The sequence below is a fragment of the Balaenoptera musculus genome, chromosome 21, assembly GCF_009873245.2.
Source record: "Balaenoptera musculus isolate JJ_BM4_2016_0621 chromosome 21, mBalMus1.pri.v3, whole genome shotgun sequence".
In the NCBI taxonomy this organism is placed as follows: Eukaryota; Metazoa; Chordata; class Mammalia; order Artiodactyla; family Balaenopteridae; genus Balaenoptera; species Balaenoptera musculus.
The window spans coordinates 16,068,888-16,140,976 of record NC_045805.1 but is presented as its reverse complement, the minus strand read 5'-3'; the positions used below and the strand labels follow the sequence as shown (position 1 = coordinate 16,140,976).

Here is a 72,089-nt window from a genome sequence, read left to right as displayed (position 1 = left end):
GACAATGTTCATTTTGAAATAGATTAGATAGCACACGAAGGAGGTACAAAAATCAAGGAAGAGACGTTTTGTTTTTGGTTTGGTTTAGTTTTAGTTAAAGTTGGAAAAGAAACACATGTTTAATTGCTAATGAGAAGCAGATTATAAAGGTTGAAAATGTAACAGGGAGGGGTAACAGGACCATGGTTCCTAAGTTAGTGGAAGGAGATGGGATCCAGAATATAGATTAGAAAAATAGAATTAGATTGAAAATATAGCCTTATACACTATTTCAGAGAAAAAGGAGAGGTTGGACCTGGATACAGACAGAACATTATGGTAAATCCTCTCTTTCTGCAAGGTTTGCTACAGAAGTGAAATGGGGCAGGAACTGGGGAGTCAGAGTTTGAGGAAAGTGGAAAATGTCTGAAGTATCTCATGAAGAGACTAAGGTAAAGGTGATTGACAAAAACAAGCAGAAACTCCTGATTATTTAGGTTGGATACCATGAATTTAGAGTGGCTCCAATCTCTAAAGTTGTGGAATTATTTAAAGTAACTCTGATTCTCTCATTTGAACACGTGGAAAAGGCAAACATCTAAATTGGGATTTGGGATTTGGGATTTGGGGATGCTGGGATTTGGGATGATGGAGTGAGAGATATAAAACAAATCTTTGAAGTGATATATCATGAAGAAGGTTATTTAAGTTTAAGATTTCATGATACAACAATTCTTTATGACAAAGTCCAGTGGGAAATAATGGCTAAAATGAAAGGAAAACCATGGTCTCTCATGATAAGGAGGTTAGGGAACTTAGAAATTAGGGTGATGAATGTGTCAACCACATGAACACTGAAGTCATTTTGGATGACACAGCAGGATTCAAGGAGGAGAAAAAAGTGACCCTGGTTTTTAAATCTCCAATGAATAATATAGGATGACAAGAAGCACAGTGATGACAGCAACGAGTTGAGTTAGAGAATGTCTAGCTGGAGGTCGTGAGCCTCAAAAAGTACATTTCATACAAAGGTGCTGGAACAACTGTATGGTGGTGGCCACTCTGAAGTTTTTAGTCTGTAGGAGAACGAGCTACGTCTACCTGAAGTATTGTAGGCAAAATGCTGTACTCAATGGAAATCCAAGGCTTAGTTAAAATAAAGAGGTAGAAAAAGTATTCTGAGAAAATTTCAAAGATCTGAGGACCAAGGAATGGATGGTCTGGGGTCATAATGACAATCTCTGGAAACAGTAGAAAAGCTGTGATAGGAGAGATGAGCAGAGCTTATCGGGATAAGAAAACAGAGGAGGACTGGGGACCAGAAGCGCTAACATCTTGAGAGGTTACCAAGAAGAACAGGGATTTTAGAGATGGTGAGTATATGTAGCCCCAATTTTTCAAACTGACTAATCCTAGAATTTTCCTAGTTGTGAATGAGGGGCTGGGCGGCGGGGTGGTAACTCAGACCTCTTAACCTATGATCACTTGCTTCTCTACAAAATAAATTTCCTCATCTCTCAGCTAGCAGATCACTGTAAGGTAAAGCCATGGATACAAAAACAGAGGTATTCTGCAGAAGTAAACACAGATCTGGAGTCCAGTACACTTATGAACTGAAATTCAAGACTTCAGCCTTTGGCAGAGAGCGTCCCCAAGGATGAGGTGCACAGCCAGAAAGTTTCCTGGCTACGTGGCCCTGACCCTCCAAATTCACCCCCAGCAGCTTCCCAGAGCCTTAGATTTATTTTGAGCCCACAGTGTTCTGAGACTTAAAGGCAGAGGACCAGAGTAATTAAGATGTGGATCTACTGCTCTCCTGGCTTTGGGCAGTTATCTTACTTTTCTCACTTTAGATGCTTATCTATAAAACAGATGTAGCTTCCTCCTTGAGTTGTTGTGAGGTTTAAGTAAATAGATCTAAAACACCTAGCACAGAGGTGGAATAAAATATGCGTTCAATAAATGGTAGCTTTTATTAATTTTTTTCCCGAATAATGTTCTGGCAAGAAGCACATAGAGCTTTTCTGAGACTGCTCATAGTACCTCGCTGAAGGATGGTGGGGAAAAAAGGATCCAGTTTTAGAAAAGGTGTCTCACTTCCTTCACTGAATTTTCCTGGTACCAAGCCAGTCTTCTCTCCCTGCCTACTCCTCCTTTAAAAACTGCAATCCAGTAGTTTCTTGGACCTCAGCATTGGAAATTCTGATTCTTAATTCCAGGGAGGGACCACACAGTTCTATATTTTTAATACCTCATGGGAGAATCTGGTGCACAGCCAGGGTTTCAGACCATTGTAAACTGTACACTATTCTAGAAAGTCACAAGAGTCTTCATCAATGTAGGCATTAGGTGAAAATGAGATTCGTAGAGAACAAGTAATATCTCACACATTTCACCTCTAAACAAGGAAAATTTTGAATAACCTCTGAATTATTTGGCTCAGTTATCAGTCTTCACTTTCAGCTTAGCGTCCATACAGGACTAGTTTATTCTTCAGTCACAGGTCATTTCAGATAATGAAGGTCTACTCCCTGACTTCTCAACCCCACCCTTTCCTAAACTACTTCACATTCTTGCCCCAATGTCTCTGCTTCTTCTTCTTTGCCTTTTTTACCCCAAAGCTAAAAATAGAAGTCTTTATTTCCTTTTTAGTAGATATTACATCTACACACAGTACATAATTCAAAAAATCCAAATTGCATATAGTGGAAAGTTGATTTCCATCTCTTTTCTGTTTCCTAGCCACCTACTCCCGCGACTTGGAGACAAGCACTGTAGCAGTTTCTGGAATATCCTTTGCATGATAAACATATTTTTCCATACAAATGGGAGTGGATTATACCTCTGCTTTGCATATTTCTCACATTACAATGGACACCGGAGAATTTTCTATATCAGTATATATAGATATTTATCATTCTTTATAATAGCTGCATATTCTCCAATGTTTGAATGCAACAGCATTTTGCTTAGTTAGCTTCCTTGTAAAAAAAAATTACCATTTTCAGGCAGCTCTATACATACTATGAAAGAACAATATTCACACATTATGTTTAAAAGAAAGGCAAGGAGGTGAAATTACGGGACAGCAAGACTAGAGCGAGTAGGAGATTATGTTTTTTTTTTTATGAAATATTTGTGACACAGAAAAGAATATTTGTCACAGATACAGATTACTATATATACAGATTTTATGAAACAAAACAGAGAAACAAACACCTCTGACCCCATCAACCAACTTAAGAAATAAAACATCACCCATAACTTTGAGGCACCCTGTCTCCTTCTGTCCATTCTATCCCCCTGCCCCCTGCTTTTCTTTATAGTTCCATTAATATATTTATTGAATTTTATATTATAGAATCACACTGCATAATTTTTTTTTATGACTTGCTTCTTTTATTTATGTATTAGCTTTCTAGGATTCAACCTTTCTAACGTATGTAGTTTGAATTTATTCATTTTCACTGCAAGGTAATGTCCAATTCATGGACATTGGACAATTTCATTATCCATTTTTTCACCAACGAATGTCTGGGTCGCTTGCAGGTTTCTGTTTTTGTTTTTACTATTATTAACAATGTTACTTACACATGATTCCTTGTACAAATGGGCAAACATTTCTCTAGTGCATATGCTAGGATTGAATGTGCTCATATTCAACTCATAAGATAAACCAAATTGTTGTACAAATTTAAACTCTATAGTTTCATAGTGCCCCCATTGTCCTATATCTTGTCAAAATTTGCTATTGTCATACTTTGAATATTTACCAATGTATTGAGCATATCATGGTATTTCATTGAATACCAATATGCTTTTCATTGGTTATTATAAATTTGAACATTTTTTATATATTAAAATATACAACTAACATAATAAGTATACCGTTATATGTTTATTGAATGTTTATATTTCTTCTGTGAAACACTAGTTTGTATCTTTTGTCCACTTTTCTGTTATTTCCTCTACTGTGAAATTTTTTTCATATTTTGCTTATTTTTATTGGTTTACTGATTTATAATAATATTTCATTTATTTTCAATAGTACTCCTTTTTCAATTTTATGTATGACAAAAAAAATCTTCTCTCGGTATGTGAACTGCATTTTTTTCTTCATTATACCTTTGATGAAAAGAAGTTCATAACTTTAATAGAGTCAAATTTATCAAACTTTTCTTTTACGCTTTGTACTTTGTATACATTATTTAAGAAATCTTTTCCTGCCTGAAGGCCATAATGGAATTATTTTATATTTTCTTCCAAGTTTTTAAGTTTTCCTTTCACATTTAAATTATTAGTGTATACAAAGTTCATACACACAGAGATAGGTACATACATAGACAGATGGATAGAGAGTTGTTTGTGGACTAGTACACATTTTCTCCACTGATGCTCAGTGCCACCTCATCATTCATCAAATATCCATACTTTCACTGTGCTGTTTCTAGACTATCAAATTTCTGTTTTCTGTTGGTTTATTCCTGTACCAAGATCACTGTCTTATTTTCTATAGATTATAATGCATCTTGATTCCTGACAAAGCATACCTTCCCACTTCATTCCTCTTGAAGAATTTTTCTCCACTCTTGGCTCTTTGCATGTCCATGTAAATTTTTAAAATAATTTTTCCCATTTCCTTATAAATTCTGTTGGATTTTGAGTTGAAATTGTTTTGCTAATATAATTTTGACAAGAATCACACACACACATATACATTTGTTGGTCTCATAAATATTTAAATTTATATTGTCAAAATCTTTATTGCTAATGCATAGAAAGGCAATTGATTTTAATATCAATATCCATATCTATCTTGAACTATCCCATTCTGTGAATTCACAGGTACTTCTGTGTGTGTGTGTGTGTGTGTGTGTGTGTGTGTGTGTGTGTGTGTGTGTGTGGAGAGGAGTTTCTATTTGGACAATTGCATCATTTGTGAATACTGACAAGTTTTATTTCTTCCATTACAGTCATTATTCCTATGATGGCTTGGACTTCTATTACAGTGTGAATTAGAAACAATACTAGCAGGAAATTGTGCCTTGTCATGATTTACAAATACTCATTCTATAGCATTTCCCCATGGAGAATGATGCTTGCTTTAAGTCTTAAATATATAGATTTTTACCAGATTAAAGAAGTTCCCTTCTACTTCTAATTTGATAAGAGTTTTAGCATGAATAATTATGAATTTTACCAAATGCTTTTTTTTCTGTTTCTACTGAAATGCTCTTGTGTTTTTTCTTCTTTTTTAATGTAAGGAATTGCACGGGGCTTCCCTGGTGGCTCAGTGGTTAGGAGTCTGCCTGCCAATGCAAGGGACACAGGTTTGAGCCCTGGTCCGGGAGGATCCCACATGCCGCGCAGCAACTAAGCCCGTGTACCACAACTACTGAGCCTGCACTCTAGAGGCCGTAAGCCACAACTACTGAAGCCCACGCACCTAGAGCCAGTGCTCTGCAACAAGAGAAGCAACCACAAGAGGCCCACGCACCGCAAAGAAGAGTAGCCCCCACTCGCAACCAGAGAAAGCTCGCGCGCAGCAACAAAGACCCAATGCAGCCAAAAATAAATAAATAAAATAAATATAAAAAAAAGAAATTGCATTAATAAATTTCCTAGTATTAAAGTAACACTGCATTGGGACTTCCCTAATGGCGCAGTGGTTAAGAATGTGTCTGCCAATGCAGGGGACATGGGTTCAAGCCCTGGTCCGGGAAGATCCCACATGCCGCAGAGCAACTAAGCCCGTGCGCCAAAACTCCTGAGCCTGCACTCTAAAGCCCACGAGCCACAACTACTGAAGCCCACGTGCCACAACTACTGAAGCCCATGCGCCTAGAGCCCATGCTCTGCAACAAGAGAAGCCCACACACCACAATGAAAGAGTAGTCACCACTCGCCACAACTAGAGAAAGCTCACGCACAGCAATGAAGACCCAACAGAGCCAAAACTAAATAAATAAGTAAATTTATAAAATAAATAAATAATAAAGTACCATTGCATTATTGGAATAAACCCCAAATGGTCGTGATGAATGAACTTTTTTTATACTCTGCTGGGTTTTTTGATAATATTGTGTTTAGAATATTTACATAAATGGTCATGAACACGATTGGTTTTTTTAGATTTTGGTGCTTAGAATTTATTGGGGAGCATTCCTTCTTTCTATTCACTGAATGATTTTATATGAGACAGAAATTAGGATTCTGGTCTTTATGTTTCTTTGTGTGGGAAATTTTTCTTTGCTAATTAAATGTCATTAATGATAATAACTCAAATCTCTTATTTCCTCTTAAGTCAGCTTTATAAGTTATATATTTTTTAGTTCATTTAGTGTCTTAAAATTTATTTGAATTAAGCTATTTATTTTATCCTTTTCCCTTTTTAAAATCGCTGTTCTATCTTTATCTATGACATTTCTTTCTAATCAATTTTGTCACAGGTTTGTTAATTTTTTTGTTATTTCAAATATTTCTCAGGAATATGAAGAATGCACTCCAGCATGTGACTCTTCCTTTGGTATAAGAAGCTGCAAGTGACCAGAGGAAAATTTATTGATTTTTCTTCTCTAAGCTTTCTTTAGTGGCATTCAGATTTGTCTTAATTGGGTGGGAATCTGGTATTCAGTTTGGGAAAGGTTGCTCTATGAACCTCCCGGTACTGGAAGAACTCTATGAAGTGGAATGTCTCATCTACACTTCAGTCCACTGGGAGATCATCCATAGTCAATGCCTGATGACTCCATTCTGGTCAATCTGAAGAGCCTCTTAATCCAAGACTAGGCCCTCCTAAGGGTACCACTAGAGTCTTGGAATACGTTAGTTAAATCTCGCCAGAATGCGATGTTCCCATTACCCAAGTAATTTGTTTATTGGTGATTTTATTCAGGCAAAGAATCCACTGAAGTGACAATAACATCACAGTTACATCATGAAATTCATTTCCTTCAATATAATTAAATACAACAATGTCTGTTGGATATACAAATGCAAAATCCAAAGGACAGAAGGGAAGCAAAAAGAGAACCAACAAAACTATTCCCATGAAGTTATCAAGGCTTACCTAATTTTTTCAACTTTCCATTGAAAACAACTGAATGCATAAGATGGGGAGAGATCTGGGTGGTGGCAGGAACATAAATTCTCACATGTGAGAAAACAAGAACTAAAGGAGAGTTAGGAGTGACCAGAAGGAAAGGGCACCTTTGCTAAACACTTCCTGGCTGCTTCTGAATAGAGAAACTCCCCAAGGGCAGGCCAGGAAGTCTAGGCAGACATCTGCATCAAATGCATGGTAATCCTGGGGCAAGTTTAAAGTTGGATTCTGATCCTGTTGATTGTCAAATCTTCTTTTCTAACATGTGGATTTAAAATTATAAATTTTCCTCTAAGCACCACTTTGGCTCAAGCCTTCAGATTTCAAGGTATGCTGGTTTTTTTCTTTTGGTTCTAAGTATTTTCTAATTTGCAATATGATTGTACATAGATGCATTAATTACTTAGAATTAGTTTGTAAAAAATAATCCAAATGCATGGAATTTTTTCTTAATGTTTTGTTACTAACTTCTAACTTAACTTCACCCTAGTCAAAAATGTGGTCTCTGTGATACTATTTTTTTAACGTGTTGATATCTGCTTTATGGCCAAATATGTGCCAATATATACAAATAATTTTTTGGGAGAAAAAAAGTCAGTATACTTCATTGTTATTATAGAAGTTGATGCATATCCATTATATAAATACAGGAATTTTTTTCTTCAGTTTCTATGCTTTTACTGATACTTATTTTCCTGCTTAATCTCTCAGTTACCGAGTAAAAGTGCTAAAGTTTCTCACTGTGAAGATGGATTTGTCAATATCTCCTTGTAGTTACATCAATTTTTGTTTTATATATTTTCAAGCTATTCCATTAGTTATGTACACATTTAGAATTAATATATCCTCCTGGTAAATCGAATCTATAATTCGATTTTTCCTCTTCTAATGCTTTTTCCATAAAATACATTTAGTTGCTATTATTATAACTATACAAATTTCTCTTGGTTAGTATTTACACAATATATCTTTTCTGTTTCTTTGTTTTCATCTTTTTATTATCCTTATGTTTAAGTCTGTCTTGTAATGGAGTTGGATTTGTTTTATTACCAAGTGTGACAACTTGATTCTTTTTTGTAAGAGTTCAATTAATTTACATTAATTATTTGCATTACTATATTTTTACTCATTTATACCATATTTTTATTTTGTTTATTTTTTCTGTCTTCTTTCACTCTTCTTACCTTCTTTTGAAATAACTGAGTCTTTTCTCATTCTATATTTTTTCCCTCTACTGATTTAGAAGATATGCATTTTATCCTTTTCATGGTTACTACTGAACCTTTTAATATAAAACCTTTATGCCTCACTCCACCTTAGGGCCACCCTATTGCACAACTCCACAAGTTAAGCATAGCAGTAGCCCAGCCCCATGCTCTAAAATCTTTAACAATGAAAGAATCTTAAAAACCTTTAACCCCATCAGCTTCCTCCTGGTTGAAAAGCTATTTTTGCCCTATATTTCAGCTTTCTCTATCTTTTTAACCTTACATATTAGACATTTTTATTATTGTTTTATTCAATCAATATCTGTTGCAATTTATCCACATTTTAAATTTTTTTTACTTTTCATTCTTTCTTGAATCTCACATATTCATTCCAGGATTCTTTCTTTTTTCCTTGTGTCCTTCAGGCAACACTTTAGTGAGATTTTTCTTTTTTGTAGTAAGCACTCAATTTTTTTATGTTTGAAAAAATGTTTTGAAGCTTGCTTTTTAGAGTTTTACAATATACACAATTTTATATTTAGTTATATTCCCTAAACACTTTGAAAATATAATTCTACTGTTGACCATCCCCAATGTCACTGTTGAAGCTAAGAGTCTAACTGTTCCTTTGTAGGTAATCTGTCTTTTTAACTGGTTGCTTTCATGATTACTACTATTGTTGTTGTTGACTTTATTTTTAGAGCTGTTTTAGGTTTACAGAAAAATTGAGCAGAAAGTACAGAGAATTCCCATATACCCCTCACCATCTCCACCACCAACCACAGTTTCCCCTAATATTAACATCTAGCACTAGTGTGGTATGTATATTACAATCAATGAGCCAATATGATACATTAATATGAACTAAAGTACACAGTTTACGTTAGGGCTCATTGTTCAAGTTGTACATTGTATAAGGTTTGGCAAATGTATGATGACATGTATCCATCATTACAGTATCATACAGTATAGCTTCACTGCCCTAAACATTGCCTGTGCTCCCTTCCTTCCTTCCTCCTAACCCTGGGCAACCCTGATCTTTTTACTATCTTCATAGTTTTGACTTTTCCAGAATGTCATGTAGTTGGAATCACACAGTATGTAGTCTTTTCAGGTTGGATTCTTTCACTTAGTAATCAGCTTTTAAGATTCCTCCATGTCTTTTCATGGCTTGACAGTCTGAGGATGGGATTAATATATACACACTTCTATTTTCTTGGAGGAGCAGTCTAGTTTCATATAAGACTATTCTTCCTGTTAGTAGAACACTGACCGTGCCCTCTGTGAATCAACAATCACAATATTACTGTACTATGGAATAGTTAACTCTTTTTTTGGCATACCTTACATTACAGTAGATACTACTTCGGCCGTAACAGACTCTCTTAGAAATCCAACAGCACTACTGTCTACTTCTGTTAATTCAATTTTAAAATCTTACCTATTTCCCATCTGTCCCTGTCAATGGACAAACAGTTCTCTTCCAGTACATCTGACCACATAATAAAATCATATATAGTAGAGTCATTCTTATAATATTGGAGATTGACCAAAATCTCACTGTAATTTTCACCGATCTATGGAGTTACATTCCTTCTAATATTGTTTCCATAGCTGTTATTCAAAGCCAGACACCCCCAAGGCAACATTAGTATTATTTGAGAAGCACAAATAAAGATTTCCCAGCTGAAAAATTTCCTTCCCACTAAGCTGCCACTAGGGAAAGAAAGAAATTAACATTTATTGAGTTTCTTCTAAATGTGAGGCACTCTCATAAAAATTTATCTCATTTAATCCTCACAACATGCTGCAAGATGGGTACTATTATCCAAATTTTGACACTTGGGGAAACTAAAGGCTGCTGGTTTTCTCTGCAGGTAGGGACTCTGCCCTTTATCTGTTATTCCTTCAGGACAGCTCAGTGGTGGACTCAAAAGAGGTACTCAATAAAAGGTCAGTTGAATAAACAAAACTTGAAAAGGCTAAAAAAAATTTTCTGAGGTCAAAAACTTTCTAAGAAGCCAAGAAAAGATTCAAACCCTATGCTGACTCCAAATTTCTAACCTTTATTAAGAGCCTAAATTACACCAGGTGCTAAGATTGTGCTGACAATTAAGTTTACATCATGGTATAATTTAAACATCGTAAGTTGGACTTCCCTGGTGGCGCAGTGGTTAATAATCCACCTGCCAATGCAGGAGACATGGGTTCAAGCCCTGGTCCAGGAAGATCCCACATGCCGCAGAGCAACTAAGCCCGTGCGCCACAACTACTGAGCCTGCACTGTAGAGCCTGCAAGCCACAACTACTGAAACCTGCGTGCCTAGAGCCCATGCTCCGCAACAAGAGAAGGCACCACAACGAGAAGCCCACACACCGCAATGAAGAGTAGCCCCCGCTCGCCGCAACTAGAGAAAGTCCGTGCGCAGCAACAAAGACCCAATGCAGCAAAAAAAAAAAAAAAAAATCATAAGGAAGTGAAATATCTGTAAGTACTCTGCACTTTAATCAGTACCTGGGACACAGCTGGGATACAGTAATATTATTTCCCTTTCCCTACTTGAATAGAGCTACATTAGATTTTTCTGGAGCCAATTCTCTCTTGGATCATCCAGACCACAGACATCACTGATATCTCACATGTGGGACTAATTGATATCCATGTATCTTCTTGGCTTGAACCAATAGCAGAATTTTCTGAGACTGTATTCTGTTCTTCTAATGTGTGCCCATCACTATAATATGTGTTATGAAAGAAAAACCAGACAAAAAGCAACATTTGTTTTATAGTCAGTATGTGCCAGACCCTGGACCTAGTCACACAGCTAAAAAGTGAAGGACTTGGAATCCAGTCTAACTCTCCCAGGTTTCCATACTGTGTCTCATAAAAAGTTAAAAAGTAAAGAAAGGTGAAGAGGTAGGGAGTAAAACCGATCAGCGTGCAAAAGAAGATAAACCACATTTGTTAAATCAGTGAAATCTAAATGCAGAGTCAGCTGGGAAAAAGAAGGGAATAGAGAAGAAAAAGGAGGAGACAGAGGAGAAGACAATCTTTTCTAACTTTTCACTTACTGACTCAGAGCACAGAGATGCAGGAGCCCACTGAGCACTCCAAGCCCGTCCTTCCACTCAGCTTGGACAATTCTAACATCTTTTTACACGCAAGTTATTCCTGGCACAATGGGCTGCTTGGAATTCACCTTCGAATCATAGAAGGATCTACCCAATCCAAAAAATTGATCCCAATTCTAATGAGCCCTAAGGAGTTTATTGAAAATCTTTTATGCTTTCAACTTTGCTTGTAAACACATCATCTTATTCACAAAAAAGAAAGATATTTTGTCAATAGCAACCAGAATATGTCAACAACAGAGTCAGTATGGTGTGCCTGTCTGGACTGAGTCACCTGTGCCATCGGCTGTGGCTCTACCAGACGGTCTTAGCACTTCAAGGTGCCTCTGCCCTGGTCCCGAGCGAGGTCCGCCTCAGCCCCTGGAGATAAATTGGCACTCAGTGGAAAAACATGATTGTAATCCTTACTTTCAGTTAAGAAGTGAAGGTCTTTCCTTCACCTCCTCCTTCCCTGCCTCCTATACCCTTAATGTGTATTTGTTTTCTATCTCTGCTGTAACCAATAACCACAAATTCAGTGGCTTAAAATAACACAAGTTTATTATCTCACAGTTGCAGAGAAACAAAAGTCTGAAATCATTTTTCCTAGGTTAAAATCAAGGTGTAGGCGAGCCTGCATTCCTTCTGGAAGATCTAGGGGAAAATCTGTTTCTTTGTCTTTTCCCACCTCTAGAAGCCATATACAGTCCTTGGCTTGTAGCCCTTTCCTTCATCTTCAAGGCCAAGAGAGTAGTATCATTTCTCCCGTCCGACCTCTGCTTAATCCTTACATCTTGCCCACAATTCCCCTGGCTATCATCTCCATTTCTTCTCATGGCCAGTGACACCCCACTAAATGGTTATTTCAAGCAGCTGTTGCAGGGTATACAAAAGTGAGTGCCGATCAGTGTAGTTCAGGCCACTTCAGCCAGGCCGTAGGCTTTTTTCAGGCAAGAGGCTGACACCACCCCATGCGCAATCACAAGCTTTGTAGATACACAGTCATCTGTCTCAGTGCCTGAAATCCCTCTTACCAGGCATGAGATGAGGGGAAAGGAAGCTCTATCCTTCTCCCATAAAAGCGGGATCCAGGGTCCCAAGTGCGCAAGTTACTCTCTCCAAAGAAAGCCTCCAGTTTCCCAATAAACATCCAGCTGCATCAACTTTAACACTGGCCCACTTAAAGCAACAGTAAATGAAAAAGCTATTTTTTTCCAACTCCTTTTTTTAACATAAGGAAAAATGAGGAGATTGTCACATAGATGATCTTGATCCTCTGTGGAAGCCTGAAGAAAAGGAGTTCCATTTTAACATCCTGTCACATATGGTCAGTTGTGCTAGAATACTACATACATGTTCTTAAAAATCACCACATTACTGTGGTGATAAAAACCACAGGGCTTATGGGTGTATGGGCATAACACTTTAAAACTTTTTCAGTGACACACTAAGAAAACAGGACCCTAATAAATACAGAAGCACAGTTCTACACTTGTTAAATGGTTAGGAAATACATAAATGGGTTGCAATAAATACGACAATTTACCTTGAAAAGACTTGGAGTGTTCTCGTGGACACAGGCATCAGAAAGATGGCAACTTGTGGGTTACTGTGAGGTGGTGAAAAGAGGATCATCAGAAGGGAGAGGAAAGGAGGGAAATCACATGGATTTAATGCCAAAGGGTAATGGCGCAGCTTGTAACATGCAGTGAATCGAGGTAGCTGGCAGGTGTTTAAGATGGGTGTGTGCGCGCACGTGCTTTGTGCTTTCCTGGGTGGCTAGGTTCAGCTGAATGCAGTTTTCTATGTTCGCCTAGTGTTTCTTGTGGATGAAATCATGCATAAGCAAACATGAGATTCCTGTTATGCTTGAATTATTCTCTGATACACCCATTGTGTTGGAACAAATTTGCATTTTCAAAACAAGCATTATAGCAAAATTGAATGTATTTGTGTATGAGTGTTCTGATCAGATCCTCCTGAGGGAGAGATACCAAAGGACAGTAGCTTATCCAACTATTAAACATAAGTTGTTTCCACTTGTCAGGCATCTTTGGGTATTACTGGACAGATGGTGAGAAGTAAGAATCATTCCCCTACATTAAAGGCAAAATGGAGAAGAGAGTGTAAAGATGTCTCACAGGGACAAAAGAGAAAATGTAGGTAAGGAGGCAGTCTATCATAGCAGGAAGGAAACTTCCACCAAATTCTTGGTCCAAAACATTCTAGCTACATACTGTATGATTCCAACTATATGACATTCCAGAAAAGGCAAAACTATGGAGACAGTAAAAAGGTTAGTGGTTGCCAGGGTCTAGGAAAGGAGAGATGAGTAATCAGAGCACAGAGAATTCTTAGGGCAGTGAAACTATTCTGTATGACACTACAATGGTAGATACTTGTCATCACACATTTGTCAAAACCCATAGAATGTACAACAACAAGAGTGAGCCCTAACGTAAACTATGAGCTTTGGGTAACAATAATGTGTCAATGTAGGCTCATCAGTCATAGGAAACGTACCACTCTGGTGGAGGATGGGAAATCTTATTTGGAGGCAAACCTGCCCTGTACTACCAGGAGAATAGTTTTAGCCTTTATTTATCTCACTCATTATGAATAATCTTACATTTCACTACTACATTAATAATACTATAATCAAATATTAATTTATCTGCTTAAAAGGTACTGCCTCAAATCCCACTGGGATGTTACACAACATGGAGTACGTATAACACTACTTTTCTACAAACCAAAAATCTTGACTTCCAAAACATATTTAGCCTAAGGGTAATAAGGAATTGAAAACCTGTATGATTTTCAAAGTATTCCTGTCAACCAGGAAACATAAAGGTAGGTTTTAGTACAGCTGCTGAAGAAACTGCTAGGTGACCCCAGATGTGTTCTTTCTGGACACGTGGCTACACATAATTCCCAACACCCCTTGCAGATACGTGTGAGCAGATGACTAGAGGAATCTGAGATGAAGAGATATGTGATGCTGCTGTATCACGTGGTTAAAGGCCACATCTCTTGCTCTGGACTTCAACTTTTCCTAACCCCCCGTGCTCCTACTAGCTTGAAATGGTCATGACTGAAACTGACTTGGAAGCCATATGCTGGGGGGGGGGGGGGCCAGACACACTTTGCTAGCCTCGGTTCCTGCATGACTGTGGAGCAGAGACCACTTAATCACCAAGCACTGTTACATGAGAAAAAGGTGTTCTCTATTTAAACCATGGTATTTGGTGGGTATCTTTGTTATAGCACTTTAACTGCTACAACAGCCTAAGCCTATGAGATCACCAACTTGAATGTAGCATGTTGGTTTCATCGTTTCTATTAAAAATGTATCCACAAATTTTTGAGTAGGTTTCTTAGTTTAAATAAGATGCCCTTTCAGCTCTTGATTTTTTTTTCCTCTTATTGAATCTTAATTAGCATGCAAAACAATTAGCTGGTCAGCATAGGCCCAAATTGACTAAATTGTTTTCCTGTCCTTTGTTTCCAGTCATTTAATAGTAAGTTTCTTAACTACCAACTTTCTCAAACACTTTGTTTTTTCTCTCAGATAAAGTACAGAAGTAGCAGCCCTCAAGGCTGTCCCTGTGTAGAGCTGAGTAGAAAAAGCTCAGTAGAAATGAGTCTCTTTCTAAAAAGACCTTTTTAAAGGGCACTAAAAGGATAAGCATAAACAAAATGCATTCTTATAAACTCTGGGGATTATTCTTTTTATTGACTGATTTTTTATGATGCCTGAATTCCTAATCAGTTTGTCCTTGATCCACCACCTTTTTATTAATAGTCTAAAGATAAAGATTCTAACCAAGATGTTGACACTCTATCCAATCATACCAGATTTTCAGGAACATACTGACGGACCTCTACATCTGCCAGTCAGCAAACCCTCAGCCATACTGAGAAAACTATTGTTTGTTTGAGGATCCAAAGTATTACTACTTGGTTTGAAATACTAGTGGTATCCTCTAGTTACTTAACAACCAAGAACATGAGATTTTATTATAATGATCCTCTGTTTTATGACTACATTTTGCTATCATTTTAAGATCTCACATTTTGTGCCCCAAAAAAGTAAAGTTTTTTTCTACTTACTTGGTCAACTAAATGCAGAATGGAGAAAGAGAAGGAGGAAACTCAAACATGGGAAGGAAAAAAAAAATTGAGTCTATTATAGTACCTTATTCCTTCCCACCTGTAATTTTTTTTCTCTTAGAAATTCTTTATGAATGAATTTGGTGCATTAAAATAGTACAGCAGTTCCCAGTATTTCAATGACCTCTCTCTTAATTCAAATATTGTTTCAACAGACCTTTATTTGATATTCTTCTACCCTCCTGGTCTGCTGCTTCTTTAAGCTAAACTGAGGATTTCTTCTAAAGCTCAATACTTGGTCCTATGTTCTTCTTGATCTCCAGTCTTTACTAGAATAAAGCGATGTCATCTTACAACTTCAGTTATTATGTATATGACAATCACTGTAAAAATCCTTCCTGCAGCCCAAACCTGTCAAAAGAACTGATTTTCTATCTCTAAAAGCCAAGGGATTCACTGTTCTTTCCCCATTATGTGCCACAATCTCCCTCAAACTCAAATGCTTTATCAAACACACTGGATCCTTCACCTAATTTCTATTAAAGAATAATACAGCCCAGTGGTTAAAAAATAGGCCCTAGAGTCAGTAGGCCTGGGTGGATATCTAGTTCTTCCACTTGACAAACGTGTGGCGTTGGGCAACTTCTTTAACCTGTTCATAGTAGTGTAAATATTATACACAATACTTAACCTACAACAGATGTTTAATAAATGTGAGAAATTATTTTCCACCTGGGATACATTATCCAACAGAATATAATCTTATTAGAGAGAAAATACATACGCATAGACAATACTTTAAGTCACAAGTGTTCTCTTTGCCTCGATTTCATAAACACACTGAAGAAGTTTACGAAGCAGCTCGATTACCTAAGCTACTGAAGTGCGGTGATCAGCCATCGGGGTGGAAAGACGGTGCAGTCCCCAGAGGGCCAAGTTTCCAGGGAAACGATCTGAACCCAAACACAGAGCCAAGATATTGTCCATAATGAAAGATAGAGGTGGTAGAGCTGAGAAGAGGTGCATAAAACAGAATCTGATTTCTAGCTGAGATGACTGAGTAGATCATGTGTCTCCCACAGCTTGCTCTTTTTAAAGACTTATTCTTAGCCTCTTCCCTATCGGAGCTAATAAGAAAAAAATATCAAATTATTTGCTCATCTCCTGAAGAGTTAGTTAATAAGAACGTTGTTGTACATTTAGTATGTGAAGGATATATTTTATTCTGCAACTATAATAGTAAAAAATTACAGATTTCGAGCCAGACCACTGGGGTTCAAATTCTACTTCTACTCCTTGTTGGCTCTGTGAACATGGTCAAAGTTAATCAACCTCTCTGTGCTTCATTTTCCCACCTGGAAACTGGACATAATAATGGTAACTATATCTCTGGATTGTTGTGAGAATAAAATGAGTAAATGTATTTAAGTACTTAGAATAGTCCCGTGCAAAGAATAAGTGCTATAAGCATTTGCTTTCATCATTATTATTATTATCATTATATTTCAAGACGTTTCTTTTCTCAAAGGAATTGTCCTGCTAATGACAGCAGAAAACAATTTAAGTATCAATGATGGAGTCAAAAGCAATCCCCTGCTTGTTGGGATTCTTTATCAGAGGGGGAAGCTTGCTGTTTTCAGCTATATGTATATCAGCTGTACATATGCATGTGTGTACAGAAGATGAGGCTGAAGGGCAGCCAAATTTAGGCCATAAAAGGTGACATTCATAACCAAAGTCCACTGCATCTATCTTCGCTCTAAATTAACTTATGAAGCATGTGCTATAAAGCACTTTAAACCACATTAACTAATAATGTGCAGCACCTGAGTCACGGCACTTCTCACTACTGATGTATAGGCAGAAATCCCGTTGCAAAGAGTAGGATGGAATAACCTCAGAGTTCACCATTGTTCCAACAATGCAAAGGTACAAAAATTTCATCGGCTTCGTGTTTTATCACCCTTTCCTTTGTATGTATAATGCGCGTACTGTTCTACAGACAAAGCCACACGATACCAAAGGAGGTTGTTAATCAGGCCTTAAACAGAACTCGAAATGGTATTCTTAGCTTGGAAACTGGCATAGAGAGAGTATATATGCATCTGTATCTGTCGTTACTCTCTGACAGAAAATGAATTTTTGTTTGTTGGTCAATAAACTTTTTTTTTTTTTTTAATTGAAGGTATAACACGGCCAGGGCTGCTTTCGCTACATCCTCAGTGCCTACCCCAATGCATGATGGGTAGAAGCGCAATAAATATTCGTTGAACAAATAAACGAATGTAGAAATATCCCTCACATGGGTAGGGGCGTCATAAAATTCATTTCAGGGGGGCAAAGTCTGGACTTTGGGGTCCACATCCCCAAAATAGCCCAACATATTGGGCTACTACGTATTGGGCAGACTTTGGTGCTAGATCTTATGCCACGTCCTTTACGCGAATTATTGGCTCACTAACTCTTCACCGAAACCGAAAAGGTAGATTAATTTTCCTGCCAGGTGAGGAAACCGAGGCGCAGTTAGAAACTGAGATTCCCGAGGTCGGACAGCGAGACCAGCGTCGCCGCCACTCCGGAGCCCAGACGGCGCTGGACCCTCGAGGCTCGGGGGGATCCGGGAAGGAGCTTACAGAGGCGCCAGGCCTCCAGGGATGGAGACCCGCCCGGGCTGCCCCGGGAGGAGGGGACTCGGCGGGGGGCGCGGGGGCGGTTGGGGGAGCAGGACCCTGAGGCCCCGCAGCCGTCGCGGGCTCCACGCCTCACTTCCTACCTCATCTGGTGGTGCCTGGCGATGCGCTCCCGGTGCTGAAAGTCGTGCCATCGGTGAAGCCGCTCGCGGGCCTGCGCGAGACGCCCGCCATTGTTCCCGCCGAGAGCCCCAGGGGCCCCTCAGAGCGACCAGCTGCCGCGCCTCCCGCGCCCCCCGCGCGGAGCCGTCCACCCGTCAGCCCGCGCAATTCCCGCCGCCTCCGCTCCGCCCCGCCCCGCCCACCCAGCAGCCCCGCGATTCTGAGAGGACGACTTCCGGCCTATTTCAGAACCGGAATTCGAATGAGCAGGTAGCCATGTTTGAACATTTTCAGGGGGGCCTATTGAATGTCATAAGAAAAACAGTGCAGGGCATTCCCTGGCGGTCCAGTGGTTAGAACTCTGCGTTGTCATTGCGGAGGGCCGGGGTTCAATCCCTAGTCGGGGAACCAAGATCCCGCAAGCCCTGGAGCGGGGCCGAAAGAAAAAAAAAAGAAAGAGAATGCAGGTCCTTTTAAGTTATTTTCCAAAAGCTAGAAGGACTTTTTATTCCCTTTTAATTCCCGCGGACGGTGATTTAAGAGTCCGTACCATACGCCCCAAGAAACACAAGTCTAAGAAGATGCATGGAGATAAGGAAGCCACTGCTGCCTTCGGTTAACAATGTCGTACTGAACACTAAATAATCTGTTAAGACAGTAGATCTCATGTGTTCGTACCACAATAAAATAAAAAGGGAAAGAAAAAAATCGTTTTTACAAGGGATCTTTTTATAAGATAATGCATGGAAACTTTTAACCACTTAGAAAATATAAAGCATGGTTTTACTACAAAAAAAAAAAAAAGGGGGAAATATAAAAAGAAAGAAGACAGAGAAAGAAAGGAGGGAGTGAAGGAAGGCAGGCAAGAAGGAAGACAGGAAGGGAGGGAGGCAGGCCTTTGTTTCCAGGGCATTCCCTAAAACACAGAGGACCTACTTGCCAAACTCCCACTCAGCATCTGCTCCTGCTCCTGGGAACCCAGCCTGCAATAAGAGGCAGCCACTTTTTCGAAAGTTTTTATTGAAGTACAATTTACATACAGAAATTGAATATATAAATTTCCAGCTCGATGTATTTTCACAACCTGAATATGAGGTGTAATCAGATAGGCACAGAACATTTCCAGCACCACCAAAGAGACAATACTTCTAACACTTCTAGACAATACTTCTAATAAATACTTTTTTAAATGTCTAATAAAATGTTCACTGAGTGTAACAGTCCTTTAGGTGTATGCCAAGGGAAGAAAGAAAGGAGCGATCTGACATTATTTCCTAAGATGGTGCGCAGAGCTCAAACAAACAACAAAAGATTTAGACATTAATTACAAAATCTAGAATATTGTATAGCATGGTTTTCAATATGTATATTGCTTAAAACTGATTTTGAAAGATGCTCATTAATACAAAAAGACTAGTTGTAAAATAACTACAATGTATATAAAAGTGGCATGACTCCTTCCAGATTAGCCTTGAGAGGGTCTCCTGGCTTCTTCTGTAGGAAAATGATGTGTGTTGGGACAGTATCACTGCACATTAGTCTGGTCCTGCTTTGTGTGTTTTCCAAGCTCTTCTCTCTCATCCTTTACCTCAGGGCCATTTCCCTCCCTGGCAGAAACAGAGTCCAATAGACCCCCGGTGAGATTCTCTTCTCAAAGCAGGTTTACAGAGCCTGCTTTTCATTTCTGAGAAGCTAGATAATTGGAAGACAAGGAGAATTGAGAGAAGGTAGAGCTACTTGAAAGGGAGGGCACGATGTGAAGGGTCAAGAAGAGACTCTGAAGACAAACTAAGCTCCTTCCAGGGCTCTTCCTACGCCACACCCTCCTCACCACACATCACGCACATACACACACATGCACATTCCACCACACATACCACATGCCACACGCACATCACACAAAACACATACCACGTATCACATGTCACACACACTACCACAACACACCGCATACACACACACACCCCACACACATTCATACTCCTCACCTAGTGGATAATGTGCCTTGGCCCGACACCCTGGACATTTGTTTCCCATCTGGATGGAGGGCAGGAGACTCAGATGCTATGTGAAGAGAGGCTGTCTCCCACCAAAATGAAATCTGATTAAATTAGTGGAGGAAAAATTTCCTTTTGAACCAAGAAGTTCTGGATCCATGATCACTGTTAAAAACACAGCCCAGAAAAAAAATATCAGTTTTGAATGTTGCTACTTATAATTTATAAGAGTTTACTATTTGAATCATGAACTGGAAGAAAAAGAATCAAGGAGGCTAATAAAAGGCAATATATAAAATACTCAAGACTTAAAAAAAAAAATCTTCCTAACGGATAAAGAATGAGGATTAGAATTAGGAACTCAAAAGGATGAGCATTAATGCTTTGAGGCCATCACAAAACTAGAGGTAGAGGTTCCATCACGGATGGAAACCAGGACCGTGAAGGCAGGAATGAGAGTAGGAGAAGGCATATTCTGAACTCAGATATAAGTTCATGGTCAGAAATGTGAGAAACAGAACCACAGATCGCAGTGTTCAAACATGCAAAGAGTCCGGCTAACACAGATGCCAAAGCTTACTAAGGAACTGTTGGTAATTCACATGGATTGAGTAGTTATACCTTAAAGTAGGTAGTGTTCTAAGTAGGTAGTAAGGCACCAGAATATTGATTATCTTGCCATGAGCAGTGCAGTTAGTAAGTAGTAGAGCCAGGATTTGAACCCAGGAGATCTGGCTTTACTGCCTTTGCACTTCATCTTGCATCTGGCTAACCCAGAGGCAGATGTACTATGAAACTAGTTAAAACTTAGGTTTCAAGATCCTTATTTGTTTGAGACCCTCTAAGATCCTGGACCTAATGTTTTACTTTGTAATTTTTTATTCTTTTTCTTGAAAAGGACTCTCCTCATTTGTATAAGCTTCAGGCCTCACAAAACCTGGTTCCCTCCTGCTGGCTGTCAATAAGAAAGCTATCACAGGACATCCCGGATAAGTAATATGTCTCCTTATATGTATGATCTCCTACGGTGGGGGGAGGGGGGCAGTGCTTTCCTACCTTTCCCACCCAGGGCACACATCTAACATGTTTTTATAAGGCAGTAGAAGGAGGAAGAGGTTAACGAAAATTTCAGAAGCGGAGACCAATTAAAATAAAGAGGTTTATTTGGGGTATGTTCAAGAAGCACTTGAATTGTGTTCCACCTGACTACAAAATGGCGGGAGCTTATAAAGGCAAAAAACTGCAAGGTTACATATTGTTTGTCAAGAATTAAGATTGGAGCTGGGGGGCTTCCCTGGTGGCGCAGTGGTTGAGAATCTGCCTGCCAGTGCAGGCGACACGAGTTCGAGCCCTGGTCTGGGAAGATCCCACGTGCCGCGGAGCAACTGGGGCCGTGAGCCACAACTACTGAGCCTGCGCGTCTGGAGCCTGTGCTCCGCAACGAGAGAGGCCGCGATAGTGAGAGGCCCGCGCACCGCGATGAAGAGTGGCCCCCGCTCGCCGCAACTAGAGAAAGCCGTCGCACAGAAACGAAGACCCAACACAGCCAAAACTAAAGAAATAAAGAAATAAATTTAAAAAAAAAAAAAAAGATTGGAGCTGGCAAGAAGTAAGGGTGCTTGTTTAGCAGGATCGGTTGAGGTTCCAAATGATTACTTGGGAGCGGGGGACTTTGAAACAAGGTTGCAGCTGGCACCTGCTAGCAGATTTTGTTTTAAAACTGGCTGGTGGTGTTCTTTGATACAGTTGAGAAAATTCAAGTTCTCAGCGATGCAGGAAAGTGTGTGAACCACATCCACGTGGCCACCTGGCTCCATTTTGGATGCCTAAACCAAGGTTGCTACAATTTGATTTTTAAATGATCTTAAATATGTCATCAGGTTCACAGCTGGTGGTGACCACCCTAAGTCCCAGCCAGAGGCTAATAGCATCAAGATTTTAGGGGACCTCTAAGCCCTTGAGTACCACTGAATGAGGCGCCGTGGTTGAATAAGGCTACATTGCTCATTCCTCTAGGTTCAGTACTTCAAGTGCTAGCAGAGCTAATGATAGGAATGTTCATACCATGTCCTAGGAGCCCAGAGCAAAGGTGTGAGATTGTCAGGTTTGGAGGAATGAGAGTGAGATTACCACTTTATAATAGTTTTTATTTTTATTTATCTCCTATTTATTATAGTAATTTTTTAACTGGGTAATGAGATGCTCACAAGTGTGAAGAGCAAAAGGACTTCCATGAATGATAACAAAATGATCCATAGGGGTTTGTTTGTTTTTTTCTCCAATTGAATTTTGTGTTAATACTTTTCCCCCATAAACAGTAACACCTACTTTGGAAGTATTTCAGAGATTTTGGTGCCAATGTTTTCCATATTCCACACAAGCATGCTATGGCTTTTCTGTCCCATTTCTGACAAATTGCAAAATAGAGTCTCTAAAGGGACAGGGGTGAGGCTGACAAAAATTCATCATGCACCATGGATTATTTGTTTCTCGGTGTTCTCACCTAATTATCACAATGAGTGGTATTTCCCACATTTTTGAGAAGAGGAGAAGTAAGGCTATGAGAGTTAAAACATCTTGCAGAAGTTGAAACATTACTTCGTGGTGAAGTTAAGTGCTCCAGCCCAGGGCTGCCTGATTTCAAAGCCCAACCACTGTTCCCCAGTTCCTCCCAGGATTGGGTTTTTTTGGCATACATGCAGTGCTTCTAGCAAGACCATAGGGCAGAGGAAAATATGTTCACTTGTCTTAAAGCTGTGTGTCTGCAACTTCAGTGTGGAAATGCCAGTGAGTAAGACATCCCGGACTCCCTGTAGTACACATTAAACTTTTGTGGCGGGATGTATGACCTTCAGATATGTGCCCGCAGGATCCACAGGCAGCTTTCCCACCTGCAGAGAGATACTTGGGGAATAATTAGAAATGTACCTAAAGGTTTATGTACATGTACGTTCATCACAGTGTCGTTTATAATAGCTACAAATGGAAAACAATCTAAAATGTCCCACAGTAGGGGAATGATTAAGTAAATTAGGGACACTCATATGATAAAATATTACTCCCATTAGGAATTATATTTTCCAAAACAATTACTTTTAATACACGATCCTATATTATTTCTGGATGCTGGAAGATGGAAAAACAGCTGTAAAGAACATTACAAGACTAATTGGGAAATTTTTACTTAGACTATTTATTAGATATCATTAAATAATATTTATTGAATGTATATTTTTTATATAATAAATGTAATTTAACAAAATGTACTAATTCTTAGAAGATACCTATATATTTAAAGATAAAAAAGCTGTATTTTCAAGAAATATCTAATGATGAGAAGGAAGTTCACAATATATATAATTTAAGGTAATTAATTTTCATTTTGCTTAAAATATACATAGAAAAAAAATTAGAAAGATATACACCAAAACATAACATTGGTTATCTGTGTAGTGAGATTACATCAACTTTTATTTTTTGTGCATTTCCACATTTTTCTTTTTTCCTACTGTGACCTATTTTATTTTGTTCCCACTCCTCCAACGTATAAGCACAGGGAGAAATCCAAGACTAGGGAGAGGATGATTGGGCACATCATTGAGTTAAATTAGTATAGGAGGGCCTTGTAAAGTAATCCAAAGTAAGGTAAGGTACCAATAAGCTCAGAGAATAACAGGTCAAAATTATGTCATGGTGGGGAGGGATAACTAGAGCAGGAGGGTCATTAAAGACCTGATTTGAAGAATGGAGTTTTATTGGTAAATCAGATTTCAGGGCAAGATATGTATAATATTTTTTTTTAATAAAGATCATTTTTTTAAAATTAATTATTTATTTATTTTTGACTGTGTTGGGTCTTCGTTTCTGTGCGAGGGCTCTCTCTAGTTGCGGCAAGCAGGGACCACTCTTCATCGCGGTGCGCGGGCCTCTCACTATCGTGGCCTCTTTTGTTGCAGAGCACAGGCTCCAGACGCGCAGGCTCAGTAGTTGTGGCTCACAGGCCTAGTTGCTCCGCGGCATGTGGGATCTTCCCAGACCAGGGCTCGAACCCATGTCCCCTGCATTAGCAGGCAGATTCTCAACCACTGCGCCACCAGGGAAGCCCCAAGATATGTATAATATTTTATTTTTAAGGTACTCTAAGGCAAAGAAAAAATTTTTAAAGGTAATCAAACTGCAGTCCTGCGTGGAATCCTATGTGATGTCCTCCAACCTCAAGACCAGACTGTCCCCTCTCCTCCAGCCAGTTGTGGAGAGGTTGGGAAGGAAATGGCAATGATTCTGGATTCCATTTGGTAACGTTCACTGCAAGAGGCTACCAGTGACTTGCTATCTCCTGGGGAAATTGTCCATTCAGGAAAGGGTGGAAGAGAGTGATTTGGGAAAGAGAGGGGGAGTTAATGGGGGGGATAAAAGGAATAGCTTGAGTGATGGTAGCAGGTTCCTTGTGAGACGCCATTCATGTTGAAGGAAATGTCTTTGTCAAATGTTCTGTCTGAGGCAGTGAGACCCACACCCTTGAACAGTGCAAGGGGATGCATTTGCCAAACAAGGGAGCACTTTTTTAAATTTTTCATTCTGGCCACTCTTGCTCCCATCCTAACCACCACGTCTGCTTGGCTTGGAATTTAAATCTAGGAACCCTGGGTGAAAATTTTCTTGCACCTTTTACATAGTTATTTATGCAAACCCAGAAGAGTAAGAATATTATAGATTTAATCTTCCCCCCACACTCAATCAGTGGCAGTCCCAGTGTAGATAATCATGCAGCCAAGATCTACTCAGGATGACTTTCCCAGAGGGAAAAAATATGCTGGTTTCCTCGGCAATACCAACCCCTCTGGGAAAAAGAGAATAAATAAATAAATAAATATAAGGGCTATCACCAGGATTATACTACAATTAAATGTAACGTACAGGGCTTCCCTGGTGGCGCAGTGGTTGAGAATCTGCCTGCCAATGCAGGGGACACGGGTTCGAGCCCTGGTCTGGGAAGATCCCACATGCCGCGGAGCAACTAGGCCCGTGAGCCACAATTACTGAGCCTGCGCGTCTGGAGCCTGTGCGCTGCAACAAGAGAGGCAGCGATAGTGACAGGCCCGCGCACCGCGATGAAGAGTGGCCCCCGCTTGCCGCAACTGGAGAAAGCCCTCACACAGATACGAAGACCCAACACAGCCAAAAATAAATAAATAAATAAATAAAATTTGAAAAAAAAAAAAAAGCAAGGAACATGACTTTAAAAAAAAATGTAATGTACACTAAATTAAAATGTATTACTTTTATATTCATTTATCAAAATTTTTAAAAATTCAATTTTTTTTTGTAATTGATGACAGTATATTCAAACATGCTTGGTGTTTGCTATTTATAATTTACTTCTTAGCTTTTTGAGATGATAAATCAAGAAATAAAATTTAATAAAATGAAAAATGAGAAGCAGCCACAAATTATCTAAAAAGGATGTGATTGGCTCACCTCCTCCACAATTCTCTGAGTATATGTGATGTCAGGGTGAAAATGCAAGTAGGGAACTCAAAAAACAGAAGAGGGCATTATCTGGGATTTAAAGTCTAGTTCATGTCTGCTCCCCACCTTTGAGGGCACAAGCTTAAAATGTATGAGGTTGAAAGACAAAGCAGATCTAGATTAATGAGAAGGGTGAACAGAGACCCTAAAGTAAACCCAGTTACTGGCCTCCTTCTATGATTTTCTATGCTGATTAAGAGGTTCAGTTATCAACTTTTCCTCACTTACTCTCTAATTTACAAACTGAAACCTGTGATCAATTTTTTCTTAATAATTTTGCAGTCACGCATGGGTTAAATCTATCAGTTTTCTTGTCAGAGACTGAAAATACTGACACTAACTTATCTGAGTAGGAAGAGGAGGGGAAGGGGTGCCCTCTGTGATTGTGACATCCTGAAAATGAGAGCAAGAAGGAAGAAATTAAAAACAAAAAACAAAAAAAAAAAACCTGTAAGGACAGAGCACTAAGAATGGGGAGCCTGAGTGAGACCAGCCAAAAGAAGCATCCTCGCTCAGTCACTACCCCTTTCCTGAACCCTGGCATGCTGGGATAAAGAGTAGGCTTGATTTGGTCTTGCAAAGATGAAAAGCCTTCTGCTCATAGCAAATAGCAAAAGCTCAGAAAACAACCTTATATAAAACTCAAAAAGTCCCTCGGCATCCACAGCCTTGATACATTTATTGGCTAGGGACTTTGCTCTGTCATCTTTGAACATATTAACAAACAAAAGGTTCCATCCTCTTGTGAATACGGTAATACGAATGCCACGATGATATTCACACATATCTTTGTAGTGTCTGAACACATAAGTCTTCCTGAATACAAATACTCCAGGCCCCATGGGATGGGAAGAAAATCGACTTTTCAGAGGAGGCTGAGTCATGAGTGAAAAGGAGAACCCATACCTCCAGCCCCCTGGAGGAGTTGGGATTGCCCCGGCACACAGAGCTTTGCACGTAGGACAAAGACATATGCAAATAGTAAAGCTTTTTAGAGTCAAATAAAGAAATACACTTGAAAAAAAAATGACATATATTTATAAAACTGGCCTATGACAATGGGATTCTGGTCAATAAGAACTAGTTCTGTATCTCCATTTTCAGTGATCCGCACATACAGGGGGCAGTCTAGATAATGAATTTGGTTAAAGACACAGGATATGATCAGCTTTCTCTCGTTGGTATTAGAAGTTGATTGTCCAATTTGGCTGTTCATTGGGGGCTCAAGTTAATGGAAACTCTTGGGGGTTGGGGGTGGGCTTTCCTTTCAGATCACCTGATGTTAATACTGTCAATGCATTAATCATCCTAATTAATAGTCACCTGTTGGTCTTAGACCTCATTCTCAGAGAAGGCTGAGGGAGCCTCCCTCAGACATGCTTATTCAGGGAGCAGATGGAAAGAGGGCCTGTGTTTGTCCCTTCATTTGGGAGACAAGGGGAGAAGATGGGCCTGAGAGCCTCTTGGAAAGAGGTTGGAGGGAAACTGTAGATAAGGGACTCGTCTGTCACATTGTAGAATGCTATGTGTCCGGACTCATAGTCTAAGAAAACACCAACCTTATGCACTGGCACTCTAACATGTTGGCCTTTCAAAGGTGATGAGACCCAAAGACTATAATCATCTCCAATTTTTAAGCCTATGAGTGAGAAGAGGTCCCCCGGAGGCTTGGGGAGATTCCCCTTTCTGCTCACTGAGTCCTTGCAGATGCCCACCTCCCACTCAGTCTTGTTGCCCACTTCCACCTCCCAGTAGTGTCTCCCGCAGGTGAAGATCTGAGCGCCCAGCACCGTTGCAGATTGGTCAAATCTTTCGGGGTTGTCAGGCAACTGCTGCCGGATTCCTCCATGTCTCACACTTTTCAGATCCTCAGACAAGGCAAGATAGGCGTTGGCCGTGGCTGGATCTAGAGTTATATCCGCTGCAAGAGGGAAAAAGAATGAATCCTCATTTGCATTCTAGAAAACGCTCTTATGTATGTGGAATTGAAATTAAGGTCTTAGTATCTAGTCCTATTTTTTAAAACTTAATTTAGGTGAATGTGGTGGGCACTATCTCTGAGCCCCTTCTTTTAGTGTTTTGCAAAACACAGGAGAGTGAATCTCTAAAAGGAAACCAAAGAGAGTCATGTCAAGAGTGATATTGGATCTCTGATAATGGAATGGAGGTAGTTCTGTTTATAAGACAGTTTTAGAACAAGGAGCTATTTATCCACACAGGTCATATCTTTTGTCATGTGTATTTGCTTTAGCCAAGGTTGGTTATGGTTCTTCAGTTGGGGTGGGAGAGAAATATAGTTATCACTTACTGAACTCCTACTTAGGTGCCAGGCATTTTCTGTACATTATCCCATTTAATTATGGCAAGTATTATTATTGTTTTTCCATTTTTATAAAAGAAAAAACTAAGGTTCATAAAGGTTAGGAAACTGGGCCAAGATTACAAAGTTACTGAGTGTTTGAATAGCAGCTCCTAATCAGCATTTTTCATTACGTCATGCTTAAGTGCAACCTCGTATGAGTTAATGCAACCACCAGTGACCACTTGATGAAACACATTTTGAACCACTGAGAGACCTCCTCTCCCAGACTCCTGGGAGGAACTTTCATTGATTATCCAGACAAGATTAGGCACCCCATCATACCATTTCATACTTTTATTTATAGATCAAATCCCAATCACTAATTATCTGTTTAATATCATTCTCCTCAATCTCACTGTAAGTTCTACAGAAGCAAAGGCAAGTCTGTCTTATTCATCATTGTAAGTACACTCAGAGACTGATAGCACAGTACCTACTATAGCACATAGTAGGCACTTCTCAAGTATCTGTTGAGTCCAAAGTCCATTAGGCCTTCTTCTGAAGGTCAGATTGTCAACAAGATAAAAGGTGAAAACTAATGCTGACCTCTCTAGATGTTAGCCAGCCTAAATATTTAGAGCATTTTAAAAGAACATTCTTTGAATGTTCCCTCACTGAGATTTAAGAGTTTAAATCAGCTTTTATCCTGACAAGAACAAAGGTAGAAATGCAGAAACCCCTGAGGAGGTATGTGTATGTGTGCATGTGCAAGGCAATGGGATGAACAAAACACCAATGAAAACGAAGGAAGGAGCAGAACTCAGAAAACAAAACCAGATCAAACATCAGTCAAGTCCCAGTGCTTCTGTCTGTTCCAGCAGGGATGGTCTGTGGCCCCCGTTAACTCTGAAAACCCCTGGAGGTTCAAAAAATCAGGCTGACTTACTGCTAAATTTTCTTAGCATATCCCTCATTCCAGTGATGTGGCACAGAGTCAGTTCCGTGGTGATGGCCTCTGGACACTGAAGCAAGAGTGGCTCACTCCTACAGGAGGGCAGAGACAGTCACTCAGTCTCCTCCGCGCAGACCGCATGACCTGCTCCAACTTGAGAATCCAGCTCCTTTTGCCCCAAGAGCATGGACACTCTCATCCCCACTCTGATAACCTATTGCATCAACACCACCCCAGTAACTGAACACAGAATTGAAACCTACCTTTCCAGTATTCCTCTCACATCCTAAGGGTATAGAAGAAAGAAGGTTAGTATTTGTGCACTTTGATCACTAGCAAAGACTGAATCCGTTTTGGATACAGTCCTTTGCAAATTTCACAGAATCCCCTTCCCGTGGCTCTAGAACACCTTGAGTGGGAGAGCGTATGGTAGGAAAAACCCCAAACTTCTTCTAGGGGTGAGTTCTTTTGAACGTGAGATGGTTCTCCCAATGACTAGAGATCTCTTTTTCTCATATTGTCACTTTGTTTAGAGAATCTATTGCTGAGAAAGGAGCCAAACTATTGGCCTCATTATCTAATGCCTCCAGGAGGTAGAGATAAGAAAGGAAAGTAGCCCAGTGAGAGCTGAAACTACACCTGTGTACAGTTGGACTGGGTTGTTGGGAAGGCACCAAATTAAATAGCATTCTGTGGAGCCAGCCTAGGAAAGAGACACGAAGCTGGAGACTGGAAGCTGGAACATAGCTTATGTTTAAGAAGGTCCCATAGAATGCAGTAGTAGCCTAGGAAGGCAGTAGAGCAAAGTTGGTGAGGATTTGGGGCTCAGTACACAGAATACCTGGGTTCTATCACCTACTAGCTATTTGACAGGCAAACTATCTAACTGCCATAGGTCTGAATTATTAAATAATTGCTACTATTAACACATTTTGTAGATAACAATCACCTGTTGTAAATATCATACTAGTATTTAACTTCATCAGGTCTCTTTGAGGATGTAATTTAATGTGCCCAACACCTAGTAAATGTTCATTAAACTTAAATTTTTTATTTGGCAAAGCTGAGGTTGCAGCAAGGCAGGCACAAAAAAAAATTGGAGTCATCATTTGACTTGGTTCGGATGTATATTCCTCTGTGTTTTTCCTCCTCTTCAAGACTTTATTTATACTATATAGAACACTCATTCTTTAGGAAAACTTTTTTGGGGGCCAGAACTTAATTTTTCAGGTAAATAAGGAAAAGTTTATTTTGTATGACTTGAAATATGATAGGGGACTACATGTGTTTTTTTCCATGAATTTCTCCAATATTCTTACCTCAAATGACTCTATGATCGAGTTTTGACACATAGACTCTATCTGTCCAATCGTTTTGCTCAGGCTTCGTATTTGCTGGGTCAGCTTGATCTCATTGTCCCTCAGTTTCTTCAGGTTCTCTCTTTCCTCCATTTCCAGTAACTGGAGCTGCAGCTGCTCCTCCTCCTTCAGGAACTGGTGCATTTTTGCATATTCTGACACAACAACCTGTTTACAGGTCTTTGTCTCTTCCTGCCATCACGCGTGTGTGTACACACACACACACACACAAACAATATAATAAAGTTAGTAACAGAAACACTTATGTAGATTTTTAATCCTTACAAAGTTCAAGAGTTCCATTGTGACAATTCTTGAAACCTGACACATAACACATACAGTCTATTGACTAGCTGGGTGGATAGTTTGATATTTTAGAAGATGTGTGTACTGTAGTTATAGTAGCAAAGAAAACCAAAATTTCTACTCCTAGGAGGCTGTCATTCTATTGGGAACAATGAAAAGTAAACAGTCAAGTAAAAATATGATAAATGGTGATCAGTACCATTATTTTTAAAAAGTAAAGCAAAATAAAGTAAGGTAAAAAATTAGGGGAGGGACTTCCCTGGTGGCGCAGCAGTTAAGACTTCGTGCTCCCAATGCAGGGGGCCCAGGTTCGATCCCTCATCAGGGAACTAGATCTCACATGCATGCCGCAGCTAAAAGTTTGCATGCCACAACTAAGGAGCCTGAGAGCTGCAACTAAGGAGCCCGCTGGCTGCAACTAAGGAGCACACGTGCCTCAATTAAGACCCAGTGCAACCAAAGAAATAAAACTTTTTAAAATAAATAAATAAAAAATAAATAAATAGATAAATAAATAGGGTAACTGCTTAGTTCTTTAAAAAAAATTAGGGGAAAAACATGCATTCATTTATTCAACAAACATTTATTCAATGAAGTAGGCAATGGATCACATACTAGGACTAGAAATGATCATCACAAATACTCCCATGTAAGAACTCAAAGATTATTGGAATAATCAGATACACGCTTATTTTTTAAATATTTAATAAAACATTTAATTCTGTGCTTTACTAGACAGCTCATTCTGATCTGTGACTAACCTCAAGCTTTTGTTCAGGTGTACTAATCCACACTACTATTTTGCTTTAATTACCCTTTCTGTTTATTTCTTTTTTATCTGCCCTTTTTCCCCCAAAGGATTTGAGATGTTCCTTTTTCTGTCAACTTCCATTCTATGTTATATGTCTATAACTTGTATATTTAATAATTATAATCCGAGCAGAAATAAAGGTAGCCACCATGTGGTATAGGTACACCAAGAAGGGAGAAATAAGCCAGCCTGGGGATGGGAGAATTGAGATGAGTCTTGAGATTCCCAGATGGACAAGCAGAGGTGGGCAGCCCAAAGCAAGGATACTGCATGTTATAGGACTGGGACTGGAAAATTTTGCCATTTTCCCCTTGGTATTTCACAACATGTCCCTTTAGTCCTCCTCATAGAATCACATACAAGATGCAAAAGTGAACCAGATACTGACCTTACACAATATCACTCTCTCCTTCTCATGGGTTAATATAACCTGAGTTTCATTTTTCTTTTGACGCAAAATATTTAGGATTTCCTGGAGTTTCTCCTGCAATAGAAACAAACTCTGTGACAAATGAGCAGAGCACCAGGTCATGAAGGGGTCTTGAGGACCAGTAACAAGATGACTGAGACTCTAGATAAAAGGGTGAAGCAGAACTCACACCAAATTTGTGGTCTGGTGCCTGGAGATTAGCACCCATGAATGTCACCCATAGAAAATATTATGGGAATTAAGCGATGGAACCTGATTTGTGTTCTAAAATTTATATGAAGCAGCCAATCTTACTTTATGATGCTCCTCAGCCTCATTCGAGAGATTCATTCTGTTTATTCCATGACCTTGGGTTGAGAAATCGTTTACACCCTGCACATCATCAGACAACAACTTAGTGGCAGCTAGCATTCTCTCATAGCTGCCTTGGTTGCCCTCACTCTGCAGCACCTGGGATCTGAGCTGCTTGCCGATGCCAGCCAGCCTCCCCAGACGCTCATTGGGCTGGAAATGTGGGATCTCCAAGGTCCTCCAGCACTCAGGACAAGATAAAGGAGTGTTATGTTCCTCCCAGCTTCTCAGGAGACACGCCAGACAAAAGCTGTGCCCACACTCGGTGGTCACTGGGCTGGTGAAATAGTCCAAGCAGATGAAACAGGTCAGTTCCTCCCTGAGATTCTCCATCAAATCTGCTGTAGACATTTTCTCAAAGGACATCAGGGGAAGGTCACGCCTTTATTCTGGGATTAGAAAATCCTCCCTGAGAGTCTATTGTTTTGAGTAACAAGTGGGTAATCAGTTGCTATGTTGTTGTTACATGAAATTCTTATTCTCCTCTGTGACTGATTTCACCAGTTGACACAAAGCCAATTATGACTTAATGTGGAACCTCTGTACACTGGGTTCATCATCAACCCCCAACTTTTAAGGAATCTCATCGTACAAGCAAGCCACATGCTGGATACTGAGGATACTTGCTGCTAACAGTTGTCACTTCAAGAATCGGTTACTCTATATGAATAACACCATGAAACCGTTGAAACACATTGGTTTTATGCTGGAGGTTTGGGTAATTTGGTGTAAGCCAGTACAGAGATTTAAATTATGATGATCTCTGATAATATCTGAATTGGAATCTCCTCCAAATCTTTTAGAAAACTCCACTAATGGAATCTAGTTGAGAAACTGAAGGAAGAAAACTATAATATATATTTCTTCACTCATTAGGCCCTTTTCTTTCTTTGACCAAAGCCTACAAATTTTTTGCTCCTTTATCAGGTACTGTGTCCTTTGATTTAATTTTATTCATCCCCCAAAATGAGAATAATTCCAATGAAGTATTGCCTGACTTTCAATGTACAATGGATTACTAGAGTTATATTTATTGCTCTGCCCTGCAGACCGTGATACTCACCTCTCTGCCACCATAGAAAGCATCAAAAACATCATTGTTGTTGGAAGTTGCCTCAAGGAGCCATTACACTATGGAGTGGATGGAAAAATTGTATTTATCCTATTTTAGGATAAATACAATTTTTTTAAAAATTTTATTTATTTATTTCATTTTTGGCTGCGTTGGGTCTTAATTGACAGTGGCGTCTCTTGTTGCCGAGCACGGGCTCTAGGCACACGGGCTTCAGTAGTTGTGGCTCGCGGGCTCTAGAGCACAGGCTCAGTAGCTGTGGTGCACGGGCTTAGTTTCTCCATGGCATGTGGGATCTTCCCAGACCAGGGCTCGAACCAGTGTCCCCTGCATTGGCAGGCGGATTCTTAACCACTGTGCAACCAGGGAAGCCCAGGATAAATATAATTTTGCTCACTTATTTTCATTCTTTGAAAATGTTTAAACTAGGCCTTCTTAAACCTCTTATCACTTCTTACTGGACAGAAATTAAATGTGTAAACATTATTTTTAGACTGACGAAAAAATAAATATATAGTATGCAAACTGTGTGCAATGACCTCTGAGATTAGTGCCAAATCCTATAAATTTGCTGTCTTATGCTCATGAGTCCTTTCTTGCCATGGCCCATCCTCCACTCACTGCATGCCAGGAAGTGAAATCTTAAAAACTTCCTCAGAGTCTAACCAGTTCTGTCCTCCCATTAAGTTCATACCTTATTTCTATTTTTCTCCTGTCACTCTCCAGCTTGGCAACCTTCCATGGTTCTCCATTACCTGTGTTATTCCATTAATTCCTTTCTGACTTTCATGGTTCCAACTGATTCTTCTTTCCCACTCATCTCCAGCAGGATGTTGAGTGTTTCTTTATCTTGAACTTTTGTCAAAAGGAGTTTTCTAGCCCGAAATAGTTCTTCCTCCACCTTCCTTCCTCCTAGTCAAAACTCATTTTTCTGAAGTCATTAATGTTTTAATCATACATACTTTGTGAATGAGTGGGATGAGAATTTTTGCTAGGAAAAGGAAGAACTAGAGCAAAGAGTTATACTAGCTTAAATAGGAAGAGTGGTAGCATCAGTTTGGGGTCATGAAATCTCTACTGTTCAGATTGCTTCTACGCTAGTAACTGGGGGCTTCAAAATATAGTTAGGAGTTAGTCTCAAGTAAGGGTCTTGCAAAACACACACAACACACACACACACACACACACACAAAACCAAAAAACTACACTAACATGAATTGCCATCTCTGGAAAAAGCATTTATGAATTACCACCTACATTCAGTGTGTTATTCCCACACAAACTCAGGAATCTTTAACATTGACCAGAATCATTAGAATAAGCCCTACCATAGAGTTATGGTACATCACAGAGCCTGTATTCCAATTTGGAATGGGGAGACTGGCATGTTCTAAGTTCAAGTCACACTGATCTCTTCCATCCCACTTCCCTCTTCCAAATGAACTCCTTTCATAAACTCAACACAATAACCATATCTTATTCCTTGCTGACTAGAAGAATTCTTTTGCACGTAGCAAGGGCTCAATTTGTCTGTAAATAAGTTTTAAATGAACAACTAGGAGAACCATATTGTTGTAGAATCACAGTCTTTTACCTAACTGGAAGCTAAGAGATCATATAATCCAACTACCTTCTAAAGATGATGAAGAAACTAAGACAAATAAATTGAGTTGGTTCCCTGAATACTTACTCTATGAGTCAGGCCAGGGCTAGGAAACTGGGTCTCCCACCTCCTGTCATTCTCTTCTGTCAACAGTACACTGCATCTCACTTGTTGTCTTGTGAGTGGGTGAAAATTTCCAGTTATGTCAATGAAATGAATATGGCTCAAGTGCTTTCAGAAGGAAATTAGAGAGCTATCATTATGGCGTAATCATGTGACAAGCATCTGAAATCACTGACTACACTCGCTATTGGGAATGCAGACTTTTTCTTTACCTTCTCTCTGAACACATTGATTAGGCTTAATTCACAGATGAGGACATTTATAGAGTGGGCCAGCCTTCCCAGAATACATTACACCAACCCTCGGGTACTGTACTGCCAGACGTGATTTCTGAGATGAGCAACTCAAATAGCTTTTTCTCTGGCCTGTGTCCTCCTACGGAGGTGACAGTAAGGATACCCCAAGAGGTCCACAGTCACAACTGTCACCAACATGCAATTAGGGTTGGAACACACAGAAGAGAGGAACCTTAAAGATACAGTGAGGGCTGGGAGTTCCCTGGCGGTCCAATGGTTAGGACTCAGTGCTTTCATTCTGGTGGCCCAGGTTAATCCCTGGTCGGGGAAGAACCCACAAGCCATGTGGTGCAGGCAAAAAATATATATATATATATATAAATATATATAGTGAGTGCTTATTCATTGATATACATATACATATATATATATATATACACACATACATATATATATATATATGTATATATATATAGTGAGGGCTTATTCATTGGTGAAGGCAGTGGATTAGATAGGGACATAATTTGAAAAATATCTTGCTTGAAAGCCTGGTTTTAAAAAATATGTCTGTCATTTCATATCAGTGTGGAAAAGATAGATTATCCATCCAACAAACGGTTTAGGACTAGTAGGGGTAGCCATCTGGGAAAAAAAAAAAAAAGTTGGATCTCTACCTAACAGTTTACACCAATGTGTATTCCAGATGTGTGTGTGTGTGTGTGTGTGTGTGTGTGTGTGTGTGTGTGTGTATTTTCCCCATTCTAGTCATGAATTTCTACTCATATTACTTCCCTTTGTATTGCTTTTTTCACCTTATTTACTTATTTTATTTTGTATGTGTTTTTGTTCTAGATTACCCCACATCTATTTAACAAGTGAGAAGCATATTTGTTAAACATATGGCCAATTATTGCATCCAAAGGATGAAGCACATTGTAGAAGGAGATAATTGGTAACTTAGTAGAAATTTAAAACGGAAGACCTAGAGAAGGCTTTTTAAAGCATGCTTTGGAGTTTAGCCACCACTAAGGAAAAAATGAAGCTAAAATAACTAAAAATTAAATATTTCTATACAGCAAAGTAATAAAATAACCAAATAAATGTTTGAAAATTACAATCTAGGAAAGAGAGTTTGGAACACATGTGTCAAATACCTTAAATTATGAAGAGGTCATCAAAAAAGTATACTTAAAAATAGTAGCTCTTCTTATTACTATATAGCCATTTAAAAATAACAGATCTATTTATATACACTGACATGACATGACATCCATTGAATGATATTAAGGGGGAAATACATTTTTACTCCCCCAAATAGTTTAAGTATAAACAATAAAAATTAGGTTATATATGTATTTTTTCCTACAAAAATGAGGCCATGCTATAGAGGTTGATAGTGTATCTGTATACACAAAGGCATAGAAAAAATATGGAATTTCATGGATATGACACCAAAAGCACAGACAACAAAAGCAAAAATAGACAAGTGGGACTACATTAAACTGAAAAGCTTCTATACTACAAAGGGAACAATTAACAGAGTAAAAAGGCAACCAACAGAATATGAGAAAATATTTGCAAACCATGTATCAGATAAGAGGTTAATTTCCAAAATATATAAGGAAATCTTACAACTCAATAGCAGAGAAACAACAACAAAATATCACAAAACTAATAACCCAATTAAAATATGGGCTAAAGACTTGAATAGACATTTCTCTAAAAAAGACACACCAAAGACTAACAGGTATGTATATAAAAAGATGCTCAATGTCACTAATTACCAGGGAAATACACAACAAAACCACAATGAGATATCACTTCACAGTTGTCAGGAAGACCATTATATAAAAAAAAAATGTTGGTGATGATGTGGAAACATTGGAACCCTTGTACACTGTCAGTGGGAACACAAAACTTTCCATACTATGCAGGAAAATAGTATGGAGGTTCCTCAAAATACTAAAAATAGAACTACCATATGATCCAGCAAACCCACTTCTGGGTATTTATCTAAAAGAATTGAACTCAGGATCTTGAAGAGGTATTAGCACTCCAGTGTTCATTGCAGCACTATTCACAAAAGCTTAGATGTGGAAACAACCTAAATGTCCATTGATGGATGAAAAGGAAAAGAAAATGTGGTATATACACACAATGGAATTATTCAGCCTTTAAAAAGAAGGAAATCCTGCCATGCATGACAAAATGGGTGGGCCTTGAGGACATTATACTAAATGAAATAAGCCAGTCACAAAAAGACAAATACTGGATATTCTACTTATATGAAGTATCCAAAATAGTCAAGTGCACAGAATCTGAAAGAAGGGTGGTTGTTAGGAGCTGGGGCAGGTAGGCTGGGAAGTTGCTAATCAAGAGTCATAAAATCTCAGTTATGCAAGATAAATAAAATTGAAAAAGAAAGAACGAAAAAGTATGAAAAGATACACACCAAACTGGTAGACTTTGGTATGGTGAAATTGGAGCATTGGAAGGAATCACGTTTACTTCTTTGTATATGAAAATAGACTTTATTTTTTTTAATCGTTTAATGTATTTTCAGCATTTTTCCAGTAGAGAAATATTGGGGAATGGGGTAGGGTGTGGCTTCGAGTAAGCCAATTAATGAGGCAGTTTCCTTCAGGTTGAAGGATAAAATCATCTCAGAGGATTGGTTTTGTAATAGGGAAGAACCTTTGTATTCTATTACAAGTTAATCACTAAATGGATGTTGCCTATTAGCTTCAATTATACGTAATGGCACATCTCTGGGAGCTCTGCCTCCCAGGTAAAGAGCATTAAGCTAAAATACCTTTGTTTAGCTCACAGGAAACATCCTGACAGGCCCACCTGTGAATGACTGCAGGGAGGAAGAAACTAACACATCCCCTCAGGAGGCTGACAGGAACCCGGAAATGTTTGACTTTACTTTCTCCTCTTTTAGTATAAAAGAAGCCTGAATTCTAACTCAGGCAGGATGGTTCTTTGGGACAGGAGTCTACCATCTTCTTGGTCTTCCGGCTTTCTGAATAAGGTTGTTATTCCTTGCCCTGACAACTCATCTCTCAATTTATTGGCCTGTTGTGCAGCGAGCAGTACGAACTTGGACTTGGTAACAGTTTCACCCAGGATATAATAGAACTTTTTTAATGGTTTGTGATTTCAATGCAACTTTTATTTATTTAACTAACAGGTATTGAACCCCTATTATACTAAGATCCTGCAAGCCACGTGGCACTGCCAAAAAGAAAAAGAGTGGTAGAATTTAAATTCATTGGCTGCTGTGGCATTTTCATAGAGGAAATATTTCATTCTGGCTGGAAAATCAGGGAAAAATTCATTTGATCTGTACCTTTAAACTAAAGGCCTAAGTACATTTCAAACAAAGGAATAAGCTACTATTTAGAAGTGAGAAGACTCTGAGGATATTTGAAGAATAAAATACAGGATCTGACAGTGGGTCAAAATATTACAATAACAAAAAATCTAGATTGTAACATTCTTTTTATCCAAGAAATATTAAAAGACCCAATTCAGCTTAGAATAACCTTTGTTATTCTTTCTAGGTAGCACGGACAACACCTGGAGGGCAGATCAGAGGGGAGGGTCCTGGAGTTATAAATTCATACTCAGTTAAAAGTTGTAACCCAGCGGCTCCTGCTGAGTTGCCAAGGTCAGTGGTTGAGAGTTGCCTTCCAGAGCTCTGACAATTTACACATCTTATATGAGAATTTAAGGTGAGGTGTTTTGTTTGTTTTTCTGGAGAATAAACCCTTTATTTGTTCATCCCTTTGCATTAAGAAAAGTTAATTGTTGAAAATGTATTTCCATGCTTCATGCTGGATGCTTTATGTACTTTATCTTCTAAAGAGATAAAAAGGGAAGCCGAGGAAAAGAAAAAAAATGTATGAGTTGGGAAGCCTGACTTTTTTTAAGCAGTTCAAACAAATAGTGAAAAATAAGAATAAAAAGACATGGTCTAAATTTAGGATGGACTATTAAGAAAAAGGAGTTATAGTGTAACTTTCCCCTTTTTAATAGGGAGTATGGGACTTGAGATTATTACAAATAATTTTGAGTTACTACCCATGTAAACAGTATTTAATATCAGTAAAGGATAATGCTAGATTAAAAAAAAAACAAACCTTGAGTACAAGGGTCACTTGTGTCTTGCTTCTATCATATGACACCCTTTATGAGATGCCTATCACTTAATTCTGCAGGAATTATTAAATATCTTCATGTTCCAGGTGGTGTACTATAGCCAGTAAATTAGAAAAATAATTATCCCACAGTATACAAATATTTTATAGGTAAGGAAACAGATGCTTATGTGTATACATGTTGCTTCCTCATCTTTAATGGGAAAGTCTGCTTTTTGCTTTTCTCAAGGAAATCTTAACATTTATTCCTAAGATTCTCTCACCATAAAACAGTATCTTAGAGGAACAAGAGCACGAGACTAGCTAGTACAAAAAGAGAACTCTGGCACTGTACCAAGCACCATTCTCAACACTTTTATATATTTACTTACTTAATCCTCTCAACAGCCCTAGAAGATAGATATGAGTTCTATCCTCACTTACAGGTGAGAAAACAAACCCTAGTTATGAACCTTGCCCTAGATCCACAGAGGTGGCCTAACTTCAGTGTCCATGCTATTACCCACAGAGCTATACTGCCATTTCCACAGGACTGAATGAGGCACAAACATTAAACTCAAGGGGTTTACAACTGTGACCAAAAACAGGTTTGCTGCTTATGCAAGGATCCAGTCAAGTCAAGCCCTGAAGGTCGATGGGGTAAGTGTCTCCCCCTCCAACTATCCAGTGGTAACTGGTGCCAGATACTGCAGGTGGCGCTCCTCCCGTGTTTATGTATTGTTTGCAGCCAACGATGTCAAGGTCTTAAGAGAGCACTTCTAGGTAAGTTTGTGACACAGCTTCTTAAGAGAGCCCATGGAATCTCTTGAGAAAGAACAAATTGTCACTTTCTTCACCACCCTTGCCCTTTCTTGGACATTGAGGTACAAAAGGTCTAAGAAAATACCTGTTGGGCTAGGGTGCCAATTATAGTTGGAGAGAACCCTAGAGAAGAACGGGGGTCTTAGGCATAGCTGGGAATTCATGAATTGTAGCAATTCATGCCAATAATCAGGTACTGTGTGAGTGTGCTTGGGGAAAATTGCTGCAAGTATAAGAACTAAATGCTAAATGCCTTTAAGGAGCTGTGACACGAGGGACCAGGCAGTATTGTTCTGATCATGATTGAAACTAAGGGAAGTTTAAACAAACAAGCAAACAAAAAGGACTTTTAGGAATACTTGGGGAAGAGCACCCCCAAAAGGTTGAACTCTGCTGGCAGAGCAACTGGGGATGCAAAGCACGTTTTATGGTCACAAGTTAGGCTAGGACATTGAGGTTTCATATATGCCACCTTCTAGATGCCCCAAAATGCCTCTTTTTTAAACCCTTTCAGTCTTTAGAGTTGTAGTTCTCAAACTTAGTTGTATGTGTTCACCTGATAAGTTAAATAATACCTGAAGCCTATGGCCTACCTCCAGAGGTTCTGATTAGATTGGTTTCGTGCCCTACTTGGAAGAGTATGTCTCAGCATCACCTGGAACTTTTTGGAAGTGTAAACTCTTGAGCCCCGCCCCAGACCTACTGAATCAAAACCTCTGGGGTGGGGCCCAGCAATCTGTGCTTTAACCAGATCTCCTGGTGACTCTGATGTACTCTAAAGCTTGGAGGCCACTGATTTAGGCATCACGATTGTTAGAGCTCTTCAGAAGACTCTAATATGCAATGAAATTTGAGGACCAGGAATTCAACGAACAAAACTACTTTGTAAGACTAGGTTCCGCCGCAGTGCAGGCTGGTCCCTTGGTCATGTTTTCATCCTGTCTTTACCAAAACCATCTGTCTCCCTCCTCCTCTTAGAAACAAGAGTTTCCAGCAGGAATGTGGATGGATAATAACATTCTGAGAGAGGTCTAAGGTAGAGGAATTAAAGTCCCACACAACTTCTTAATGGGGTAAGAATGGCAAGTAAAGCCAATTTTTTTTTTTAATAAATTTATTTATTTATTTTTGGCTGAGTTGGGTCTTCGTTGCTGCACGCGGGCTTTCTCTAGTTGCGGCGAGCAGGGGCTACTCTTTGTTGTGGTGCGCAGGCTTCTCATTGCGGTGGCTTCTCTTGTTGTGGAGCTCAGGCTCTAGGCGTGCGGGCTTCGGTAGTTGGGGCTCATGGGCTCAGTAGTTGTGGCTCGCGGGCTCTAGAGCACAGGCTCAGTAGTTGTGGTGCACGGGCTTAGTTGCTCCATGACATGTGGGATCTTCCCGGACCAGGGCTCGAACCTGTGTCCGCTGCATTGGCAGGCGGACTCTCAACCACTGCGCCACCAGGGAAGCCCTAAAGCCAATATTTTATAATAACTATAAATGGAGTATAACCTTTAAAAGTTGTGAATCATTATATTGTACACCTATAACTTATATAATATTGTACCTCAACTATACTTCAATTTTTAAAAGTGAAAAAAAGTGGGGAAAAAAGGTAGCGTTACGTGACTGAGAAGATGAAGAATGTGATTGTGAGCTGATTCTGAAGACAAATCTCTGATCTTTCAAAAGAGCAGGTTAAAATGAAATTCTTTTTCTTCTTGATCCTTCTCTGCCTCCCTGAAAAGGACAATGGCTGCTTCAGATGTACCAGATCTCATGGAAGAGCTTACTTGTTCTATCTGTTTATACTATTTGAACAAACCACTTGCAGTTGAACGTGGACACAAGTCTTGCTGTGATTGCCTCTTAAGAAATTGGAAGGGAAGCCCTGGTAACAGCACTTGCCTTAAGTGTAAAGAAATTTACAAGGTGAGAGATCCAAGGTGTAACCTGCAGCTGGGGATGATGGCTGAGATAGCAAAGTCTTCACATGATGGACTGAAAGACTAGCATATGTGAGATATACCAAGAAAAACTGAAGAGGTTCTGTGAGATAGATCAGATGCCCTTTTGTGAGATTGTAATAACAAAGAACCTTTGTATTCTATTAGAAGTTAATCACTAACGGGATGTTGCCTATAAGCTTAAATTATACATAATGGCCCATCTCTGGGAACCCTGCTTCCCAGGTAATAATGAGTATTAAGCTAAGATACCTTTGTTTAGCTCACGGGACACATCCTGAGCAAACCCACCTGTGAATGACTTCAGGGAGGAAGAAATTAACACACCCCCTCTGAAGGCTGATGGGAACCAGGAAGTGTTTGATGTTACTGCCTCCCCTTTTAGTATAAAAGGAACCTGAATTCTAACTCAGGCAGGATGGTTCTCTGGGGCATGAGCCCACCATCTTCTCGGTCTGCTGGCCTTCCAAATAAGGTTGTTATTCCTTGCCCCAACAGCTCATCTCTCAATTACTGGCCTGTCGTGCAGCGAGCAGTACGAGCTTAGGCTCGGTAACAAGATCTGTTTTCTGTCTTGAGAAAACAAGCCTCACAGTGTTTACCATTAAGAAGGCAAAAATTTTCAAGGCAAAATTGTCTTCCAGATTTTAGGGATTCATTCTCAATCATTCTTTCCTCTTTAAATACCTTGGGTCTTCAAAGTGATACATATTTAAATCATTTTTCCATCCCTGACCTGTCAACTATGGAGATTTGGGAGCCCCAAAGACCCCATTTTGAATGGGAATAATTAATTTTCACTTTATAACTCATGCCTAAGTTTGTGTTATAACTTCTATCTTATAGATCTAGCATAGCAACCTCCAAGAGGAGTTAATAGTGATCTTTCCTTTTCAGAATGAGGTCCAAGAAATCCTGGATTTTCTACGCAAGGCATTAGAGCCTCATGAGAGGGACCTTCCTTAGAAGAGAAAAATGAACACGTACGTATACCTGGCAGTCTGCTGAATAAGGATGACCACAAGATCAAGGAGTCTTCAGTGAGTCCAGGCTCGTAGGTTGTAGCTCCACGTTTTACCACAGCATACAAACACCAGTTTGTTCAAATGTGAGGACCTAGAGTGTACCACAAGACTGAAAAATAAGTTATCCCCGCAAAGAAGCTAGCACATGAAGAAACCAGAAAAGTATCAATAATTGGACAGTCATGATCTAGAACCTATTGTGCAGCGGCTGTAGTGGATGTATAAAGAAAACAAACTGGGACGCAGTTTCTAGGAAATATATAAGGATTGTGCCCAAAGTCCCCTTCTTCAACTCTAATAGGGCGTGGGGAGCACAGGGAGGTCCAGAAGACACAACTATTATGTACAAAGACCTGGAAATAGGAACAAGTCAAACTCATCAGTAAACTAAAGTTACTTGGGAGAAGATAGGCAGGGTCTTATAAATCTAAAGAAATCTTAGTTGACTCCAAAGATTCATATCAACTTCATGTCAACTAAAGTGTTAAGAGACTGGCATAGTCAGATTTTTTTTTTTCTATGACTGGCTGTAAGCTGGGTTCAAAATAGCTAAAACTGTCACAGATCTTGATAGTTGGTTGCAGTGCTAAGCTGAACCAGGGGAATGGCAATGGGGATGGAAAGAAGTCAACCTACTAATGATGTGTAAAGGAGACTAGTGTCTTAGTCTGTTTGGGCTCCTATAACAAAATACCACAGATTGGGTGGCTTATAAACATTTACCGCCCACAGTTCTGGAGGCTGGAAGTCCAAGATCAAGGTGCCAGCCTGGTCACAGTCTAATAAGGACCTTCTTCTGGTTCTCACTGTGTCTTCACACAGAAGGGATTCGGGAGCTCTGTGGGATCTCTTTTAGCACTAATCCCATTCATCAGACCTTCACCCTCATGACCTCATCACCTCCCAAGGGCCCCCACCTCCTAATACCATCACACTGGGGGGTTAGGATTTTAACATAAATTTGGGGAGGATACAAATATTTAGACCATAGCAATAGCTGAGACTTAACTATAGAAGTATGGAGAAAATAGACACTGATAATACAGATAACTTTGAACAACTGAGTGGATGTTATTGCCTTTTTCATAGGAAGAGAATGGGGCTAGAAGGGTATTGCGTATGAGACTAATAAACTTCATTCTGGATTTGTTGACTCTGAGGTACCTGCATGATCTCTGAATAGAGATTTCCAACAATCAACATACTCAAACCTATGAGTCTGAAGATCAGCAGAAAGATCTAAACTAGAGATGAATATTTAGCATACAGATGGTAACTGAAGACTAAGGAACAGATAACTGCCCAGGAAGAATATGTAAAATGAGTCATATAGGTTGGAATGATCCTAGAAAATAGGGGAAGTTCAAGGTTTTATTAGATATCAGACATCCTTGGGAATTGTCTTATTAGGATTAGAAATTGACTGTAGGACTAGAAATAGCATGTTCTATGATACAAATAAAAGGAGTTGTGACAAGAAAATCACATTGATTCAAACGTGACTTTTTCCCATCATGTTGAAGTTTTGCACCAGGTAAGAACAGTTGAAGGTGAAGTACACTAATATAGCCAAATGCAGCAAGCCATCAGTGTGGTAACTTCTCCACTACCATGATGACCATTCACCCTAGAGTCTTCTTGGCTCAGTTGAACCACATACCGTCTTTGAGATGCTTATTTTGTTGTTCCTCTGTGCATTTTGCCCTTGCTGCCCTAACTCCACACCCTCAATCCTTCGCTAAACTTCTACCAAATAACTTTGACTCTTTAAAAAAGCTGGTTCAACAGGTCTGTTTTTGTGTTGTTGTCTTTGACTGTACTACATTTTTTTTTAATGGCTGTTGATATTGTTATAAACATCTGGTTCAAGTTGTATACTGATAGGGGACTTCCCTGGCAGTCCTGTGGTTAAGACTTCGTGCTTCCATTGCAGGGGGCACAGGTTCAACCCCTGGCCGGGGAACTAAGATCCTGCATGCCGCTTGGCCAAAAAAAACCAAATTGTATAGTGATTGAGCATTTTATTTTGCTCCAACGCTTATACAAACACTACTAGTGCATGATTTGGCAGAATGTAAGGTGTCTTGAATTTTTAAGAAAACGTACTACATAGCAGAAATGCCTAATTAAAAAATGCAGCATTCCATCAAGATCAAGCTAGATTTAAATGAAAGACAGATAACCCTATTGAATCGAGGAAAAAACTCATGCAAAAACCTATCAAATAAAGTGTATATGTTGTTGAGAAGGGAGGCATGTTTTCAGTTTCAGGAACAGAAAGATGGGGCCGTTAAAACAGTGACTAATGTTCAGAGTCCCACCAGGGTCTCTGACAAGATCCTAGTGAGCACCCTGGCAGACCTATCTGGTCACTGTACCACACTATGCAGGGTGAAAAGGAACTGCAAAATAATCACTTAGGAAGGTATTTAGAATCAAGATAAGATGTCAGTTTGCTTGATGGGTACCCTGGATACCTGCAGCCTCAGTGCTCATGCCCAACGGAAGTTTCCAGCCAAATGTAACCTCACTTAACCTAGAAGCTAATTATTTCCTAGTAGGTTAGTACAGTACCTTTTAACCAATCACAACCAGACTCAATAGTTTGGTATTGAACATGTAAAAATCTACTTAGTGTCATTCCTAATGTTTAGGAGTACATAGCTTATGGTAATAGCCATGTAACTCCAATCTGAAATATACAATTGAGTCACTGATTTAAGATTTGTGATTTTAAGTGGGGACCCAAATATATACAAAGCACTGTAATATTTTAAAATTCCAGGTTTACTATTTTTTTTAATTTATTTATTTATTTTATTTATTTTTATTTTTGGCTGTGTTGGGTCTTCGTTTCTGTGAGAGGGCTTTCTCTAGTTGCGGCAAGCGGGGGCCACTCTTCATCGCGGTGCGCGGGCCTCTCACTACCGTGGCCTCTCTTGTTGCGGAGCACAGGCTCCAGATGCGCAGCCTCAGTAGTTGTGGCTCATGGGCCTAGTTGCTCCGCGGCATGTGGGATCTTCCCAGACCAGGGCTCGAACCCGTGTCCCCTGCATTATCAGGCAGATTCTCAACAACTGCGCCACCAGGGAAGCCCCAGGTTTACTATTTTTATAAGCTTAATTTATCACAAGAATTTAATGCTTAGGGGAGATTTTTAAGTCAAACAATTGATGTACTCAAAGATATTGACTAGACCATTGTTACTGGAGGCCTATGAAAGTATCTTGTGGTAAACTGTAATTTAAATTTGAGGCATTTTCTTTTATAAATTGGCAAAATTTTTAGTTAACATTTAATAGAGGTAAGGAAGTATTATGAAATTTGGCTGTGATTCACATTTTCTGTACTGAGTGCTCTGGATCAACTACTTAACCTCAAAATCATGAGCTTTATCAGCAGTAAAATGTATTGATACCACATACCTCACAGGATTGTGGGAAATATAGAGATATAAAAAGAGCCTAGCACACTGTGTCACATAGTGCTATTTATAGAATTATCTTAGTTAAAACATAGTCTACAGTCTTCCAGAATAATTTACTATTTACTTAGAGTCTAAGATGGACCTTACAAGACTCCAAGATATGGGAATTTTGCTTGATGTTTAACCCTTTGATTCAAAGGTTACAATGTTTTCCTACCAGAATGAAATCATATAAATTATGAAAGCTCAGAATGATAAGAATAAACGACCAGGTAATTGATAAAATCTTCACAGAAGTTGGCTGCACCCAAGCTTAAAAGAAAAAAGGTAGACTGAGTAGAAAAAGAGTAGAGAAGGAGGCTGAGGAGGGAGGGACACAGAAAAGAATGTGATTTACTTGAAGGAGAAGAGGGTGTGTGTGGGGAGTGTTGTCTGAGATAAAGGGAAAGGAGGTACTTAAGATTCCACAGGGTGGAACCAGGTTTTGGAAGGTCAGATAGCAAGCAGAAGAATTTTTTCATCGTCCTGTCAGCAGTTTGAAAACCACAACAACGAAAAACCAGGCACTGATGTTTGATCAGCAGGGAATTGACTGAGGCAAAAAAAAATAAAAAATAAAACCTACCAGAGACAGAATTATAAAACTTGGGAAGCTGTGCAGATTTTCCTTCCACTGAGGTCAACCGTGAACTATCTGAGATTGTCCCCTGACCTCCCATCTGTGACACATTCCTCAATCAGGCAGTTATTTCTACTCTTTTCTATCTACAAATAATGCAGTGATCACTTCTTTCAGCAAACATTCTGTAAACAATGAAATCAGGCATCATCTTCTAATGAAACTATTGTATTTAACAGCTTAAGATAAAATGGTATGGCTAAGGAAGGCACGCTATGAGATTCTAGGGTAATGGCTTAGAGAAGAATTTCTCCCTGTGAAATTGTTACTGTATCCATGATGTTCATGAAAAATGAAAAACAAACAAAAACTTACATAGTGAGTGCCTACCAGATAGTAGCCCCTTAAAAAGACCTTGGAGATATAGCAAAGAACAAAATATTCACCCATCCACAGAGACTGAAACTCCTGAACAAAGTCCCTGGCTATTCAGTATTTTCTAGGAACGCATTAAAATGTAAATTAAGACTCCACCTAAGATCTGTCCTAACAGAGACTCTAAGGGTGGGGCGCAGAACTCTGTTTGAATAAGGCTGAGATGATTCTACTGCTCCCTGAAGTTTGACGACCACTGTCCTAGATATATTATATGGATAGGATTTGAAACTTCTCATGTTTTCTACCTGATGGGGAGAGCGAAGGATTGAGGGAGTAGCTGAACAGATGAAAGCTCTTCAGTCTCCATTTTTCTAGCTGTTTTCCCTGAAGGAAATACTCAGGATTACAAAGAAAGGTAAGCTTTTCTCTGAAGATCATTTCCTTAATCATGGTTTTCTTTAAATACCTAAACTTGATTTTAATATTTATGGAAGCTTTAAAAATATATATACCATGCAATGGTATAAAAGGGTAAGTGAGAAAGCCAGGGCAAAAAATAAATAAAATTGGGAAAAACAAGGATAGGTATGAATTTGGCACATAGATAAAATTATACTCATGAGACAAATTATTCTCCTACTTTGCTTTCTCTTGGTTTCTGTAAAAATATTTAATCTCTATTCTCTGCTACTGATTTCCCTTTGTGCTGGTTTGATTTAAAATATGTCTAAAAATATTATTAGGTAAAATAGATACAAAGAAAATGATTATGAATGGTAGGAAGGTATTTCAAGTTGGGCAGTTATAGAAAGGCCTCTCTGAGGAAGTGATGTTTGAGCTGAGAACTATAGGGAGGAAAGAAGGAGCTGGAATGGCAGAATCTTGAGAGAAAAGCATGGCCAGCTGAGGAAGCGGAAAGAGCACAGATAAATTTGTCATAGTTGGAATGGACAATGGTTGGAGGAAAGCTATAGGTGAGATTAAATGCGGACAGGAGGCCAGACCATCTAGGTCTGTTAGCCATTTGGATTTTATCCTAAATGCCATGGAAAGTTGTTAGAAATGATTAGAAACCTGATTTAGGTTTTAACATAATATTCTGGTTGTTAAGCTGAGGAGTTGGAGGCAGGAGTGGGACAGGGTTGAATATGAACTAGTTGAGATGATGAAATGATGGTGGCTTAAACTTAATGATGAAATTTTAAAGTGAGTTGGGGGAAGGGAAGGCTTCCGAATATTGAAATCGGAAGAGTGTTACAGATATGTTAAGGTGGGATGCTTATTAGACATTTAACTGCAAATGAGTTGGGAGTTCTGGGTCTGGGTAGAAGCTTAAATTGGAGAGTGGTACTTAAACTTTTGGAAGTAAATGTGATTACCTAGGGAGACATTGGAACTAGAATAAAGTAAGGGACCAGAACTGACCCTGGAAGCACACCCAAACTTAGAGGTTCAAGAGGATTCCAAGCCAAAAAAGAATGCTGGGAAACAGACGAGTAACGTAGGAGGGATGTCATTTACATGATCTTGATTGCAAAGAGAAGAAACCATTCCAAGAGGAGGGTCCTGGCCAACTATGTTGACGGCTGAGAGCTCAAGTAAGATAAAGCCAGGAGTGACCACTGACTTTCTAAACTTCTTCATTTTTGTAACTGATCAGTTTGTTTTTTTTTTTCAGTCTAGGACATGTTCAGGGAGGCAAGACAAGAGAAGCCACAAGGGTTTGAAGGACCCGGCAAGAAAAAATTGAAGTAAATTCAAATCCAAATCATACATAGAGAGAAAATATTTGTAATTTGTATAATAAGGGGATAATCTTTTCAGTGTATATCTTAAAATTAAGAAAAAAGACCAAAAACCTGGTAGGAGAAAACAGCTGAAAGGCTTAAACATGATTCATAGAAAAAGAAATGAAAATGGCTCTTAAGCATATGAAAATAATAGCTTTATTAATAATAAAATAAATGCAAGCTAAAAATAAGGATACAATTTCTCACCGACCAAGTGAAGTTTGACACCTTCTCATGCTGTTTGAAATGCAAAATTACATGATCTTTGTGGTTGGGAATCTGGAAAAATGTACCAAAATTACAGGTGCATTTATATTAATAGTTACTGTATTCATAATTAGAACTTTTAAGAAATATTAAAAATAAATATAACATTTTTATGAAGAACCTTTTTTGAATAATTCTCGAGACAAGTGGCATGGTTTTACAATTTTGCAAATCTCTTTAGTTTCTGGTTTATATCTACTCCAGCATTCCATCTATTGCAGTGGGTTTTTTTAATAAATATTTTTTATTTTATTTATTTATTTTTAAATTTATTTATTTTATTATTTTATTTTTGGCTGTGTTGTGTCTTTGTTGCTGTGCACAGGCTTTTCTCTAGTGGAGGCGAGCAGGGGCTACTCTTCGTTGCGGTGCACGCTCTTCTCATTGCAGTGGCTTCTCGTTGCAAAGCACAGGCTCTAGGCATGCAGGCTTCAGTAGTTGCAGCACGCAGGCTCAGTAGTTGTGGCTTGCGAGCTCTAGAGCGCAGGCTCAGCAGGCTCAGTAGTTGTGGCGCACGGGCTTAGTTGCTCCGCGGCATGTGGGATCTTCCTGGACCGGGGCTCGAACCCATGTCCCCTGCATTGGCAGGCGGATTCTTAACCACTGCGCCACCAGGGAAGCCCTATTGCAATGTTATTTTAGTTGAAGTATATGAAGAAAATCTGTCCTCACACTAATACATAGTTGGAAAAGGGGAGATCATTCTAATACCTTTTTCAGATAATTGTTTTTTTCTTTTTTTTGAAATCATATTAACGAACATTTTGTCCTCTGTAACATTAAAATCCATTGATCTGTCTTATACTTTGAGTTCACTTTACCCTTGCATAATCTTGTAACATCATGCATTGGTCTTTTGGAAAACAATTGGTTCACCGAATTTGCAGATTTTCCAAATGTTGACACATTTCATTATGCAATAGCAAAAAAATCCCAGTTGTTAATATTCCTACCAATTTCATCAGAAAAGACTAAGTATTGGGAAACTGTCAAGCTCAGAATAGTAGATACAAGTTTTCCAAAACTCTCAGTTTTGCTTAAAAGCTCCAGTTTTATCATTGGGAACTAATATACTCACTTGGTTTCCTTGAAATGACAGGGTTTCTGTCAGTGTTTGAGAAAATGTCTTTTCCAAATCACTACATCTGAATGACCCCAGTTTGTCTCATTTGTTCTTTCTACTAAAAATGACCTATGAAAAAACGCCGCTAGTATGGCTTGCAACTCAATCATAGAAAATGCTTTTTTGCGAGACAACCATTGTTTTTCCATATGCAGCATAAATGCTTTACACATATTTTCCATCTTGTCACCCAGAATGCTAAATCCTGTACTCAGTGTTGAGATTTAATACTTTACTATTGCATCAAGAAATAAGAATGTTTTTAAGTAAAACGGGCTTTTTTTTTTCTTTCTTTTTTTTTTCTTTTAAACTGGCAGCATGCAAATAGGTAGAGATTTTAAAAATACAATAAATGACTATGGTACTGTTTGGTGCTACTTCCTTGATTAATGGTGAGACACCAGCAGTTTTATCTACTATCAGTGCAAATGTCAACACAGTGAAAAGGCAAATCAAGTCTGCTGCTTTAATATGTACCCTAAAAAAAGTCATCACGTATATAAGAGTAACAACTTCAGACTTTTTTTTTTGAAGTTTTGCATATTTTAAAAATTAAAAGAGAGTGAAGAGATTGATTGGTTGATGGTCAAGTTTGGGTGGAATTGAGAGCGTGAGAGGCAGAAGAAGCTAATAAATCCAGAAATGGAAGTTTGGGAGTTCTGCGCTCTGGCAGGTCAATTCCTTTCAAGAGCTATTGTCAAAAGAACGGGCTAATGAGATGGAATGGGCAGGTGTAAATTAGAGAATTTTGATAAATTAATACTTGCTGTTATGGTGTCACCCAACAATAGCTAGAGATGGGATTAAACAAGGAAGCTAAGGCAATTCTTTATTGGGAAAGAGTTTCCCAAATTCAGTAGGTAATACATTTTAAGAATGTAATTAAAATGTTTCTAGTGAAAAGGTAGAATTGTTGCTCAAAGGTAATCATAATTATCTGGAATTGTCTGGATGTAGGAGATACAGATCCCTTGTTCTGTTTTCTCAAAATCTGTATGTACATATGTATATCTGTGCATATGTACATATGTATATACATGTATATATGAAAATCTATATGTATATGTACATATAAATGTGTGCAATTTCCCTTTACTATTTTTGAAAAGGTTTTATTTATTTGGGGGGGGTCGTTTTTATTTATTTTTAAATATTTATTTATGGCTACGTTGGGTCTTCCTTGCTTGCGTGCGTGCTTTCTCTAGTTGCGGCGAGCGGGGGCTACTCTTCGTTGCAGTGTGTGGGCTTCTCATTCCGTTGGCTTCTCTTGTTGAGGACCACGGGCTCTAGGCACGCGGGCTTCAGTAGTTGTGGCTCACGGGCTCTAGAGTGCAGGCTCAGTAGTTGTGGCGCATGGGCTTCGTTGCTCCGCGGCATGTGGGAACTTCCCAGACCGGGGATTGAACCCTTGTGCCCTGCATTGGTAGGCGGATTCTTAACCACTGTGCCACCAGGGGCCCTATTTATTTTTTTTAAGGAACACCTTTTAATGGCCAAGTCTCTAGTGAGACATGCCTTGGGCTTCGGGCGCAAAACTCGCGTTACCTCACTCAGGCGCATGCGCACTTAGGGAGTCGGAAGGGGAGCGCTTCTCATGTATGCGCACCTTGAAATCCGAAAGTAAGCCCTTCCTTAAACTTGGTAACCCGGCGCCTCACCTTTCTATGGTTTAAGGAGGCATACAAGGAGGCCCTCTCTTTTCGGCTCGTGCAAGCACTGGGTGAGTGATTCCTTTAATCTGCGACCTGAGTGCCTGAGGCTAGGCTCTGCCTCTGCCTCCCCTTAGTCCCGGAAGCTCCTAAGTTCCTCTCATGTTCTTTGCAGCAGTGTGCCGCCTTTGAGCACCATTTTTTTCTTTTCTTTTAGGCCATGCCGCATGGCAGGTGGGATCTTAGTTCCCTGATCCGCGCCCCCTGCAGTGTAAGCGCGGAGTCTTAACCACTGGACCACCAGGGAAGTCCCTGTTTTTTTTTTTTGTTTTTTTTTTTAGTGACTTGCAGGGAGGTGGCTTGCTGTGTTGTCACTTGTAAATAATTTTCAACCAATTGCTTGAAATTCTTAGGAAACTTGATCGTTCGTGTAACTCCTTGTCTCCTTTCCCAAGCACGTGGCTGCCACAGATCTGCGGGATTTGAGGAGTCCAGGATGCACTGACCTGCTGACGCTTGACTGCGGACTGAGGTTAACGAGTGTGTCTGCGCCAGAACACCGCCACTCTTTTCCTTTTCAGAGCACGGGGAGGTGTATTCCACATCAGAAACAGCCCAATCTTCAACTAGGGCCACCTGCCGCCATGTCCAAAAGGCTCTGCTCCCAGTTAGAGCAAGAAATCCCGGAAGATGCCCGCTGTCAGATACATCTGGAGCCACCACAGCTGTTCTGCCATGATGACCAAATCACGCTTTGTGACAAGTACTTCACGTCCCAGGAGCAGAAGAATCCCGTGGTATATGGAGTACAAGAGGCTGCTGAGAATTATAGGGTAAGCTTCATGCAGATCCCAGCCCACTCTGTCATTCTGGCTGCCTCCTCTTATTTATTACCTTATTTATTTGGGGGACAGATATTCTGATCCTCCAAGACCATTCCCTTAGTTTATGTTTATCAAAGAATACTAGATAAGTACCATATTTAGACCTTCAACTTCAAGGCTAGGGAAACATTGTAGTCAGGGCTATTGGCCTTTCAGTTGTCTAAGGTTAGGAATCTATCTGTTGTAAAGCAATTACTTTACCTGGAATTCTGTGATATATTTCTCTGCAGAAGTTATTCCAGGAGATATTGAACACATTGAAGGAGAAACTTGAAGTAGCTAAAAGCATATTGGCTGATGAGCAAGAAAGAATGGTGATGATGCAGGTCAGTGCTTATCTTGATTCTTAGGGGGAAATTACCCATAATGTTGGATAGCAAATAACATAAACACAATCAAAAGACAAAGGACAAAGCAGGAAAAACTACTTGAAATCCATAGGTAGGAAAAGTGTTAATTTCTTCACGTGTAAAAAGCTCTTAAAAGTCAATAAGCAGGGGACTTCCCTGGTGGTACAGTGGTTAACACTCCAGGCTCCCACTGCAGGGGACATGGGTTCTATCCCTGATTGGGGAACTAAGATCCCACATGCCGTGCAGCCAAAAAAAAAGTCAATAAGCAAAAGACTAGGAACTCCACAGAAAAATGATCAAAGACATGAGAGTTCACAGAAAAGAAAATGCAGATATCTTTTGAACATACTGAATTGGTCCATAAGCTCATGGTAAGAGAAATACAAATTAACTATATTAAATTTGCTAGTGAGATGGCATTTGCATCCCTTACTGGCAAAGACTGATAGCACAGTTTATAACAATGCCATAGGAGAATGAGCATCTTATGTACTTTTGGTGGCCATGTAAATCCTGAAGCCATTTAAAGGGCAATTTAAGAATTACTATTCTGGGGTGCGGGGGTATAAATTAGGAGCTTGGGATTAACATATAAAGTACTATATATAAAATAGATATATATATTTAGATCTATAAATATATCTATTTTACATATAGGGAAAAGAATCTGAGAAATATATATGTGTAACTGAGTCACTTTGCTGTACACCTGAAACTAACACAACATTGTGTCAACTATACTTCAATAAAAAGTAAATAAATAAATAAAGAATTACTATTCAAATTGAGGAATCACGGTCCATTATGCACGTTTCACTTCTAATTTCAGACCCTCCCTTCATATGTAACTGTTCTGCCAGTTATACTAGATTCTTATCCAGTTGAGGATGGTAGGCATTTTTTTCAGCTCCAAGCACCATATATTAACAAATATTGGGGTCCCACTGTTTGCCAGGAGCTATGCTAGGTGCTGGGGATTCAGTAGTGAAAAGAAAAAAAAAAACAAAACAAACAATCCTGGCCTTGTGCAATTGACATTCTAGTGGAGGTAAACAAGTAAAATGTGTAGTATGTTACATTGTAAGTGCTGTACATTTTATTTAAAAAGCAGGAAAGAGTGATGGGATGTACTTTTAAACAAAGTGATCAGGACCTTGTCATTCCAAAATTGGTTTTGAGAAGACTCGAGGAGGTGAGGAAGTGAGCTGTGCAGTCGTGGGAAGAATATTCTAGGCAGAGGGAAGGGCAAGTACAACGATCTCAAGACTGGTGTATACTTGGTTGGGGTTATGAAGGAAGTGGAGGCCAGTAGGTGATGAGATCAGAAGACCACATCTGACAGGGAAGTTGATTTTCTTTTTTTTTTCTTCTCTTTTTAAAAATTTATTATTTTTTAATGAAAAAAGGAAGCCAGTGGAAACTTTTGAACAGAGCAGTAATGTGATCTAACTTCCATTTTCATAGGAATAGTCTAGCTGCTGAATGAGAATAAGACTGTAGGAGGGTGAGAGCGCAGGTCGGGGGACCTGAAGGGGACTGTTTGCAATAGTCAGGGACAGGTAATGGTGAACTGCGGGGGAGGGGTGGTAGAAGTGGTGAGAATAGTCAGGCTCTTGATAAATCTTGACGCTATAGAGTCTCATGAGGTTAAATATGGTCATTAAGCTGACTACTCCCAATGGATGTCTTTAGCTCAGACTTCCCAGTGGTGGGTTTTCACGTCTGACTTCCTGCCTAGCATCTCTCCTTGGATGGCTAACCGACTAATCAAAATCGACATATCCCACACTGAGCTGCCGATACACTCCCCACTTCTGGAGTCTATCCCTTCCATACTTTTCCTTTCTATGTTTTGGCAACTCTATTCTTTGTCTAAAAACCTTAGAGTCACCCTTTGATTCCTCTTTTCTCACACCCCCTATCCAAAGCATCAGCAAAAGCCATTGGTGCTGCCTTCCAGTTTTCCTGGTCTCCTTTTTGGTCACTGAGGTTGTATAGATTCCTCAGTTTTCTAAGTCAATTAACATTTCTTCATCTGCATTTTATGTTCTAAGATTGTGTTGATGTCTTGGCTGATGTTGACTCTGAAATTCTCTCTGTCCTTTGTATTATATATCTGTTACTTCTTCCCCTGTACTTTTATATTTCCTTGTCTTTATATTAAAATTATGGATGGAAAGTAACCATAGGTATTTATCTGTGGTGTTTAACCTGAATTCTGTCATCTATGGTGAAGGAAGAAGAGCAGAATTTTAAAGCGATGATTGAGTCTGAATATAGGATAAGGTTCGGGTTGCTGATTGAAGAAAACAAAGTGAACTTCCAGAGCCCGCAGGGGTGCGGATTCAACCTGAACTTGAGAGAAGCCAGTCAGAACCAACTGATGGAGTTTGCCACAAAGCTAAAGGAGAAGTTCCAGGAAATACTACAGGTGAGATGTGAAACATGGCATCCTAACAATATTTGGGAAATGAGAGAAAGAAGAGCTGAACAGTATGTCAATTCCAGAATAAGACATCCACTGACAACCATGGATCTATTAAAAGAAGGAATATAGTCATCCAGCAATTCTATTTCTGATAATTTATCTCGCAAATATACTTACATGCATATAAAAAGACACGTGGGTAAGGAAGTGCGGTAAAATTATTTCAGTATAGAGCCGTGGCTTTGAGGTAGTCTTTGAAGCCAGATTGATGAGATTCGTATCTGGGTTCTGCAATTTACTAGCCTCTAGGTGACCTTAAACATGTTGCTTAACCTCTGACTTGGTTTCCTTAGCTGTAAAATGAGGATAATGGCCCTTAGTTCATAATATTGTTGTGAGGCTTGAGTGTGATAATCTACATAAAGCTCTTTAAATAGTGTTTGTATGTGTGTACATTATTGTGTAATGTAAGTATTAGGTGTTATTATTACTATAATATTTGTTGATAGGAAGAGAGTAGATACAACCTGTATCCATCAATGTTGGACTCATGAACTACATTGTACAGGACATACAATGGAATGCTCTTCAGCATTTAGAAAAGATAACATGGCTCTATATGTATAGATAAGGAATGCTCTCCAAGAGCATATTATTTATTAAGAAAAAAGCAAGCTGTCAGATCAGCAGTGGAGTATAATATGGTATCACTTGAGTTAAGAAAAAAATAACATGGAACATTCGTGTATTTAACTAGGTGGAGCTTCTTTGCAAGGATAGAAGGGAAACTGGTATCCCTTCTGGTTTGATTATTTTATTCTCATCAGTGAATTTAATTTTTAATTAAATTATAATAAGTCATAGTTTGAATTTAATGAAGGAAATAGGAAACTTCCTGAACAAAACTGCACAGCAACAAAAAGTGGTCTGTTTTAGGTCCAGGCTGTGAACTGATTAAGTAGACTATGTGGATACTGTCCACATCAACATAAATATATTGTGTCAAAGAATCAAGTTTCTATTGAGGTGTCTTGATTGACACAGAGGAATATCCTGGCCTTATCTAATTATGTCTGTTTCTGGGGTGGCAGGCAGTAAAGCAGGTTTTTAAAGAGATGGTTGAATTAGCGAATAAGAGAAATTGTCAGTTGTTGAATAGTAATAAGGCTGCTTCTGCAGAGACTGAACTGTTTGGGGAGAGAGAACATGAGTAAACTGAGGGAGAGTGAAGTCAGGCTCTCTGAACAGATCTGCAGTCTCCAGAAGATCACCACAGAGCTGGAGAAGAAGTGTGGGCAATCTGCCTCAGCGTTGCTCCAGGTAAGATTCTGGGAATAACCTTCACTACAGTATTTGAGAAATGAGAAGTGGACAGTACTCATTAGGGGCCAGTTCTAGAACACAGTGCCCAGTGATCTTCAGTCATACATGAAGGCTACCAAAAGCATTATGACTCATTATAAAATCATAGTATGTATAGAGCTGCTTCACTGATCAGTAGTAAATATGAATTGAGATGTCCTTTAATAAGGTAAATAATTGGTTAGTCAAATTATGATGTATCCATACAATAGAATATTCTGCAACCATAAAAAAACAAGTAAAGCAGTTCTAAACGCACTAAAAGATTATCTTCAAGATATCAAGTGAAAAAAAATGCAGAAAACTTTTTGTTATTTAGAGAATATGTATAGACGTATATGCTCATTAACATTCAGACAACCTCTGGCAAAATAAACACAAACATTGTAATCAGCAGTAACCTTGGGAAACAAGGGTGAGACTTACTTGTATAGTATTGTGTGTTTTTTAAACTGTTTTGATTCTTTGTAGTTTTTATTTTTTATTTTTGGCCATGCTGCGCAGCTTGTGGGATCTTAGTTCCCCAACCAGGGACTGAACCCCGGCCCTTGGCAGTGAGAGTGCAGAGTCCTAACCACTGGACCGCCAGGGAATTTCCAGTATTGTGTATTTTAAATTTTGTTCAGTAACATGCATTACTCTTTTCAGTAAGTAAATGTTTATCTTTTAAAGACTGTTTATATCCTTCTGCCAGGCCCACATTTGCAATGTGAGTACTCTGAGAAGCCCCTGCACGTAAACCCTTAGGTTCTGTTCTAGAGCCACGCCTAGTTCTGGACAGTGCAGATAGGTGTGACCCAATTATGTTCAGTTCCTGACCTGGTTCCAGCCACCATCCCCAGCTTAGCAGGCTCAATTCTTTTCTTGTTTGTTTGTTTGTTTTTAATAACTAATGAGTTTATTATTGTTTTAAATGAATGACTAAAGAGCAATTTCTAAATCTCTTCAACTTTAAATTCCAACAAGATAAACAGCAAGACCGAGCCCCATCGCAGAAACGCCCCGGGGGCCTCAATCAATCACAAGGCCCTGGAGTCCGGGAACCTCTGTTTCAGGGGCTGAAGAACAGGGCAGCCGGCACACCCCAGGGTCTAGGTGCCCCACCATGCCCGTGGCTCCCACCCTCTGAAGGATGTCCCCTCCCCACCCCTGCCACCTGCCAGGCCACCCAGCCCCTCCCCACAGGGGGCTTCCTACTGGGCCTGCCACCCCCAGGTCCTGAACCCGCTGCCTCTCAGGAGTCCCCGAGGGCGCCCTGCCCCTCCACCGGCCGCCCCTGGGTTCCCACCCGCCCAGGAACACCCACGCCCCAACACCCACAGGGGACAGAAGCACTTGCGGCCACACGAAGGCCCATTCCCACACCCAGCGCGGGTCAGTGGCCCCGCCCCATGCGCCCCCGGGTCCCCCCCTTCCTGCATCTGCCCAAGGCCTGAGTGGGTCACCACAGGGCTGGCTGGGGCCCAGGGGGTCCCAGATATACCCCCGCCCTGCCACCCAGGGCTCAGCAGGCCCCTCTTCGGGGAACAAAGCCCACCCTTCCCACAGGTGGACCCTCCCGGGGCAGGGACCCCCAGAGCCCGCCCCGCCCCCCCCCCCACGAGGCTACGCCTGTCTCCGTGGCTGCAGGAAGCCCGGGCGGAGGACGCGGGGCAGCAGGCTCAATTCCTGCCAGCCCCAGGATAGAAAGCAAATGGGCAGAATTTGAATGTGGAGCATTGTGAATTTGAGGTATAGAAGATTATTTCCCTTGGGAATATAACAGTGATTTCAAGCATTTTTCTGACTTTTCCTATTCAGTGTCGAAATTTGGTATCTGAGAATTAGCACCATGAGGCTGAAGAAATTACATGGAAATCGAGTTTCATTATTATAAGAGAAAATACTTTTCATGAGCACAATTCACAAAGGGCTTGGCTCAAATACCCGCTAGTAATTTTGTCTCTTTTCACCCCATAGAATGCAAGATATTCTTTGGAAAGGTAAGTTATTCATTTTGGAAACACTTAGGTCAGATTCACAGTCTGATTTGTGAGCACACAGGGGTTAGAGATGTTGGGGTGCGGATAGCAAGGCCATGTAATGAGATCCATCCTCTGGATGGAGGGGCCTGGGGTCTGCACAGGTAACTGAGATTGTCCTTTCTTTAACAGGAGTGAGTCACTACTGCTTCAGTGTCTAGAGCCCGCCCAAATCACAGACCTGAGTTTATGCCAAATAACAGGAATGAGCAAAATGCTAGAAGTGCTGCAAAGTGAGTTGACACACATCCATGATCACAGGACACTTTATATTTGTATTTGAGGATAAAATGAACATCCTACCATAAGTAGGTAGCTCCAGATAGCTTAAGGATTTAAAACGACTCTATTTGCAAATATTTCTCCTGTGGTTTATATTTTCATTTGCCTAATAGTGTCTTTTGAAGAGCAGAAGTTTTAGATTTTGAAGTTACCTTTTTCTTTTTTAAATGGTGTATGCTTTTTGTGTCCTAAGAAATCTTTTTTTACCCCAACAAAGATTTCCTTCTAGAATTTTTACAGTTTTAGTTTTTGCATTTAGGTCTATTGTTCATTTAAAGTTGTGTGTGTTTGTTTTTTGGCTGCACTGTGTGGCATGCGGAATCTTAGTTCCCTGACCAGGGATCGAGCCAGTGGAAGCGCAGGGTCTTAACCACTGGACTGCCAGTGGGACCCCTAAAGTTAATATTTATGTACGATCCGAGATATGGTACAACTCCCCTCCTCTTTTAGTACATGTATGTATCCAATTGTTCCAACATCATTTGTTGAAAATCCATGGGCACATACGAGCAGATCTATGTCAAGTCTAATAGGTCCATTGATCATTGTATCTATCCTTTTGCTAATACCACGTTGGCTTGATTGGTTACAAAAAGTCTTAAAATTGGGCACTGTGAGTTCTCCAGATTTGTTCCTTCAAAAATAATTTTGGCTACTCTAAATCCTTCTCCACATAAATTTTAAAATGAGCTTGTTGGCATCTACAAAAAACCTGCTGGGGTTTTGATTGGTATTACACTGAATCTATAGAACAATTTAGGGATATGGTGGTATATCTCCATTTATTTAGGTCGTCTTTGATTTCTCTCAACAGTGTTTTGTAGTTTTCAGCTAATATTGTACATATTTAATTAGACAGATACCTAAGTATTTTTTAGTTCTATTCATGGAATTAAATATCAACTTCTAATTGAAATTTTATTTATTTCTAGTCTATTGATGGTATACAGAAGTATTCATTTGTGTATATTGATTGACATTGTATCTTACAACTGTGCTAAACTGATTTATTAGATCTAGTGACTTTTATAGATTTTCAGGGGATTCTCTACAAAGATATTCAAGTAATCTATAAATATAGACAATTTTTTTCTTCCTTTCTGTAAGCCTTTTCTGTATTCTTCTTACCTATTGCACTTACTAGGGCCTTCAATATGATGGTGAATAGGAATGGTGAGAATCATCTACCTTCTTCCTGATCTTAGGAAGAAAGAAAGAAAGCATTGTTTTTCACCTTTAAGTTTAATGTTAGCTGTAGGTTTTTCATAGTTGCCTTTTGTCAAGTTGAGGAAGTTCCCCGTCTACTCCTGATTCACTAAAACTTTGTATCATGAACAGATGTTGAATTTATTAGATGCTTTTTTCTATATCTACCAAAATATTAATTTTTTTCCTTCATATATTGATATGGTGAATTATATTTGCTTCATATGTTGAACCACCCTTGCATTCCCAAGATAAACTCTTGGTAATAATGTTTTAGCCATTTTACATATTGCCAGATTCAGTGTAGTAATGGGTTTTAAAGAATTTTTGCATTTATGCTAATGAGACATATTTTTCTGTAGCTTTCTTGTAATCATCCATTGGCACTTTATTTAATACATTTTATTTCTATTTCTAGATAATCAGTTCTTTGTCAAATCCACTTAGTCTTGCTTTCTTTAGATTCCTATATTCTATAGATACTTTTAAGTTTTTCTTTTTTTTTTTAAACATAGTAAGCAAAAATTATTGTAGAGTTTGTGCCTAGCAATTCCAGTATGTAAAGTTCTTCAGATTTTTTTTAAATAAATTTATTTATTTATTTATTTATTTATTTATTATTTTTGGTTGCATTGGGTCTTCATTGCTGCAAGCGGGGGCTACTCTTCGTTGTAATGCACTGGCTTCTCATTGCAGTGGCTTCTTTTGTTGCAGAGCACAGGCTCTAGGCGTGCAGGCTTCAGTAGTTGTGGCATGTGGGCTCAGTAGTTGTGGCTCACGGGCTCTAGAGTGCAGGCTCAGTCGTTGTGGCACACGGGCTTAGTTGCTCCGTGGTGTGTGGGATCTTCCCAGACTAGGGATCAAACCCGTGTCCCCTGCATTGGCAGGCGGATTCTTAACCACTGCGCCACCAGGGAAGTCCTTCAGATTTATTTCTGCTAGTCTCACTCAGTAGTACTTTTTTACTTTGAGTGTGTGGTTAATGATTTTTTTAACAGTAAGCTTTCCTTTTTTCCTTAAATATTATTTTTAGAAGTTCTTTGAAGACAGGAATGAAGGTGTACACACTTCTAGAGAAAAATCTGCATTTATTTCTGCCAGTCTTCTGGAAATACTAGGAGCCTAGGACAAGTTGAAATTTAAAATTCAAGGCTTGTGGCTTTTAAGACCACTTTAATAATGATATGAATTAAGTGCAGAGATTTAAGTTCATTTGCCCATGAAACTTACTGCTGGATTAGATGTTAAAGAAAGAAATCAAGGACTACTACAGGTTTATGGTTTGACCAACTATAAAGCAGTAAGTGTTCTACTGAAAAGTAGAAACTGGGAAGGGATAGGTTTGGAGTTCCAGTTTGGATGGAGTATGTTTGAAATTTCTGCGTTTTGTTCAACTGGTATTTGTCAACTTTTTTATGGAGTAAGTCATGAACATATAGAAGATATTTAAAACTGAGGCTAGATGAAGGCACTTAGGGGAAAAGAATACAAGTAGTGAAAAGGAAGACCCAGGACCAATCCCTGAGAAATCAGAATATTTAAAAGTTGAACAGAAAGAAATGAGAAGGAACAGTTAGCGATATGAAGACACGTACCACTTTCATTCACGTATAAGAAATCACAGTGAGCGTTCTTGATCTCAGCTTGATTTTTCTGGAGGATTCTCACAGGATTTCTGGCCTCTGATATGTTCTCTTCTGATTTACTCAATATTAAGGGCCTGCTGGCAGCAGTTTCTAAGTATCTGTCACATCTTGGTGATATTTAAGATGAAGAAAGCAGTTCAGTCACAGGATAGAGCCATGAATCAACTGCTCCGTTAGGAGACTTCATGTTTCTGGCTGTTCAGGCTTGGAGAAGATCTTTAGGGACTAGAGTTGGGTCTCAGGTGATACTGGGCTAGGACTGAGTATCAGGTCATTTTTACAGCCTGGCAGAATTCCTTTCTGTTTTGAGAGGTATTTCTAAACCTCTCCGTAGTTCATTATTCATTGTTTTGTTCTTCTTCCTCAGATAGATTTCATTTGCATCTCCTTCCATTATCTTATTGACTTTGTTCCTCTGTGATGTCCATTTCTTTTTTTTTTCTTTTTTGGCTGCGCTGCACGGCATGTGGGATCTTAGTTCCCTGCCCAGGGATCGAACCCACGTCCCCTGCATTGGAAGCACGGGAGTCATAACCACTAGGCCACCAGGGAATTCCCCCATTTCTTGAAGCAGAGCTTAGGGGTCCCTTTATCTGTACTCTCCTAGATTGCCTCTCCCATATCTGTGCCTGAGACTCGTGCCCACTCACGAGGAAGCCCCTGCATGTTAGACATCATGCGTCTCTGGCACTGACAAACCCCTAGGTTACCTAACTTTCTTTCTCCCTGCAGGACCTGTAACTTTGGACCCTGAAACAGCTCATCCCTGTCTGGTCTTATCTGAGGATCTGAGAAGTGTGAGGCTCAGAAATGTGCAGCAGGAGGTACCCAGTCGCCCAGAGAGATTTGACTTCAGCGCCACTGTGTTGGGTGTGGAGCGCTTCACCTCAGGGCGGCACTACTGGGAGGTGGATGTGGAAAAGGCAACACAGTGGCAGCTGGGCGTACGCAGAAGCTCTGCCAGCAGAAGTGCTTCCGGAGATAAGGTCTTATTCACAGGATCCATGATGGGAACTGATTATACTTTCTGGGCCTTCCCCCCTTTAAAAAGGGTTTCCTTGAGAGAGCAGATGCACAGAGTTGGCGTTTTCCTGGACTATGAGTATGGGCAGATATCCTTCTATGATGTGACAAAGAGATCCCTCATCTACAATTTCTCTTATCTCGCCTTCCAAGGAGCTCTCAGGCCTGTATTTTCTCTTTGTATTTCAAATGGAGGCATGAATTCAGACTCTCTGAGCATCTGCCTCCCTCACGTTTCTTCTTGTAATGGTACTCTTAGCCCTCAATCTTCTTTGGTGTGAAATCTAAGACCACAAGAGGCCAGAATGTTACAAGCATGACTTTATATAAATTATTTTACAAAGTAATCCAATAAAAGATTTTTAGCACTTGAGTTGGAACCCAGGTTAACACCCCAGAGCCTTTGCATTCATGTGGCTTTCAACACCCATTTCATGGAAGAGGTTACATTTAACCTGAATCATGGATGATAATAACTGAAGGACTCCATGTTAATTAGAACAGCAAATGCCTACGCAGCATAAGATTGGGAAATTAGAGACGGAAATAGTCTGGGATCCTTAAGACTAGGTTAAGGACTCTAGAGATTTCTGAAAACAGAATTGGGTATAATCAAGACTTTAGATTTGAGGCTATCATCAGAGTGACATGTAGAATGGAGACATCCTATTCCTGACATTGTCAAGACTTCTAACATCATTCCAAATAGAGGACAACTTAATTTCCCTGGGTACCTTATCTCAGTGGGGAGGAGATGTTGCAGAAAATGTATTTTAAAAATATTTCAAGTATCCAACTTCTCTCTTACAAGGAAAATTAGATTTCTTAAAAGAAGACTGATAGTTCACTGCTTTGAAAAACTATTACATTAAGTCATGTTGTAGTGGTGTCTTGTATTTGCCTTCATCTTTCTCTATTTGATAATCCACTGAAAATTTTTTCCTAGAGCCTTGTTCAGGGGTGGTCATACAATGCTGAAAAGACAACAAAATTATTTATTAGAGGAACTTTTAATGAAAGGTTTATCATAGTGTATCTCCCTTTATGTTTTTAACAACCTGTAAGTGTGTATTGATCTTTATTATTCAAATGTAGAAGCTGAGGCCCAGAGGCGATTTAATTTTCCTAAAGTCACATAGCTGTTAAGTATCTAGTAAGGTACAAGGGTAAGGAATTAAACCTGGATCATCATTTTAAAAGCAACCTCTGTCTCAAATTTGAAAAAAATGTAAGCCTGGAAAAAGTCATTGCATATCTTCACATCAAATCACAAGACTTAAGGGGAAAGTAGCCCTGATCTGAGAAGTGGGGGCTAGCTCAGGTGAGTGAGCTGGAAGTTAGATAATCATTTGAAACACTGAGATTTAAAACTCAGAGCAATGGTTCTCAAACCCCTTCCCAATTTCCTGTGGGAAAGATGACAATTGACTATATAGGGAAATGTGAGAATTTAATAATAATTGTATGTATGAGTCTAAATCTTCACCTTCATCTTACCTCAAATTTCTCCTGCCTCTACAACTTGACTCTTAAGACTAACTACTTTCCCAAACTTAGAAACCAAAAGAGAATGCAGCATGTCCTACCAATGTCAGTCTGAGACATTGTCTAACCAACACACAAAGATTATTTAAATTATTTAGGAAAATGCATCTGCGATTGACTTTGGTAGTTACCAGCTGATGAGAACCCAGACACTGAAGTTACATGTTAACTCAAATTATCTGGTAGAAAAGAAATCCTTAAAGGTTTTTGTTTTATTACCATGTAGAGTATTAACCAGTTTTGGATCTACCCTAAGCAATTTTATTTAAACTGCTTCTCATTTCTCTTGCAACAAACTTAACTCTCTAACTGGTTCCCTAACTAATTACTGAGTTGAGCAAAATCTCTGACATATCACTGTCAATATTTGTATGAGGATCATGAATTTTAGCCTTTGAAAATAATACTTTAGCACAGCCTACTGACCCTCTGAATAAATGGATGCCTAGTGTATCCTTCCACCAGTCACAGAGACTTTGCACATACACTTCCCTGACTTCAGTCACCACTCTCCCCTTTTTCGCTAATTTAGATCTTAGCTTAAGTGTTGCTCCTCGAAGCAGCCTTCCTTGACAAACTTAACAAGGGAGAATCCTGGGACATCATTGCACCAGTTACAGCTTCTTTTATGCAAAGCACAGTTGCAATTTTATATTTATTTGGACGATTCTTTGACTGCCTTTTCCACTAGACTAAATTCCATGAGAGTAAGGACTGTGCTTGTTTCTGTTCATTCTTTTATCTTGTGTTAAACAGTCCTTAGCACATAAATTCTCAAATACATATTGAAAGTGAGGAAAAAGCAGTAAGTAGTGTTGTATATTATGGAGCTGGATGGGTGATGGTTATTTGTTAAAGTCTTGGAAGGGAGGTGCACCCATGTCAAAATGAAAAGGTCAGTAAATAAATTCAGGTGAACTGGTGGTTTAGTTTGTTAGGGCAGCCATAATGAAATACCACAAACTGGGTGGCTTAAGCAACAGAAATGCCTTTTTTCATAGTTCTGAAGGGTACAAATGAAGGTGTTGGCAGGGCTGTTTCCTTCTGAAGATGGTCGCATGCCTCTCTCCTAGCTTCTGGTGGTTTGCTGGAAATCTTTGTTCTTTGTCTAATTGATATATCACTCCCTTCTCTGCTTCTGTCTTCACTTGGTGTCCTCCCTGTGTCTCTGTCTCTACACATGGCCTTTTTAAAATAAATAAGGGCATCAGTTACATTGGGTTTGGGGCCCACCCTACAGTATGGGTTCATTGTAACTTAATAGTGACCCTATTTCCAGATGAGGTTACATCTGAGGTACGGGGAGTTAGGACTCTTGGGGGGACATGGGGGGTGGTGGGGGACGACACAATTTAACCCATAGCAGACGGGTTAGTATGAAAAGAGTTTTTCACATACAGCAGCAGGTCTGCAGATTCTGTGTATCCTGTAAGCACCTGAGGATTTTTTTTAAAATCATCACCCCTTACCCCCATCACCCTTTACCGCCCCCCCCAACTAATTACATCAAGATCTCTGGGACTGGAATCCAGGAATCACTTTTCCAAAACTCCGTGGGTGATTTACAACATGGAGCCAAGATTAAGAAGAAAGTCAGTAAACGCAAACAGAGAACAACTGGTTTGGTCAGTGAGTCCAGCCTTTTGTGTGGCTTGTAATTTTAAGTCTTAAAAGGTTAAGATGTGTGGTGATAGTGCTGGGGAGGTGGGCTTTTAGGTCAGAGATTAAGGTGAACCTTGGATGCCTTCTTTAGTAATGAGTAAGCATGTGTGGTTCGTATGACTGGGGCCGCCAGTCAGCCTGCTGTCTTAGAAGATTGTTGATTGGGTAAGGTATAATTGGAAGTCACTTTAAGAAACTGTATGGGGCTTCCCTGGTGGCACAGTGGTTGAGAATCTGCCTGCCAATGCAGGGGACACGGGTTCGCGCCCTGGTCTGGGAAGATCCCACATGCCGCGGAGCAACTAGGCCCGTGAGCCACAATTGCTGAGCCTGTGCGTCTGGAGCCTATGCTCTGCAACAAGAGAGGCCACGATAGTGAGAGGCCCGCGCACCGCGATGAAGAGTGGCCCCCACTTGCCGCAACTAGAGAAAGCCCTCGCACAGAAACGAAGACCCAACACAGCCATAAATAAATAAATAAATAAATAAATAAATAAATAAATAAAATTAAAAAAAAAAAAAAAGAAACTGTATGTCTTGGATAACTGTGCTAGGTAAGACCTAGGAACTCTCAGGCCATTGGAGGAGCCTCCAGTGTTTTAGAACATGTAGGATTGTCCCACCACACTGGGGACACATCTCTACCCTTAGAACACTTTGCATATGATAAATGTACCTTGGGCAAAACACTTAAGTAAAAAAATCCAGTTCCATTCTGTAGTTGTAACTCGAAATGACTTCTTTACACCTTTGTAGAACACTTCAGAGATTCTTATAGCTGAACTACTAACACGTTTCTGGGTTAAGAATTAAGCCCATACCAATCTAGACCTGCTACCTTCCCCTGAGAGTCAGGACAGTCTGCCTGAGATAATCTGGGGGCTAAAAGAAGAAAAGGTAAGTGGCCTCACTGCCATTAGTTTTTTTGATTTTGGATAAAGAAAAGGAATTCGGATAGAGGAGATAATTAATTCATGGAGAATGGGCAAGTGATTTGAAACTTTGATTTCTTGAAGTCCCTGATTAGAATGTGATAAATGCCATCAGTGGTAAACTGAAGTTAAAAAGCACATGGATGGGGGCTTCCCTGGTGGCGCAGTGGTTGAGAATCTGCCTGCTAATGCAGGGGACACGGGTTCGAGCCCTGGTCTGGGAAGATCCCACATGCCATGGAGCAACTGGGCCCGTGAGCCACAGCTACTGAGCCTGCGCGTCTGGAGCCTGTGCTCTGCAACAAGAGAGGCCACGATAGTGAGAGGCCCGCGCACCGCGATGAAGAGTGGCCCCCGCTTGCCGCAACTAGAGAAAGCCCTCGCACAGAAACGAAGACCCAACATAGCCAAAAATAATTAATTAATTAATTAATTTTTTTAAAAAGCACATGGATGGGGAATGGAAAAAATTGGAGAAGCTTGCATTTTAGCTGTCCTGACAAATTGGAAAGTATACAACAGAATGGGACATTTGCCTTGAAGAGAGACAAGTGTGAGATTAGAAACTTACCCCCAAGTGAGAGGAATTATCTGCAGCAGTAAATGAACGTGGTAGGGTGACAAAAGCGTTGTTGAATTTAAATATTACATATTAAAATTTAAGTTTGTACATATACTATCTTCAAAATAAGCTTCCAAATGCTTTATATGTATTACCTCATTTGATTCTTCTAAGAGATAGATGTTTTTTATTTTACTGAATCAAAAATACACTAAAAAACCACCAAATAGTGATACAAACTCTTGAAAAATGAAGCTATTCATTTCTTTACACCCAGATTGTATATCCCTAAAGTTATTCAGTGAGATCTGAGGTTGACTGGAGGGGAAGGTGAGGGAAGTTGAGGCCTAGTAAAGATGAAAGTGAAATTCACATTTCTCAAAAGAAGCAGTCAATGGAGACAATAAAATTATTTTCATGAAATGTATTTATGTATTTGTATACTATTTTGAAACCTTATGTGAGTAAGCTTTTTTTTCCCTAAATGAGTACTTCTAATGAGCTTTGTGTTCATCCTAATGAAATCAGCTAAAGATTACCCTGTATTTGTGTTTCTTATTTCAGATAGGAGAACTATGTGGTGATTCCAGATGCTGGTGGGTTTTCTATTTGAAAAAGGGAGTGGTCTAAGGGTACTGGCTGCAGTCTCCCTAACTCTTTGTGTGGCCTGTGACATTTCTAAAGCTAAAAGCTATTCCTCTGTTTGATGTTGAGATTCAGAACTTCAAACATGAGTGAATTTTAGTCCAGGGACTATAAATGTGAATTTCCTCTGAGAATATACTATCCTTATCTTCATCATGGAGTTACATGGCTTGTTATGGAGGGAAAGGCAGGGATACTAGTTTCCTGGGTCTAGAGTGATTTGAGGAACTGGAGGAGGTGTGTGACATACCAGCCTCTTTTCAAAAACTTACGAAAAATACATGTGACTATCCATCACATGTCTTCCCCAGGACTTCCCTGGTGGTGCAGTGGTTAATTAAGTGGTTAATCCATCTGCCAATGCAGGGGACACGGGTTCGATCCCTGGTCTGGGAAGATCCTACATGCTGTGGAGCAACTAAGCCCGTGCGCCACAACTACTGAGCCTGCACTCTAGAGCCTGCGAGCCACAACTACTGAGCCCACGTGCCACAGCTACTTAAGCCCACACACCTAGAGCCCATGCTCCACAACAAGAGAAGCCACCGCAATGAGAAGCCCGCGCACCGCAATGAAGAGTAGCCCCCGCTCAACGCAACTAGAGAAAGCCTGTGCGCAGCAGTGAAGACCCAACGCAGCCAAAGATAAATAAATAAATAAATAAATTTTTAAAAAAATGTCTTCCCCACCCCCAGTTAGAGCCAACTACATTCCCAAATGTGCCAGCCTCTGTGGCATCCCATGTTTTATGTGAGCTTCACAGGTTCACTTTGTCTCAATTTACTTTGGAAATCATTGACACCTTTATTTTGCTCCCATTCTGTGTTCAGTCTATCAGCAAGTACTGTTAACTCTACCTTCAATATATCCCAACTCAAACTTTTTACTATCTTCCCTCTTACCATACTAGTCTGAACTCTTTCTTGCTTAGACTGCATGGTAGCCTCCTAAGTGTAGCTTTCATTCTTGCCTTCCTCTGTCTACCCTCCACAAAGAAGAACCTCCCCTGAACATTATCTAATCCTCTTTCATTCTCTTACCTCTTACTCTACATTATTTCCTTTATAGCATCTATCATTACCTGAATTAATATTATTTAACTTATCTGTCTTCCCTCTCTGGAAACGTAAACTACGTCATGGCGAGGGCTTTGAATGAATGGTGAACAAGACAACCAACAAATATTTATTAAGTGATCCCTGTACGCTAGGTATTTGACATAAGAAAACAAAACACAGATCCCTGACATCAATGAGTGGATGAGAGTCTGACTTTAGAGCTTTGGAGTACAATTTTGTCTAAAGGAACTCTAAGAATTATTTTTCTGTTCGTTTGCTTGTTTTTATTTTTTGTAAAGATGACAGCTCCTAATGAAATAGACTTCTCTAAGTGTCATTTCATCATGATCCAGTGACCAAGTTTTACCAAGTATATCTCTGAATACATGATTTTAAAAATCAGAACTCAGTGTATTCTGATCCAAGAGCAGACTAGTTTTCTAGCTCAGGTATAAAGCTTGAGATGTATCCAGAGGAGATGAAGGCATGGCCTGACTCACTTGCTTCAAATAGAAGAGAATCCACTGAGAAGGAGTTAAGCCTTTTCAGTCATCAAGAACAGATGATCTTTGTTTACACATGTATAGCATTTTATTCTTGCATGGATGGAATATAGTAATTCTGGCCTTAGGGGCAAAGGTCACATAAAGTGTCTGCTAAACAGAGGCTATAGCTACTCAGATAAAAACAGACCATTACAGGTGGCGCAGTGGTTAAGAATCCACCTGCCAATGCAGGGGACACAGGTTCGAGTCCTGGTCCGGGAGGAGCCCACATGCCGCGGAGCAACTAAGCCCGTGTGCCACAACTACTGAGCCTGCGCTCTAGAGCCTGTGAGCCACGGCTACTGAAGCCCACACGCCTAGAGCCCGTGCTCTGCAACAAGAGAAGCCACCGCCGCGAGAAGCCCGCGCACCGCAAAGAAGAGTAGCCCCCTCTTGATGCAACTAGAGAAAGCCCGTGCACAGCAACGATAGACCCAACGCAGCCAAAAAAATTTTTTTTAATTAATTAATTAAAAAAAAAATACCATTACAGGTTAAGATTGTGTATTAATTAAAAATCCCAAGAGCCATTTCCCCATAAGCCTATGAAGGTTACTCTGGGAAATTTCCCCTGGCTTTCCCATAAGTATCAAAATCCAAATTCTTGAGAGCCCTGTTTTAGTTAATGGTTTCTCAGCCTTGAAGCATTTGCAGTTCCTCTCTTTGGGACATTTCTCTAAATGAGAGTTCTTACACGAGGATCGAAAGTCTATCATTTTAAAAACTAAGTCCAAGAGAAGATGCTACCTAATATCACTGTGTCAAAAAATATATATTGGCTAGTTGAGAACGTGATGGGTTTTGTTCCCCCAGTGGAAGGTTAGTGGCTTATTCTTTTTGTTTGACAATGCAGGCATACTTTCATAGAGTATACTTAAAGAATGCATTTTTCCTTTGGAAACGGTATCTTTATTTACCAGTGTATCTCTCCTTAAATACTGTGAATGTCCCACAGTAGCCACTCATTAAGTATTTGGTAAATGGACTTCTTGTTAAAAATAAATTGCATAAATAAATAAATAAAAACGGCCTTTTTCTTAATGTTTGGTTGATGGTGAGATAACCATAATGGAAAGAGAAAATAAGTTAGGTCCTGCATATTGAAGAGTGAGACCCAGGTCCCTACCCACCTGGCTTCTCGAATATTGGCAATCAGGTTTATCTATTGCCCCAAGACAGAACATTGAACCAAGAGCAAAGTTGCTTAAGGGAAAAGACCTGGTATTCGGCGTCCCACATAGTTTCCCAATCACCTTTAAATGGACAACAAATGATATTTAAGACATATCTGGAAAACGAAAAACAAAGACCAACAGTAAGAAGTGGAATTTAAAGGAAAACCTCAAAACTATCATTAAATATCCTCAGAGAG

General features: G+C 39.6%; 2 protein-coding genes across 2 annotated transcripts; one reads left to right on the top strand and one right to left on the bottom strand.

Annotated features, from left to right (window-relative positions):
- Positions 1-27,201: 27,201 nt before the first annotated feature.
- TRIML1 (tripartite motif family like 1) lies at positions 27,202-32,692 on the bottom strand. The gene is made up of 6 exons (XM_036839047.1): positions 32,285-32,692; positions 31,949-32,044; positions 30,405-30,635; positions 29,349-29,371; positions 29,080-29,177; positions 27,202-27,752 (listed from the first exon to the last, which is right to left on the bottom strand). Exons 1-6 carry the CDS (start codon positions 32,690-32,692, stop codon positions 27,202-27,204), a joined length of 1,407 nt encoding a protein of 468 aa, XP_036694942.1.
- Positions 32,693-47,991: 15,299 nt separating this feature from the next.
- Positions 47,992-64,076, top strand: TRIML2 (tripartite motif family like 2). The gene is made up of 8 exons (XM_036838905.1): positions 47,992-48,149; positions 53,019-53,396; positions 53,678-53,773; positions 56,037-56,231; positions 57,408-57,548; positions 59,550-59,572; positions 59,744-59,844; positions 63,478-64,076. Exons 2-8 carry the CDS (start codon positions 53,208-53,210, stop codon positions 64,047-64,049), a joined length of 1,317 nt encoding a protein of 438 aa, XP_036694800.1. The 5' UTR covers positions 47,992-48,149; positions 53,019-53,207; the 3' UTR covers positions 64,050-64,076.
- The last annotated feature ends 8,013 nt before the right edge of the window (positions 64,077-72,089 follow it).

Excerpts from the sequence above, each read along its gene's own strand:
- TRIML1 (XM_036839047.1), bottom strand. The coding sequence starts at position 32,692 with ATGTCTACAGCAGATTTGATGGAGAATCTCAGGGAGGAACTGACCTGT. Across the intron at positions 30,636-31,948 it reads AGAGAGTGATATTGTGTAAG|GAAGAGACAAAGACCTGTAA; the intron begins GTCAGTATCTGG and ends GCGTGATGGCAG. Across the intron at positions 29,372-30,404 it reads CGATCATAGAGTCATTTGAG|GATGTGAGAGGAATACTGGA; the intron begins GTAAGAATATTG and ends CTATACCCTTAG.
- TRIML2 (XM_036838905.1), top strand. The coding sequence starts at position 53,208 with ATGTCCAAAAGGCTCTGCTCCCAGTTAGAGCAAGAAATCCCGGAAGAT. Across the intron at positions 53,774-56,036 it reads AAAGAATGGTGATGATGCAG|GAAGAAGAGCAGAATTTTAA; the intron begins GTCAGTGCTTAT and ends TCTATGGTGAAG. Across the intron at positions 56,232-57,407 it reads AGTTCCAGGAAATACTACAG|AGACTGAACTGTTTGGGGAG; the intron begins GTGAGATGTGAA and ends CTGCTTCTGCAG.